This window comes from Pristiophorus japonicus, unplaced genomic scaffold, assembly GCF_044704955.1.
Source record: "Pristiophorus japonicus isolate sPriJap1 unplaced genomic scaffold, sPriJap1.hap1 HAP1_SCAFFOLD_58, whole genome shotgun sequence".
Classification (NCBI taxonomy): Eukaryota; Metazoa; Chordata; class Chondrichthyes; family Pristiophoridae; genus Pristiophorus; species Pristiophorus japonicus.
The window spans coordinates 3,028,591-3,100,679 of NW_027254488.1; the positions used below are offsets into that span (position 1 = coordinate 3,028,591).

The following is a 72,089-nucleotide window of genomic DNA, read 5'->3' on the forward strand; positions in this document are numbered from 1 at the left end:
TGCAACATTACCCTCAATTCTAAACTAAACCTTAAAATGTAAAATGGTGCAGTCAGCTACCTTAGACTAAAAATTAGAGCTATTTACAGCCGCCACCCGTCTCCGGGTGGCCTGGTTAGTCCCTGTCAGGCCCATGCCTTGTGCGGCCTGATAGCTGCCTGGATGCTAGGGTTTCCCCGCAGCCGGTGAGCTGGAGATCCTTGTCTCTGGGACAGCTCGATGCTACTGCTCCTGTGAGACCAGTTGGAGGCGGCTGGCTGGGGGTCCCCACTCTGAGCGGCATCTGTACTTCTGACCTTTGGCCTTTCCTGTCGGGCTGCCGTTCTCCTCGGGTAGAATCGCTGAGGCTCAGATACCGGTGACCACGGTATCTTTGGCCGTGGTGTATGGAGGGTCCTTCTCAGGGCTTGGGTTACTGGGGGTGCATCCGAATCCCAAACGATGGGTGAGATAGCCCCTCCAGTACTGCAATTCACCGTCCCTATAGGCACGGTTTCTGAGCCTGCCACATTCCCTGTGGGCCCTCCACCGTCGGGGGCGGCCAACGGAGGGTCCCTGTCCTGAGGACAGTTCACACATCCCGGCTGCCCTCTGTGCTTGGCTGACCCTGGGTTGTAGAGCTTGCACTGATTGATGTGGAACCATTTAGTACAGCGGGGCAACTTTATGGCATAGACCATCGGGCTTGCCTTGTCGACAATGCTGTATGGCCCCATATATAATGCTTCACAAACCCCGACCCGAGCATGGTTCCTCACCATGACCTGGTCCCCTATCTCCCATTCGTGGTGTTTGCTGGGTTCCAGCAGCAATCGGTTACTCTGATGCTGTCTGCCCATATTACTAGCAGCCTGCCAGTGAATCTGTTTGAGGTGTTCAAACAGGATCCTGACAAACTAGTCCCAGTCACCTCTCTGAACTGACCTTCTGTGAGCACCGGGGCTCGGACATGGGTGAGGGTCCGCATGATCCAGCCAGTCATGAACTCGTATGGGGAATACCCCGTGCTCTTTGACTGGCTGGCTCGGATCCCCATTAGGACCAACGGTAAGACCTCCACCCACTTTTGGGGTGAGTCTCCTGTCTCCTTCCGCAGCCTTTCTTTAATAGTGTAGTTTAAAAGCTCCACATTACCCGATGACTGTGGATTGTGGGCAATGTGCCATTTCCCCTCAATGCCGAGCACCTTAAGAGTTGCCTGCAATACCTGCCCGGTGAAATGGCTCCCCTGGTCCGACTCCACATACTGTGGGAGTCCCCACCGGGAGAACACTTCCCTCACTAGAATCTTAGCTGTCCCTAGTCCGGTGGCTGTTCGGCAGTTGAAGGCTTCAACCCATTTTGAGAACACGTCCACCAGGACTAGGCAGTATTTGTAGCCTCCCTGGGCAGTGGGTATGGGCCCGATGGAGTCAATTTGGATTGACTGCCATGGTCCCTCCACCATCCTGAAGTTTCCTAGGGACACCTTCCTTTTCTGGGGGTCAGGGTTTTTTGCAGCATACACCAGGCAGTTCGCACAGAACCCACGGACATCCTCCCTGAGTCCCGGCCACCATCCTGCCTGTTCCACTCGTTGCCAGGTGGTCTCAGGCCCGGGGTGTCCCGCTCCTGGACCCTCATGGGCCAGTTTTAGGAATTCCCTCTGGTGCTGCTGTGGCACGACCCATTGTCCCTCTTTAACCAGCATGCCTTCCTTAACGGTAATGGCTGCTGTGCCGTACGGACCTTCTACTCTCTCTCCTCTAGCTAGCGCGTTCAGGACAGCTTTCAGGACCGGGTCCTGTATCTGAACGCTTTTTAAGTCCGGTACCAAAGCTACCCCTGTACTCTCTGCTGCCCTGTTCTTATTCTTGACCGCTGCTATGCGGCCGGTGTCACAGGGGTCCCAGAACTTTCCCGTGCGGGCACCTTCTTTGGCCAGTTTGTCAGCCTTTTGGTTTCCCTCTGCACGGGGTTCGGTTTTTGAATGGGCCTTCACCTTATGTATGTAGACCTTTCCTTCTTCCCCCACCGCTGTCATGATTTTCTCCAGCAGGGGCTTGATTGCCAGGGGTCTCCCGTCAGCGGACGTGTATCTGCGACGGGACCATATAGCCAGGTACTCTGTACACGAATTGCAGGTGAACATACTGTCCGAGCAAATCGTGTACCGGGTAGGGAATTCCTCGGGGTGGGACACCACGTACATTACGGCAGACAGTTCAGCATGCTGGGCGCTCATGATGCTGCGGAGCTTGATTACCCGGGCATAACCTGCCCTTGGGTCATAGGCTCCGCACTCAGTGAGTCCTTTGCCAGCAGATACCGTGCTGGACCCTTCCATGTAGATGTCCCGGCCTGTCGGGTGTAACCCAGCCCGAAGGCCAATGTTCACCTCCCATACCTCTTCTACGGAGCACCTGTGTGCTTTCCCTGGGTAGATTAGGTTGGCTGCGAGCCTTGGCTCACGGGGGCCTTCTACTCTGAGGTCCATCTGGGAGAGGAGCAGGGTCCAGCGAGCAATGCGGGCACTGCTCACCGTCCCGTCCTTAATCATCCCATCTAGGAGCATCTGAGTAGGTGTGTGGTGGGTTCGGAGTGTTAGAGGAGACCCTCCCGTGAAGATCAAGGATCTTTTCACTGCCCAATGTGTGGCTAGGAGGTGTCTCTCACAGTTGGAGTACCCCTTCTCTACATCTGTGTGGATCCTGGAGGAGTAAACCACCGGTCTCAGCTGGCCGTGCCGCTCTTGAAGCAGCACTGAGCTCAAACTGTCCCCGCTGGCTGCCACCTCCAGGAAACACTCCTTTCCTACATCTATCGCTCCTAAGGCTGGCGCAGTCTGCAAGTCCTCCTTGAGCTGATTAAATGCTGCCTCGCAACCCTCATCCCAGTCCCACTCTACCCCCTTGTGTAGGAGCCTGAGCAGAGGGGCTGCGGTGGCTGCATAATCCTCAATGAAGTCTCTGCAGTGCCCAGTGAGCCCTAGAAAGGATCTTACCCCTGTCACTGTGTTGTGGGCTGGTAACTCCTGTACTGCCTCCCTTCTAGCCTTGTCTATGGCCCTTTCCCCAGCGCGCACAGTCAGCCCCAGGAATTTGACTTCCTTCTGGCCGATCTGTGCCTTATTCGGGTTTACTTTAAACCCTTCTTCTTTTACCAGCTCCAGCAGCTCAGCCAGCAGTGGGCCATGCTCCTCCCCCTGATCGGTGAACAGGAGCAGGTCATCCACATACTGCACCAACTACTGGGGTCTGCTAAAGCCCTTTAAACAGTTCGCCATGCATTGGTGAAAAATGCTGGAGCTGTTGTGGAAGCCTTGGGGAAGACAGTTCCACGTGTATTGTTGGCCCTTAAAGGTAAAGGCGAACTTGTACTGGTCCTCCCGTTTTAAAAGAATGGACCAGAACCCATTTGAAATGTCCAACACCGTGAAAGTGGTCGCGGATGCTGGAATACTCCCTCTGAGGTCCGCTACGGCTGCTACAGTGTGTGCACAGGCAGGGATGTTCTTATTTAGTACTCGATAGTCCACGGTGGCCCTCCATGAGTTGTCCCGTTTCTTAACTGGCCACAGTGGAGAGTTCACATAGGTAGCTATCGGTCTTAACACCCCTTGCTCTACCAGTGATCCCAGCGACATTGTCAGGACTACCTCTGCCTCCCTGGGGAACTTATATTGCTTTTGTGGTTGGGTCATGGGGTCCCCTTCTATACTAACTTCCACCCCCATTACCCTGCTACAGTCATGTTTGTGGGTGGCGAATGCTGCAAGGTGTGCCCGTATATATGCCTGGTACTCCACTGGGGTGTTACTGACCAGTAATTCCAAGTCAAAACCCTCCTTTGGCTTCACAGTACACAACATTCCCTTGGCCCCTTTTTCTGGGATCACCGCCACCTCACCTTCCCTGTCTGTCCCTATGGCTCCCCATAGACAGTGGTTCCTCAGATCCAAAAGGATCTAGTGGCTAATGATAAAATCAGCCCCCAGGATCCCTTTTCCCTCCTGCTCCCATTTCATCAGGACACACTTCCATTTGGTTTTGAGTGTCCCTAACTGAATGGTGAGCGGGATGGGAAACAAACCAGTTTGCACATTGCCTGTGAAACCCACTAGACTGTACGGGACCCCGCTCGATAGAGGTGAGGTAGTCGGGTTATCTGCATGTACAAGGGTGCAGGAAGCACCAGTATCTAGCAGGTAGGTCCCGTTCACTTTCTCCACCTCCATTGTAACGCACGGTCTCTTCCAGGCATCGTACTCGAGGGAACACAGGTACACAGGCTGCGCTGGCTCTAGTCATGCACATGGGTGGGTTGGAGCAGAGGGTTTTACCGTACCGGCTACTGTACTGGTTGCGGTAGCTACTGCTCCCAGTCCGTTTATAAGTGTCTGTCAGGCGGCTACGAGTGTCTCATATGAGTCGGGTGTTCCTGCCCCGGCCTTACGGGCTGGGGTTGGAGCGGCCTTTCCCTTAGTCTCTTTCCAAGGGTTCCTACAGTCCTTCCTCCACTGCCCACTTTTCCCACACCCAAAACATTCACCCCCTTTGTGGGGAGGATTCCCACCTTCCTGATGTCACTCTCTCTTGCCTTGGCTGGTTTAATCTCATGGACCTTCCCGTTCCGGTAAGCCAGGGTCAACTGTCTGACCACTGCCTCCTCGGTGGTTCTGGGGTCTCTTGGATCGAACCAGACCTGGGCTTTGGCCTTCACTCCAGGTAAGCTGTTTGCCACCAGGCTGCGGAGCCAGTGAGCCAGCTCGTTAGGGGCCAGGTGGGCCCGGTCAAGAACACCACTACAGGCCCTTTCGTAGACCGGCCACAACCTGTCGGCGAAAGCCTGTGGAGTCTCCCCATAGAGCTGTACTGTCTTCTCCACTAGGGAGAAAGGACTCCCGTCATTCATACTCATGGCTTCTAGAACCTCCTCCTTAACCGCAGCGTACGTGTTTCGCCCCATTCTGCTGTCCGCAGAGAGGGAATGGCACAGCTTGGTGTCTAGCGAGAAGAGCAACAGCTTAGCCTGCTCCGAATTATCGCACCCGTTAATATCCCCTGTGTGTTCCACTTCCAGGTAGTGTACCGAGGGATCTCCCTATTGGGTGAGCTGATTTAGGTGGCCTATCATAGCCCTCAGTTTTTGGTTGTCATAGGGGCTATGAAATTGCTTACTAGGGGTCCTGCTGCCCCATTTGCACCAGGTGGGCCAAACGTCTGCTGCCGGACCGAGTGCATTGGCCCTGGTTCCAGCCCTCCTTGTATTGGCTTGCCTGCTTCCCCCTGCTACCAAACCGATTTAAAACTCGAGGCCGCCGGTGTTGGTAGTTCGCAATCCTTGCCTGCCCCGCACTCTGGTTGACACCCCCGCTGCTCTGGGCTGTTCCCGGGAGCTACAGGCGGTGACTGCGGGGTTTCTCCTTGCTCTACCAGGTGTTCCTGGGCTAAACCCGGGTTTGTCAGGCACACCATGCTTTTAGCCCGGGATAGAGCAAGGTTCAAGCCTTGGATCAGCTGCTGGCAGGGGCCATGGTCACCAGCCTCAATTTCCCTGGTACTGGCTACCTTATAGGCTCCCTGAATGTCTTTCATCCTCTCCCCATAATCTTTAACTTGCTTGGCGAGGCAGGAATTCTATTCCCGCAATGCAAGTTCGCTATTCATGGCTTCAATAATCTGACACTGTAAAAGGTCCAGTTGGGTTTTGTGCCTTTCTTTAGTGAGCTCTCTACTTTCCTTTCACTGTCCCACCTCTGTCCACAGCCTTTCCCCGACTGTGTCCCTTGCACTGGACCTCTCTTCTGCCTGCCTCAATACTCCCTTTAATTTCTCATTCTCCTCATCTAGAAGCCGGATCTGTCGCTGAAGGCAAATTAGCCAAATCGCCTTCTCTATTGACTTTTTATGGTCCTTGCTCTCGGTCCATTGAGCTGCAGCATCTTCTGGACGCTCAGCATACAATAGATCGAGTCCCCACTCCTTCGCCACATTTACCCTCTTAAACACATACGAGGAAATCCCCTCTTCCTTTTTGCTTCTTTTCATGAAACCAGTCCCTTGCCCCAGAGTCCCTTGGTGGTCGCCATTATGTAAGGGGTGGTTTTCGGAGAGTCAGCTTTCCCTTCTGCCCTTAAATGAATCGCTCCCACACCCTTGGTTCTAGACACTTGAATTATAAAGGGACTGTGACAGACTTGGGCAAACAATCGGTTTCAAGGTAGGAAGCAGGTATGGCTTTATTGTGTTTAAAAGGAAATAAAAGGCACATCTTTAATAACACACAGAATAGCAATAGCAATAGACACGAAGGGGTACAACACGTTGAATAAATTGTCAACATACAGCATATGGAGAAAAGAATACAGCTTAAACTCTAAACGGGGTTAAGAGGAAAATGCAGATACATTTACACAAGTTATCCTCGCCTCCCCCGCTCTCAATTCCCTGACTAACTAAGTTATAGCTCTGGGGGTTCAGGAGCTATGCTCACCCATCCCTTTTGACAATTGCCGGTGAATCGCAGTTTCGGGGTTCACTGCACTTGGCCTTCTAGGCGAGCCGTATCCCGGACGGAGGAGAGGACTTCGGACTGCGTAGTCTTCAGTTGGGGTGATGCAGTAAGTTGCGTTTTGGATGTATGGAGTAAGTACCCACTTTATTTGGTTAGGAATAGTTTTAGTTAGTCCCTTTTGTTAATTTCTCACCCGTTGGTCGTTCAGAAGTAGATTGTAGAGTGGAAATAAATGTCGATTCTTCGGTTTTTGCTGAGTTGGTTTCGGTTGGTCGTTTCGCTGGTTGTGGTGGCCCGGGTTGTCAATTTGGTTGGTGACAACCTTCCGTTTCGTGTGCCTCGTGCTGTTTGCATGCTCAGTCGGTCCTTGATGATTTCTTGCACTTTTCTCCACGACTCCATTTCTTCACTCCCCACCTCCGGCTGCTTGTGTTCTTTTCCTTGTAAAACTGGGAATAGATATATCCAAATAAAAGGTTTCCTTATCTCCCACCAAATCTGGCCCAGCTCTTTGTTTCAAGGGAGCTGCTCATTAGTTTTGAGCTCTCTTCTTTGTCAGAATTTGTCGAGCTTGTTCAGCAGTAATTTGATGAAGTTGTATAGTTGAGATAATGGTTGGTAATTTGATTATCTCTTAGGGGGTGAATTGATGTTGCATAGTTCCCCCAGACAGTCTGGGATCCTTAATACACGAATTTGCTTCACAGAGGTTAGCCCCATGTCATGTATTCGGTAACTCTTTTTTTCGCAGCCAAAATGTTGTAGAATCTTAAAATTGATATGCTGCTTCCCAGAGATGTTTACGGGATCTCAGGCTTCTGTAATTTAGATCCAAATTAAATTCCCTTTCTTATGAGTTAAAACACTGTGGGGGCTCCATGAATGCATCCCCTTTTATCCCCTGCAGGCCTCGTCTTCCTCTTTAAAATCATTTGTGTCCTGAAGTTTGTCCTTCCATTTTAAAAGTCCAGAAAGGGATTCTTCTCCTCTGCATGGGAACAGGTACAAGGAATCTTTGCGAAATATTGGTAAATTCGACATCTCCAAAGCAAGTAAAGCAAGTATTAAATATGGAAACCAGAACTGATCGCAGCATTCCAGGTCTTGCCTCACCAATCTCCTTTATAACTGCAACAAGACTTCTCTGCTTTTATACTCGATCCCCTTTGCAATAAATGGACTGCATCCCAGAGTACTTAAGGAGGTGGCCTTGGAAATAGTGGATGCATTGACAGTCATTTTCCAACATTCCATTGATTCTGGATCAGTTCCTATGGAGTGGAGGGTAGCCAATGTAACCCCACTTTTTAAAAAAGGAGGGAGAGAGAAAAGAGGGAATTATAGCCGGTCAGCCTGACATCGGTAGTGGGTAAAATGATGGAATCAATTATTAAGGATGTCATAGCAGTGCATTTGGAAAGAGGTAATATGATAGGTCCAAGTCAGCATGGATTTGTGAAAGGGAAATCATGCTTGACAAATCTTCTGGAATTTTTTGAGGATGTTTCCAGTAGAGTGGTTAGGGAGAACCAGTTGATGTTGTATATTTGGACTTTCAGAAGGCTTTCGACAAGGTCCCACACAAGAGATTAATGTGCAAAGTTAAAGCACATGGGATTGGGGGTAGTGTGCTGACATGGATTGAGAACTGGTTGTCAGACAGGAAGGAAAGAGTAGGAGTAAATGGGGACTTTTCAGAATGGCAGGCAGTGACTAGTGGGGTACCGCAAGGTTCTGTGCTGGGGCCCCAGCTGTTTACACTGTACATTAATGATTTAGACGAGGGGATTAAATGTAGCACCTCCAAATTTGCGGATGACACTAAGTTGGTTGGCAGTGTGAGCTGCGAGGAGGATGCTATGAGGCTGCAGAGCGACTTGGATAGGTTAGGTGAGTGGGCAAATGCATGGCAGATGAAGTATAATGTGGATAAATATGAGGTTATCCACTTTGGTGGTAAAAACAGAGAGACAGACTATTATCTGAATGGTGACAGATTAGGAAAAGGGGAGGTGCAAAGAGACCTGGGTGTCATGGTACATCAGTCATTGAAGATTGGCATGCAGGTACAGCAGGCGGTTAGGAAAGCAAATGGCATGTTGGCCATCATAGCGAGGGGATTTGAGTACAGGGGCAGGGAGGTGTTGCTACAATTGTACAGGGCCTTGGTGAGGCCACACCTGGAGTATTGTGTACAGTTTCGGTCTCCTAACCTGAGGAAGGACATCCTTGCTATTGAGGGAGTGCAGCGAAGGTTCACCAGACTGATTCCCGGGATGGCGGGACTGACCTATCAAGAAAGACTGGATCAACTGGGATTGTATTCACTGGAGTTCAGAAGAATGAGAGGGGACCTCATAGAAACGTTTAAAATTCTGACGGGGTTAGACAGGTTAGATGCAGGAAGAATGTTCCCAATGTTAAGGAAGTCCAGAACCAGGGGACACAGTCTAAGTATAAGGGGGAAGCCATTTAGGACCAAGATGAGGAGGAATTTCTTCACCCAGAGAGTGGTGATCCTGTGGAATTCTCTACCACAGAAAGTTGTTGTGGCCAATTCACTAAATATATTCAAGAAGGAGTTAGATGAAGTCCTTACTACTAGGGGAATCAAGGGGTATGGCGAGAAAGCAGGAATGGGGTACTGAAGTTGCATGTTGAGCCATGAACTCATTGAATGGCGGTGCAGGCTAGAAGGGCCGAATGGCCTACTCCTGCACCTATTTTCTATGTTTCTATGTTTCTATGTTTCCATGTTTCTATGTTTCTATGTTTCTATTCCATTGGCCTTCTGATCAATTGCTGTCCCTGCATATTAACCTTTTGTGTTTCATGCACAAGTACCCGCAGGTCCCGCTGTTACTGCAGCACTGTGCAGTTTTTCTCCATTTAAATAATAACTTGTCTTTGATTTTTTCTGCCAAAGTGCATAACCTTGCACTTTCCAACATTATACTCCATCTGCCAAATTTTTGCCCACTCACTTAGCCTGGCTATGTTGTTTTGCAGATTTGTTGTGTCCTCCTCACACATTGCTTTTCCTCCAATCTTTGGCTATGTTACACTCGGTCCCTTCTTCCAAGTCGTTAATATAGATTATAAAGAGTTGGGTTCCCAGCACTGATCCCTGCGGCACCCAACTAGTTACTGTTTACCGACCAGAGAATGAACCATTTATCCCGACTTTCTGTTTTCTGTTAGTTAGCCAATCCTCTATCCATTCTAATATATTACCCCCAACCCCTTGTGCAGTAATCCTTTATGTGGCACCTTGTCAAAATGCCTTCTGGAAGTCCAAATACACCACATCCCCTGGTTCCCCTTTATCCACCCTGTTCATTACATCCTCAAATAATTCCAGCAAATTTGTCAAACATGACTTCCCTTTCATAAATCCATGCAGATTCTGCCTGACTGAATTATTTTTTTCCAAAGGTCGGAGGAGCAGTGACCGGAGGAGGTGTGAGCAGCGGACTATAAAGGCCCAGCGGGAGTCCGGGGATCGACGGCAGTCGGAGGAGCAGCGGCTGGAGGAGCAGCGAGCAGCGAGCTACAGCTGGTGCAGGGTCAAAAGTAAGAAGCAAGTCACAAGTAATCAAAGGGTGACGTCACAGCCAAGAGGGTAAGTGATTGGCTGGTTGAGTGGTGAGTAGTTTTCTGTTTCTTTGTCTTTCTTCTTGTTCTTAGCAGCAAGAAACCTTTGGCATGTTGCCAAATTAAGTAATCTAATGGTTAAGTCATGGCAGGAGAGCTCGGACACGTGTCATGCTCCTCCTGTGCTATGTGGGAAGTCAGGGGCGCTTCCAGTGTTCCTGATGACTCCATGTGCAGGAAGTGTATCCAACTGCAGCTCCTGACAGGCCACATTGCGGCACTGGAGCTGCGCATGGAGTCACTCTGGAGCATCCGCGATCTGCGGATGTCGTGAATAGCACATTTAGTGAGTTGGTCACACCGCGGGTAAAGGTTACTCAGGCAGATAGGGAATGGGTGACCATCAGGAAGAGCAGTGGAAGGAAGGTAATGCAGGAGTACCCTGGCGTCATCCCCCTGCAAAACAGATACACCATCTTGGGTACTGTTGGAGGAGATGACTCATCAGGAGAAGGCAGCAGCAGCCAAGTCCATGGCACCAGGGGTGGCTCTGCTGCACAGGAAGGCAGGAAAAAGAGTGGGAGAACTATAGTGATAGGGGATTCTATTGTAAGGGGAAAAGATAGATGTTTCTGCGGCTGCAATCGAGACTCCAGAATGGTATGTTGCCTCCCTGGTGCAAAAGTCAAGGATGTCTCGGAGCGGCTGCAGTGTATTCTGGAGGGGAAGGGTGAACAGCCAGCTGTCGTGGTACATATAGGTACCAACGATATAGGAAAAAAACGGGATGAGGTCCTTCAAGCTGAGTTTAGGGAGCGAGGAGTTAAATTAAAAAGTAGGTTCTCAAAGGTAGTAATCTCAGGATTGCTAACAGTGCCACGTGCTAGTCGGAGTAGGAATTGCAGGATAGCTCAGATGACTATGTGGCTTGATGAGTAGTGCAGTGGGGAGGGGTTCAAATTCCTGGGACATGGGAACCGGTTCTGGGGGAGGTGGGACCAGTACAAACCGGACAGTCTGCACCTGGTCAGAACCGGAACCAATGTCTAGCGGAGTGTTTGCTAGTGCTGTTAAGGAGGGGTTAAACTAATATGGCAGGGGGATGGGAACCTATGCATGGAGATAGAAGGAAGTAAAATGGGTGCAGAAGCAAAAGATAGAAAGAAGAAAAATAAAAGTGAAGGACAGAGAAACACAAGGCAGAAATCAAAAAGGGCCACATTACAGCAAAATTCTAAAGGGAGAAAGTGTATTAAAAAGACAAGACTGAAGGCTCTGTGACTCAATGCGAGGAGTATTCGTAATAAAGTGGACAAATTAACTGCATCAACAGCAATTAACAAATATGATATAATTGGAATTACAGAGACATGGCTCCAAGGTGACCAAGGCTGGGAACTCAACATCCTGAGGTATTCAACATTCAAGAAGGACAGACAGAAAGGAAAAGGAGGTCGGGTAACGTTGCTGGTTAAAGAGGAAATTAACGCAATAGTAAGGAAGGACATTAGCTTGGATGGTGTGGAATCTGTATGGATAGAGCTGCGGAATACCATCGGGCAGAAAACGCTTGTGGGAGTTGTGCACAGACAACCAAACAGTAGTAGTGAGTTTGGGGACAGCATCAAACAAGAAATTACGGATGCGTAAAGGTACAGCAGTTATCATGGGCAACTTTAATTTACATAGAGATTGGGCTAACCAAACTGGTAGAAATACAGTGGAGGAGGATTTCCTGGAGTGTATTAGGGATGGTTTTCTTGAAAAATATGTCGAGGAACCAACTAGAGGGCTGGCTATCCTAGACTCGGTGATGTGGAATGAGAAAGGACTAATTAACAATCTTGTTGTGCGAGGCCTCTTGGGGAAGAGTGACCACAATATGGTACAATTCTTTATTAAGATGGAGAGTGGCACAGTTAATTCAGAGACGAGAATCCTGAACTTGAGGAAAGGTAACTTCAATGGTATGAGGTGTGAATTGGCTAGAATAGACTGGCAAATGAGACTTAAAGGGTTGACGGTGGATAGGCAATGGCAAACATTTAAAGATCATATGGATGAACTTCAACAATTGTACATCCCTGTCTGGAGAAAAAAATGAAACGGGGAATGTGGCTCAACCGTGGCTAATAAGGGAAATTAGGGATAGTGTTAATTCCAAGGAGAGGCATATAAATTGGCCAGAAAAAGCAGCAAACCTGAGGACTGGGAGAAATTTAGAATTCAATTGAGGAGGACAAAGGGTTTAATTAGGAGCGGAAAAATAGAGTATAAGAGGAAGCTTGCAGGGAACATAAAAACTGACTGCAAAAGCTTCTGTAGATATGTGAAGAGAAAAGGATTAGTGAAGACAAACGTAGGTCACTTGCAGTCAGAATCAGGTGACTTTATAATGGAGAACAAAGAAATGGCAGACCAATTGAACAAATACTTTGGTTCTGTTTTCACGAAGGAAGATACATATAACCTTCCGGAAATACTAGGAAACCGAGGGTCTAGCGAGAAGTCGGAACTGAAGGAAATCTTTATTAATCAGGAAATTTTGTTAGACAAATTGATGGGATTGAAGGCCAATAAATCCACAGGGCCTGATATTCTTCATTCCAGAGTATTTAAGGAAGTAGCCCTAGAAATAGTGGATGCATTGGTGATCATTTTTCAACAGTCTATCGACACTGGATCAGTTCCTATGGACTGGAGGGGAACTAATGTAACAACACGTTTTAAAAAGGAGGGAGAGAGAAAATGTATTATTATAGACCAGTTAGCCTGACATCAGTAGTGGGGAAAACGCTGGAATCAATTATTAAAGATGAAATAGCAGCGCATTTGGAAAGCAGTAACAAGATCGGTCCAAGTCAGCATGGATTTATGAAAGGGAAATCATGCTTTACAAATCTTCGAGAATTTTTTTAGAACGCAACTAGTAGAGTGGACAAGGGAAAACCAGTGGATGTAATGTGTTTGAACATTCAAAAAGCTTTTGACAAGGTCCCACACAAGAGATTAGTTTGCAAAATGAAAGCATATGGTATTGGGGGTAATTTATTGCCGTGGGTAGAGAACTGGTTGGCAGACATCTAGCAGGGAGCAGGGATAAATGGGTCCTTCTCAGTATCGCAGGCAGTGACTAGTGGGATGCCACTGGACTCAGTGCTGGGACCCCAGCTATTTACAATATACATCAACGATTTAGATGGAATCAACGGAATTGATTGTAATATCTCCAAGTTTGCAGGTGACTCTAAGCTGGGTGTCGGTGTGAGCTGTGAGGAGGATGCTCATAGGCTGTAGGGTGACTTGTACAGGTTAGGTGAGTGGGCAAATACATGGCAGATGCAGTATAGTGTAGATAAATGTGAGGTTATCCACTTTGGTGGCAAAAACGTGAAGGCAGAATATTATCTGAATGGTGACAGATTAGGAAAAGGGGAGGTGCAACGTGACCGGCGTGTCATGGTACATCAATCATTGAAAGTTGGCATGCAAGTACAGCAGGCGGTGAAGAAGACACATGGCATGTTGGCCTTCATAGCTGGGGAATTTGAGTATTGGAGCAGCGAGGTCTTACTGCAGATTTACAGGGCCTTGGTGAGGCGTCACCTGGAATATTGTGTTCAGTTTTGGTCTCCTAATCTGAGGAAGGATGTTCTTGCTATTGAGGGAGTGCGGCGAAGGTTCACCAGACTTATTCACGGGATGGCAGGACTGACATATGAGGAGAGACTGGATCGACTGGGCCTGCATTCACTGGAGTTTAGAAGAATGAGATGGGATCTCATAGAAACATATAAAATTCTGACGGGACTGGACAGGTTAGAGGCAGGAAGAATGTTCCCGATGTTGGGGAAGTCCAGAACCAGGGGTCAGAGTCTAAGGGATAAGGGGGAAGCCATTTAGGACCGAGATGTGGAGAAACTTCTTCACTCAGAGAGTTGTTAACCTGTGGAATTCTTTGCCAAAGAGAGTTGTTGATGCCAGTTCGTTAGATATATTCAAGAGGGAGTTAGATGTGGCCCTTAAGGCTAGAGGGATCAAGAGATATGGATAGAAAGCAGGAAAGGGGTACTGGGCTGAATGATCAGCCATGAACTTATTGAATGGTGGTGCAAGCTCGAAGGGCCGAATGGCCTTCTCCTGCACCTATTTTCTATGTTTCTATGTTTCTATGTCCTGCTACTGCTTTTTTAATAATGGACGCCAACATTTTCCCAACCACAGACGTTAGGCTAACTGGTCTATAGTTTCCTGCTTTTTGTATTCCTCCTTTTTTAAATAGGGGCATTACATTTGCAGTTTTCCATTCTGCTGGGTCCTCCCCAGAATCCAGGCAGTGCATGTCCACAGATCCCTGAATGTAGCAGGCCAAGTAGATAAGGTGGTTAAGAAGGAATATGGAATGCTTGCCTTTATAATCCGAGAATAGAATACAAGAGATGGGGTCGCTGGGGCAGGTTTGGCCACTGCTGGAGTACTGCATGCAGTTCTGGTCGCCATATTACAGGAAGGACATAATTGCACTGAAGAGGATACAGAGGAGATTTACGAGTCTGTTGCTGGGAGTGGAGAATCTTAGCCATGAGGACATATTGGATAGGCTGGATTTGTTTTCCATGGAACAGAGACTGAGGGGAGACTTCATTGAGGTGTGTAAAATTATGAGGGGCCTAGATATAGTGGATAGAAAGGGCCTATTTCCCTTAGCAGAGGGGTCATCAACAAGGAGGCATAAATTTAAAGTAATTGATAGAAAGTTTAGAGGGAAAATTTCTTCACGCAGAGTGTTGTGGGGGTCTGGAACTCACTGCCTGAAAGGGTGGTAGAGGCAGAAACCCTCACCACATTTTAAACGTGCTTGGATGTGCACCTGAAGTGCCGTAACCTGCAGGGTTATGGACCTAGAGCTGGAAAGTGGGATTAGGCTGGATAGCCTCTTGTTGGCCGACGCGGACACGATGGGCCGAAATGGCCTCCTTCCGTGCTGTAAACTTCTATGATTCTATGATCTCCTTCACAAAGAGTTGAGGTGCGTGTGAGGTGACTTGGGCACATCTTTCCTCACGTGACAACATTTCAAAGGAAACTCAACGACTGTAAAGCACTTTGGGGCATCATGAGTTCCTGACAGACGCTGCAGAAATGCAAGTCATTCTTTGCAAATGTTCGATGCAAATTCAAAATTCGCGGCAAAATGAGGGCTCGTCCAGGATTTGAACCCGGGACCTCTCGCATATTTCAAATAACAACCCCAAAGCGAGAATCATACCTCTAGACCAACAAGCCAACTATGTATTTCATGTGGAGATAAGGTGTAACCATTATTAAGCATTTTTAGTTTGTTGCTATTCCTGATTGGAGGAGCACATGAGACGGAATCAGTGACTTTGTCTTTTTGACATGTCTTCTGAAGCGCCACACGGTCCCACTCCTGCAGTCAATGAGCTGTCGGGACGTTAATGTATCCATCATCATCATCATCATAGGCGGTCCCTCGAAACGAGGATGACTTGCTTCCACGCCAAAAAAGGATGAGTTCATGGTCGTATGGTGTTACTCCTCCCTGTGCGATACCCAAGTTTGGCCAGGGAGCGTACAGCCTGACCTGACGGCCTCTGCGTTTCACTCAACAAGTGAGACACCATAAGTAAAGAATAATCGCGAGTTGACAGACAACCAAAAAGTGGGAAGCTATTCTGATCCCGGCAGGAACTTCTATATTTCTGAAAATGTCCCACCAAGGTGGAATTGTGATCTCTAGAATCTTTCTCCCTATCTCAATTGTTTTCTGTTGTCGAGAATCGAAATGTTTTTGTGAGTTTACTACAGCTGCTAGCAGAGCAGTAAGTTGTTCGGGTAGTGGGGGAATTTCATCGACAAATGTACAACATCATCCTGCAGGTTTGTGATGTTTTCTCTCACAGTGAGGTGAACAGTGGAGGGTTCAGGAATGGGGACAATCCGTTCCTGGGACACTTGAATTTCTGCCTCGGGTTTAAAGCAAAAACTGCTGTCACTGACCGGACACCAGAAGTGACCATGTTGGTAGTGGGGCGCACTTGTGGTGACACAATATGTCCCACCCCCGATGTATGCTCCCTGTGGAGGGACATGGTTTTGTGCCATTACCTCCATGGTACAGTTGATAGACTGTGCACCAGCAGCTTTAAACCCACACTGTGGTTTAGAATAGGTGTTCAAGTGCTGGGGACACAGTATTATGTGTGCACCCGGAGAGGTCAGTACCCGTCACAGCGTGTTCCCACTTTATGACATAGGGTGGGACTGCTGTGAAATGAACATGCGCACCTCCTTGAATGACTCCAATGTTCTCCACCCTGTATACAGTGTGGGAAGGGCTGTCCCACCCATGACCGACATCCTTAATACTATCCCCATGATGGTGTGATTAGAACATCGCGATCGACTGGGACAGGGTAAGTTTCAGAAGCTCGGCCGAGTTGGCACGGGCTTAGTGAGTTACTGTACGGGTGGAGGGCTGCGAGGTGCTTGTTACTGATCCAGTAGGGGACTAAACCTTGTTTTAAATCCTCCAGGTTGTTGCGGCCCTCGCCCAACAACCATACCCCGTACAGCACACACACCTCGTTCTGTGCAACCTGGTCAGAAGCATTCCTATCCTCCCATATGAGTGCATTCCCTGTCTGTGCATGTTTTTCCAGCTCAGCCACGATTTCCTCTCAATGGATCATCATAGCCTGGTCCTTCTGTAGCTCTGAGCCTTCTCCTGTGTTTTCTTCTTTCATGATGTTTCTCAGTTGGTTCTTTAGACCATTTATCTGCATGTGTAGTTCTATATCGTCCAGGCTATTTATCACAGAGGATCCTGCATGATATGCCGTTAAAATGTCGTTCAAGGTGCCCCTTCTAGGTCTTCCCGTGCCCATGGTGTCCCTAGCGTATAGGATGTATATATCTGTTTTGTCTACATTCTCAAATTCTAGCTCATAAAAGTTCTTGAACATTTCTCTGAGTAGGGCCTGGTATAGCTGCTCTGTTTCCTTCGGGCACCAGTCTGGTATTTGCACCTCGGTAAAGTTTAAAATAGCTGAAGCTACTGCATAATGTAGCCCCTGGTATAACACCTTTTCGGTTGGTACCAATACTAATCTGTTCCCGAGTCACTTGGTGGTGGTCGGACACCTTTCTATTATTGTTCTCACTGGCGGGGTCGTGGGCAGGGGTTTCATAACGCGTGCTATAAGTTCGGTGGTGTTAATTGGGAGCGGGGTGTGTGGGACCACACACCCGTGTAGGCTGGAATCCCACCCCATCCCTTCCCCCTCATCTTGCCATTGCCTGGCAAAGGCGATTGATATGTCTGCAGGACAGATCTCCTCTGACCACCACATGCAGACGTAAATTCCCTGTTCAGACTCCTACCACTTGTTCTAACACACCTTCACTCCTCCCCGTGTCCCCGTGATGGTACGGTACATGTCATTCCCGAGTCTTTCCCAGTCAGAGTGCTGATCCCCCACATCCTTGCTCAGCTTCCTGAGCCAGCACCATCTACCCAGGGGAATCTTTCCTTTACAAGTCAAACAGACACGTTTTCCCTCCGTGACACTGACCCACGCAGCAACGACCCGTATCCTGGGGCATGGAACGGAGGCCTCCCCAGAGGTAAACCCTTCCTGGCTGGAGTAGTGGGTGGAATGAGACCCCATCCACCCTGGCCACCTTCCCTCGTGGGCGTACACGGCGAGCTCTTCCACACCCGGGGTGTCACCCCCTGCAGTCACGATCGGTGCTCTCTCTCCTGAGACCATAAATGGGGGATTCTTCCACATCTCCTCAGCTGTCACTGCTCATCCTTGTCAGGGTGAGCAGGAACAGGACCCTGTTCATGTTGTTATCGATCTTGTAGTGCCTCTTTTACTGCCGACAAGGTGGGGTCTTTTCCTTTCCCCAATACATATGTCACTATTTAGTCACCGGCTGTCGGCTGAAACTCTTAACTTCTATATTCATATAAACATCCTTATCCTATTCTACTCGTTTCACACCTTCCATACGTGTGGTTTCTTTTCGGTTGTGGTGCCCTGAAATCATTACACGCATAATCTACACTACGCTAGATTCTTACTAAACATCCCTTAACACATATCGTATTATTTATCTACATCTGCCACCCATCTCCGGGTGGCCAGGTTAATTCCTGTCCTTCTCTTTTCTTCCCTGGCCTCTGTGTTTCCAGCGGGGCCGGTAGTAGGTCGGACTGTACCGCAGGCCCTGGAGTGTCCTGACCGGAGGTGGGTCTGAGTCCCACACTATTGGGGGAATGTCCCCTCCGGTGATACAGCACACCGCTCCTTTGGGGGTGGCTGCCTGGTTCATTTTGTCCCCTGGGGGTTCTGCCTGGTTGAGGGCCGTGGGCTGGGGACCCCCAATTAGTGGCTGGTCCACCACTATCTCTTCTGGGGGTCCCTCGTCGCCCGAGGCTACCGGCTGGGTGTCCCTGCTCGCAGGCTGGTCCCTGATCTTAGGTACCCTTTCACGGTAGGTCCCTCTCCCGGGGCTGAACCACTTAAATTGGGGCGCTGGTGACCACGGTGCCTTAGGCCGTGGTGTGCGGAGAGTCCTTCTCAGGGTTTTGACCCCTGGGGTGCGTCCAAGTCCCAAATGATTGGGGGGATAGCTCCTCCAGTAACTCAGTCCATCGCCCCTCTGGGTACAGTCTGTGGGTCTGCCACGTCCCCTGTGGGATTTCCACAGTCGGGGGCTGCTGGCTGAGGGTCCCTGCCTTTAACACGGTTCCCTGTTCCTGGCTGTCCCTTACGTTTAGCTGCTGTCCCGGGGTTGAAAAGTTTGCACTGGTTTATGTGGAACCACTTTGTACGGCAAGGCATTTTCACGGCACAGACCATGGGGCTTGCCTTGTCGACAATGTGGTACGGCCCCATGTACAGTGCCTCATAAAACCCTCCTCGAGCGTAGTTGCTGACCATAACCTGGTCCCCTATCTCCCATTCGTGGTGTTTGCGGGGCTCCAGCAGCAGTCAGTTGCTCCAATGCTGTTTTCCCATATTGTCAGCAGCCTGCCAGTGAATCTGTTTAATGTGTTCAAACAGGTTCCTGACAAAGCTGTCCCGGCTCGCTTCCCAAAGCTGACCTTCCGTGAGTACCGGGGCTAATACATGGGTGGGGGTTCGCCTGGCTCTGCCGGCCATGAGCTCATACGGGGAGTACCCCGTGATCTTTGACTGGCTGGCCCGGATCCCTATGAGGACCAGTGGTCGGACCTCTTCCCACCTCTTGGGTGAGTCCCCTGTCTCTTTTCGCAGTCTTTCTTTGATGTTGCGGTTTAAATGCTCCACAGGCCCGGATGACTGCGGGTTGTGGGCGACATGCCATTTCCCTTTGATGCTGAGCACCTTAATGGTCTCCTGCATCACCTGCCTGGTGAAGTGGCTCCCCTGGTCAGAATCCACGTACTGGGGTAGTCCATATGTCCCATAGACACTTTCCTTTTCTGGGCGTCGGGGTTGTTGGCAGCGCACACCAGACAGCTGGCACAGAACTCGCGGACGTCTTCCCTGAGTCCTGGCCACCACCCTGCCTGTACCACCCATTGCCAAGTGGTCTCAGGTCCAGGGTGTCCTGCTCCTGGACCCTCGTGGGCCAGCTGGAGGAATTCTCTCCGCTGTTGTTGGGGAACTACCCATTGCTCCCCACTGAAACGCATTTCTTCTGTACAGGCTGTCTACGCTTTCCCCTTTTTCTAGCGTGTTCAGGACAGTTTTGGGGACGGGGTTTTGGATCTGAACCGTTTTTAGGTCCGGGGACAATGCTACCCCTGCCCTCCCTGTCATCCCAATCCTGCCCCTGACTGCTGCGATGGGGCCTGGGTTGTACGGATCCTCGAGCTTGCCCGTGGGCGCACCTTGCTTGGCCAACATGTCAGCCTGCTGGTTTCCCTCGCTCCAGGGTTCAGTGGTGGAATGTGCCTTCACTTTATGTATATAGATCTTCCCTTCCTTCCCCTCGGCTGTCATGATCTTTTCCAGTCGGGGTTTAATTGCCAGGGGTCTCCCGTCTGCAGATGTGTATCCGCGACGGGACCAGATAGCCAAGTACTCCAGACACGAAATGCATGTGAACATACTGTCCGAGAAAATCGTGTGTCGGGTGGGGAATTCTTCGGGGTGTGTGACTTCATACACCACCGCAGACAGTTCAGCGTGCTGGGCACTCATCGTACTGGGGAGTTTAATCACCAGGGCAATGCCTGCCTCTGGGTCATAAACTCCACAGCCTGTGAGTCGTTCAACTGCAAATCCGTTCTTGAACCGTCCACAAAGATCTCTCGGCTTGTGGGATGTAACCCAGCCCGAAAACCTATGCTAATTTCCCATACCCCTTCTATTGAACACCGGTGGGTGATCCCTGGATAGATCATGTTGGCTGCGAGTCCTGGCTCGCAGAGATTCTTACCCCTTAAGTCCATCTGGGAGAGGAGTAGGGTCCAGCGAGCAATGCGGGCACTGCTCTCTGTCCCGTCCTTGATTCTCCCGTCCAGGAGCATTTGGATGGGCGTATGGTGGGTAAGGAGTGTGATAGGGGATCCCCTGTGAAGATCAGTGATCTTTTCACAGCCCAGTGAGTGGCTAGGAGGTGCCTCTCAAAGTTGGAGTATCCCTTCTCCACATCCGTGAGTATCCTGGAGGAGTAGATCACTGGTCTCAGCCGGCCGTGCCGCTCTTGGAGCAGTACTGCACTCAGGCTGTCCCCACTGGCTGCTACCTCCAGGAAAACTCTTTACCCCCAACAATAGCCCCGAGAGCTGGCACGGTCTGCAGGTCTTTATTGAGTTGGATAAATGCTGCCTCGCAACCTTCGTCCCATTCCCACTCCACTCCCTTGTGTAGGAGTCGGAGCAGAGGGGCTGCTGTGGCTGCGTAATCCTCAATTAAGTCTCTGCTGTTCCCGGTTAGCTCGAGGAAAGATCTTACTTCTGTTACTGTGTCGGGAGCTGGTAACTTCTGCACTGCTTCCCTTCTAGCTTTGTCAATGGCCCTTTCCCCAGCGCGCACAGCCAGTCCCAGGAATTTTACTTCCTTCAGACCGATCTGTGCCTTTGTGGGATTCACTTTAAACCCTTCTTCTTTCAGCAGCTCCAGCAGTTCAGCCAGCAGTGGACCATGCTCCTCCCCCTCATCGGTGAACAGGAGCAAGTCGTCCACATACAATACCAGCTACTGGGGTCTGCTGAAGCTCTTTAAACAGTTGGCCATACATTGATGGAAAATACTGGGGCTGTTGTGGAAGCCCTGAGGGAGACAGTTCCAAGTGTATTGCTGTCCTTTAAAGGTAAAAGCAAACTTGTACTGACCTTCTCTTCTTAAAGGTATGGACCAGAACCCGTTGGAAATGTCCAGCTCTGTGAAGGTGGTCGCGGAGGCTGGGATACTTCCAATAAGGTCATCCAACGGCAGCAACCGTGGGTGCACAGTCGGGGATGTTACGGTTGAGTACTCGATAGTCCACCGTGGCTCTCCACGAGTTGTCCCGTTTCTTAACCGGCCACAACGGAGAGTTCACATGGGTAGCTATTGGTCTCAATACCCCTGTTTCACTAAAGAACCCAAGGCTGTTTCCATGTCTGCCTCCGCCTCCCTAGGGAAGTTATACTGTTTCTACGGTCGGGTCATAGGGTCACCATCTATGCTAACCTCGACCCCGTTTATCCTCCCACAGTCCTGTTTGTGAGTGGCAAAAGCTGCGAGGTTTGCCCTCACATACTCTTGGTACTCCATTGGAGTGTTACTGACCAGTGATTCAAGGTTGTAACACTCCTTGGCTTCATGGTACACACCGTCCCTTTTCCCCATTTTTCTGGGATAACCATCACATCACTCTCCTGTCCCATACATACTGACCCCGAAAGACAATGGTTTCTTAAATCCACGAGGATCCCATGGCCTCGAATGAAGTCAGCCCCCAGGATCCCTCTCCCTTCCTGTTCCCACTTCATCAGGACACAAGTCCATTTGGTGTGGAGTGTTCCGAAACGAATAGAGAACGGAACGGAGAAAGAGCCAATCTTCTCGGTGCCTGTGAAATCCACTAACCTCTAGGGGACCCCGCTAGACAGAGGTGAGGCGGCGGGGTTATTTACATAGACAAGGGTGCTTGATGCACCGGTATCCAGCAGGTCAGTCCCTTTCTCCTTTTCCACCTCCATCTGAACGGTCGGTCTCCCCCACGCATCGTACTCGAGGGAACACAGGTGGACAGGCTGTGACTGTTCTAGTCACTGTTTTGGCTGGGATGGGGCAGATGGAATTTCGGTACCGGTGGCAGTGGCTACCCTCCCAGAGCCATCCAGCATTGTTCGCAGCGCAGTCAGAAATGTATCAAACGGGTGGGGAGGGGCTGGCTTCTCAGTCTCGGTCTTTTGGGCAGGGGCTGGAGAACTCTTCCCTGCGCTACACTTCCATGGGTCTGGAGAAGGGACTCCCGTCATTACAGCCCATGGCTTCTCGAATATCTTCCTGGACAGCGGCACATATCCTCTGCCCCCTTTTGCTCTCGGCAGAGAGGGACCTGTACAGCTTGCTGTCCAGTGAAAGGAGGTGCATCTTTGCTATCTCGGCATCATCACACGCGTTAATATCCCCTGCCTGTTCCACTTCCATAAAGTGAACCGAGGTGTCCCCCTTTGGGGTGAGCTTTCCCAGGTGACTTATCATAGCCCTAAGCTGTTGGGTCGTGTGGGGAACCACAAACTGACTTTCAAGGGGCCCCACACCCCCAGCACCGGTGGGCGGGCCAAACGTTTGTTGCCGGACCGGGCACATTGGCCCTGGTTCTGGCCCTTCCTGTTCTGGCTCGCCTGCCCCTCATCCCTGCTGCCAAGCCAAGCTCAAACTCGGTGCCACAGGTGGTGGTGGTCCGCTATCTCTGTCCGCCCCACAACTCGTTCACCCCTCCTGCTGCCGAACCGGAATAGTCACCGGCACCACAGGTGGTGGTTGAACAGTTTCCTCCTTCTCTTCCAGGTTTACCCGGGCCGTACCTTGGTTTATTAGGAATACCTTGCCTTTTGCCTTGGACAGAGCAAGGGTTAAACTTTTGATTTGTTGCTGGCAGGGACCGTGGACTACTTTATAAGCTGCGATCATTTCGTCGAAAATGTGTGCACCCCGTGTACTTCAGCATCTGCCTCCTCTCTCGAAGGCTCTAAATTGCTTTGATCCACCATGGAACGATCTTCCTCCGCCACGTGGTGGTTAGCAGGTTTTGCAGAGCTTGCAGCTCGTTTGCAAGCTCATTGGAGGTGCTCCATTGTTCCACAGCACTTGAAAACATACCCTTTGAAGCGTCATGAATAGGCTGAATGGAAGCCTCCACAACGCCAACAAGCTGTGAATTGCCTTGCATTTATTCTTTGTTGGGGACTCTGAGTCATCTGGATCACCTGAGGCCTGCTGGCAGTTACAAACTCGTGGGTTCTGCCCTGTACATTTCTGCTCGCAAACACAGTTCCAGTTAATTTATGAACATTGCTAGCACTTGTGTGCTGAGAGATTTGTTGGGTGTTATCACTGATGGACATAAACGCCTGTACTGTCGCAATGGCCTTATTGAGGGTCGGTGTCTCTCCAGTCAAAATATTTCGTAGGATGGTCTCTTGCCTAGTACAAAAAAGTCTCTGAGCATTTGCTTCGGGCAGCCATCAAACTCACATTGTCCTGCAAGTTGCATTAGCTCGGCGACGTAGCTCGCCACTTCCTGACCGTCAGATCGCTGGCACTTGGAGAACCGATACCGCACCATCAGCAAGCTCTCCCTCGGGTTAAGATGCTCCCGAACCACTGTTCACAGCTCCTCATATGGCTTATCTGTGGGTTCCACCAGAGCCAGAAGATTCTTCATGAGGCTGTAGGTCGGTGCCCCACAGACTGTGAGGAGGACCGCTCTCCTTTTTGCAGCGCTTCCTTCTCCATCCAGCTCGTTGGCTACAAAGTACTGCTCTAGCCGTTCGACATAGGCTTCCCAGTCCTCACCCTCCGAGAACTTCTCCAGGATGCCCACAGTTTGCTGCATCTTTGCGTTGGATTCGTATTCTCGTCGCCAGTTATTGTGTTCCTAACACAGATGAGGCTGCACACAGGGAGGTTAAAGTAACAGTGACCTCAGTCTTTAATAAGACACTCCAGAGTGAGGAACAGGCCTTGGGGGCCGGCTTATATACAGTTCTCCAAAGGGATGCTGAGATCCCTTGGGACTTCAAGGGATGAGCTCCCTGGTGGTGGAACATGGGAGTGCATGCTTTACAGATACACAACAACCACCAGCTTCTCAAGGGCAATTAAGGTTGGGCAATAAATTCTGGCCTTGCCAGTGACACCCAGATCCTGTGAACTCATCTAAAAAAAAACTATTTTAGGAGTCTGGTTCAAAATATTCATTGCTGACGACACCAGGAATCTGGGGCAACTTTTGTCAAATTGGGCTCAAAACTGGAGCGGTAATTCCGACTGTGCACAGATAATAGAATCAGTATTGAAGGTAAAATCACATGGTGCTCATTTTCAGAATCAACGCAGTAAGATTTGAAATAAAGTGAAGGAATTTTATGGTGAAAGGATTTGGAAATTAAATGTGACTTGTACTTCGCTCTTTAATTAAACTTTGTGGCGTCTGTCTGCCATTCATGTCTCTGTTGAATAAGGAAGGAGGGTTTGACATTGACCAGACTGCACTGCTCCTGATATTTGTGAGCTCATCGGTTATAATGCGATGTTTGTACCCATTGGTCAGTGCCAACTTTAGCTCAGCTGTTACTTCGTGATACCAACTTTGTGAAAAGTTTGAATTGGTCTTAATGCAGTCACTGCCTGGTGTTTTTGTTGTCATTGCAATCCCCTTCTTTCACACTGGAACAAATCGTAACCGTGTTTTTAAATTAGCAGTGTGAGATTTTTCGAGAGCATCTTTAAATGCTTCACAAAACCATTCCGATCCCTTCAGCTTCCATGGTTCGATTCCCAGTTAGGGAAATCATTTTGCTACCACCGTTTTTAATTAAAGTGAAGTAATTTAACTAAATTACATAGATGATCCAAAGCACTTCAGAGTGGTGTCAAAACAAATGAGTTAGTAATTAGAAATAAGGAATGTCAGAAGTTGGACTTGAGTTTCTGGGATGGAGTAGAAATAACCCTCTGTGCACTGGAACTGGGAAGGGTGAATAATGAATGAATTGTTTCCGGGTTTGAAATGCGGCTTAGATCTGCTGGTATTAACCGATAGCATTGTTGAGCAGAATGAAAGAAATGCTAACATGATCACTGAGGGTCAGTCGAACCTTCAACAACTTCATTTTACTAATTTGTGAAACTTTAATCATTGAGGAAGTTTTATTCCCTATCTGATTTTACACACTCTGTATTTTAGGAGACTTGTTTTAAATGTTCTTCATGGAATCAGAGAAGTTTACAGCACAGAAGGAGGCCATTGTCACATGAGCAATGAACATTTAAACCCAGTTTTTGTTTCAAAAATAAAGTTTACGCCCAGGCTTGAATCGGAGACTTTTCGCGTGTGAGGCGAACGTGATAACCGCTACACTACGGAAACTGCTGCCAAATGCAGTGCCCAGAGAGAAGTGTTCAGCGACAAGCTGAAATGCTGAATCCCTTTTTCTGAAAACATTCCTTTCACAAACATTTCTCTGACCGAAACGGCACAAAACAAAAATGTTCCTTTCAAATGTGCCAATTATTTTCGTTAAACTTTTATTTTGCTTTCATGGGATAACATAATTAATGATTCGATAATTTTCTTTTGCACAATGAAATAAATACTAACTGAGGGAAAGTCACTACGTCAATAATTTGTTCTGTGCTCTGCATGTTTGTAATGTCGCCAAGTTTGCTGATGATACAAAGATAGGTGGGAAAACAAGTTGTGAGGAGGACGCAAACAATCTGCAAAGCGATATAGATAGGCTCAGTGGGTGGGCAGAAATTTGTCAGATGGAGTATAATGTGGGAAATATGAGGTTATCCACTGTGGTAGCAATGATAAAAAAGCAAATAATGATTTAAATGGGGAGAGATTACGAAATGCTGCGGTGCAGAGGGACCTGGGGGTCCTTGTACATGAAACACAACAGGTTAGTATGCAGAAACATCCTCTCTGCATCCACCTTGTCAAGCCCCCTCATAATCTAACACGTTTCCATAAGATCACCTCTCAATCTTCTGAATTCCAATGTGTAGAGGCACAACCTACTCAACCTTTTATCACAAGTTAGCCCCCTCATCTCCGGAATCAACCTAGTGAACCTTCTCTGAACTGCCTCCAAAGCATCTATATCTTTTCTTAAATATGGAAACCAAAACTGCACGCAGTGTTCCAGGTCTGGCCTCACCAATACCCTGTATAACTGCAGCAAGACTTCTTTGTTTTATACTCCATCCCTTTTGCAATAAAGGCCTTACGAAGTGCTATCTGTTAATAAACCTCCAGTCAAATCTTCTCAGATTCTTAAAATCATTGCCAAAGGAAAAGAATGAGTTTTACCCTCTATCTCAAGGGATATCTTGGTGACTGCAATCAATAGTTGCCACAACAAAGTAGCACAAATAGAACTTTGATGGGAAGAATGTATTCGCACTACCGTTGTGGTGTCTTTGGACTGTAGAGTCTGCACAGAGATAAAGTGTAACCATCATTGAAGCATTTTTAGTGTGTGTTGTTATTTTTGATCGGAGGAGCACATGAGACGTAATCAATGACTTTGCCTTTTCGACATGTTTTCTGAAGTGCCGCGCGGTCCCACTCCTGCAGTCAATGAGCTGTTGGGACGTTAATGTATCCATCATCATCATCATCATAGGCGGTCCCTCGAAACGAGGATGACTTGCTTCAACGCTGAAAAAGGATGAGTTCACAGGTGTTTCAATGAAGGACCCGAACTACATCCCGAAGGGTGAAAGATGCCTGTGCGTGGATTGTTTTAACGTGTGGTGGCCATTGCACCCCAGCCATCACACGGGCTTGACAGAGCTTGGTCTTGGTCCAGTGGCAAGGGTTAAGCAGGTCGACTGGAGACCAGTTCTGCTGAACGGACTCAGTGCACACACCTATCGCAGTGTGGGCTGGCCCGTGCTAACCCTGGGCCACTGGCCCCGAACTCATGCCTCCCCTGGGCCCTGATCACATCCCTCCACAGTCTCTCACCGCTCCTTCGCCGCGATCTCGATGCTCCTGCTGTACCTGCCCACGCTCCAATCACCGACCTGGACCTTGATGACGTCACTCTTCGCTGCCGCCGCCCTCCTGCACCAGCTCGCGCTGCTCCCTGGAGTAGTCTCCCGGGATCTCCAAGCTGCTCCCAGGGCCGCTCGCTGTTCCTTTTATGGCCCCGACCTGCCGCTGATGTTCTCCCGTTAGTGTATCCAGGCTGTGGGTGGCCGCCCCGAGCGCAGCAGAGGGGTTTCTGCATTAGTTCTGGGTGGGGACAGTATCTGTCCCCTTCTCTCTTCCTCTTTTCTATATCCCTGGGCTTTTATTTCTCTATTTATTCCCCCTGTCTCAGTTTCTAGTGTTTAAAAGGGAACAAAAGATGAAATGGGTGTCACTGTGGAACAATTTCTCTCACTCAAAGTTAGACACACTACCGTTGCACCATGAGGTCTAGGTAGCTAGCCGTTGATATTCAGGTTCAAATTAGAATATATATAAATCTATCTACATGTATCATAACTGTTCCCTGGTGGTCGAGTGGTTAAGATCCGGCGCACTAACCTGGTTTCAATTGTCGATCAATTTATTGCGTAAAAATAATTGAGTTCTGTGAAACGATTAATAATTGCTGTAATCACCATGAATACCAATACTTTCTGTGATAGACCGAGCTTACAGACGATCTGGCTTCTCCTGCCCTTTGCCGGGCACGTGTTCCAGGTTTAATTTTGTAAACTGTGCGAGTTCGTAGATCGCGGTGAGATGGGAGGAGCCTCTGTGACCCCACTGTGAGGATGTAGAAGTGAACACGGTGGCTGGGTGATTTGAGACATTTCTGTAAAGGGCAGTGGAGGAGAAGGATTGAGAACTTTCAGTGTGGGACAGAAGTTGTTTAAGGCGAGCTAACACATTCCTGATCAGCACAGAGGGAGCTCACTGGTCAGCTCCCCTCTGTTGTGCCAGCTGTGCCAGAGGTTTCTGTCGTGCAGTGGTTATCACGTGTGCTTATCTCGTTTGTTCGATCCCGGGAAGGAGCATTATATTTAAACTTGCTATCGAGGAACAATCAGAGGCGAGTTTCGTCTCCTGGCAAATGCTGCCTGACCTGCTGAGATTTCCAGCATTTGCTGTTTTTATTTGCTATTTATTCTCCTGGCAAAAGTGATCCCTTATTCCTGAAGTGCTCTTTATTTCACTTCAATAAATAGATAACTTTCAGTGAGAGAAAACGGATTCACCGGGTACATTTCGCTTGTGACGCCAACGTGATATCCGCTACACTGCAGCCCATCAAAAGGCGAGGAATCACTGAATATAAAGGATGAGCTCACAAATATCAGGGGCAGTGCAGTCCCGTCAACGTCAAACACTCCTTTCTTATTCAGCAGAGACATGAACGGGAGTCAGACGCCATAAAGTTTAATTACAGACACAAATGCAGTAACACTTCCAAATCTTTTCACTGTAAAATTCTTAAAATTTATTTGAAATCCTACTGCATTGAATCTGAAAATGAGCACCATGGGCTTTTATCTTCACTACTGATTCTATTTTCTGTGCATGGTCGGAATAACCGGTGCTGTTAAATTTGACAAAAGTTGCCCCAGATTCCTGATGTCATCGGCAATGAAGATTTTGAACCAGATCCTAAAATACAGTGTGTAAAATGGGTTAATATGCAGAAGAACATAAGAACATAAGAAATAGGAGCAGGAGTCGGCCATACGCCCCTCGAGCCTGCTCCGCCATTTAATGCAACGGCATAAAACATGTGAGGTTAGCCCCGTTCAAACCCGCATCCAATGGTCAAGCAGAGTGGGTAGTTCATGCACAAGTACCCCCAGGTCCCGCTGTACTGCAGCACTGTGCAATTTTTCTCCTTTTAACTAATAACTTGTTCTTTGATTTTTTTCTGCCAAAATGCATAACCTTGCACTTTCCAACATTATACACCATCTGCCAAATTTTTCCCCACTCACTTAACCTGGCTATGTCTTTTTGCAGATTTTTTGTGTCCTCCTCACACATTGCTTTTCCTCCCATCTTTGTATCATCAGCAAACTTGGCTACATTACACTCAGTCCCTTCATCCAAGTCGTTAATATAGATTGTAAAGATTGGGGTCCCAGCACTGATCCCTGCAGCACCCCACTAGTTACTGATTTCCAACCAGAGAATGGACCATTGATTCCGACTCTCTGTTTTCTGTTCGTTAGCCAATCCTCTCTCCATGCTAATATATTACCCCCAACCCCGGGAACTTTTATCTTGTGCAGTAATCTTTTATGTGACATCTTGTCAAAATGTCTTCTGGAAGTCCAAATACACCACATCCACTGGTTCCCCTTTATCCACCCTGTTCATTACATCCTCAAAGAATTCCAGCAAATTTGTCAAACATGACTTCCCTTTCATCAATCTATGCAGACTCTGCCTGACTGAATTATTTTTTTCCAAAAGTCGGAGGAGCAGTGACCGGAGGAGGTGTGAGCAGCGGCCTATAAAGGCCCAGCGGGAGTCCAGGGAACGGCGGCAGTCGGAGGAGCAGCGGCTAGAGGAGCAGCGAGCAGCGAGCTACAGCTGGTGCAGGGTCAAAAGTAAGAAAGAATCAAAAGTAATCAAAGGGTGACGTCACAGCCAAGAGGGTAAGTGATTGGCTGGTTGAGTGGTGAGTAGTTTTCTGATTCTTTGATTTCTTCTTGTTCTTAGCAGCAAAGAAACTTTGGAATTCTTGCCAAATTAAGTAAATCTAATGGTTAAGTCATAGCAGGAGAGCTCGGACACATGTCATGCTCCTCCTGTGCTGTGTGGGAAGTCAGGGACGCTTCCAGTGTCCCTGATGACTACATGTGCAGCAAGTGTATCCATCTGCAGCTCCTGACAGGCCACATTGCGGCACTGGTGCTGCGCACGGATTCACTCTGGAGCATCCGCAATGCTGAGGATGTCGTGAATAGCACAGTTAGTGAGTTGATCACACCGCAGGTAAAGGCTACTCAGGCAGAGAGGGAATGGCTAAACATCAGGAAGAGCAGTGGAAGGAAGACAGTGCAGGAGTCCCCTGCGGTCATCCCCTGCAAAACAGATACACCACCTTGGGTACTGTTGGAGGAGATGACTCATCAGGGGAAGGCAGCAGCATCCAAGTCCATGGCACCATGGGTGGCTCTGCTGCACAAGAGGGCAGTAAAAAGAGTGGGAGAACTATAGTGATAGGGGATTCTATTGTAAGGGGAATAGATAGATGTTTCTGCGGCTGCAATCGAGACTCCAGAATGGTATGTTGCCTCCCTGGTGCAAAGGTCAAGAATGTCTCGGAGTGGCTGCAGCGCATTCTGGAGGGGGTGGGTGAATAGCCAGCTGTCATGGTGTATATAGGCACCAATGATATAGGGAAAAACGGGATCAGGTCCTACAAGCTGAGTTTAGGGAGCTAGGAATTAAATTAAAAGGTAGTAATCTCAGAATTGCTACCAGTGCCACGAGCTAGTCAGAATAGGAAATGCAGGATAGCTCAGGTGAATATATGGTTTGATGTGTAGTGCAGGAGGGTGGGATTCAAATTCCTGGGACATTGGAACCGGTTCTGGGGGAGATAGGACCAGTACAAATCGGGCGGTCTGCACCTGGTCAGGACCGGAACCAATGTCTAGGGGAATGTTTGCTAGTGCTGTTGGGGAGAGGTTAAACTAATATGGCAGGGGGATGGGAACCTATGCAGGGAGATAGAAAGAACTAAAATGGGGACAGAAGCAAAAGATAGAAAGAAGAAAAGTACAAGTGGAAGGCAGAGAAACACAAGGCAAAAATCAAAATGGGCCACATTACAGCAAAATTCTAAAGGGATAAAATGTATTAAAAAGACAAGCCTGAAGTCTCTGTGCCTCAATGCGAGGATTATTCTTAATAAGGTGGATGAATTCACTCAGAGGCAGCAATTCACGAATATGTTATAATTGGGATTCCAGAGACATGGCTCGAGGGTGACCAAGGCTGGGAACTCAACATCCTGAGGTATTCAACATTCAAGAAGGATAGACAGAAAGGAAAAGGAGGTCGGGGAACGATGCTGGTTAAAGAGGAAATTAACGCAATATTAAGGAAGGAAATTAGCTTGGATGGTGTGGAATCTGTATGGATAGAGCTGCGGAATACCAAAGGGCAGAAAACACGAGTGGGAGTTGTGCACAGACCATCAAACAGTAGTAGTGAGTTTGGGGACAGTATCAAACAAGAAATTATGGATGCGTGCAATAAAGATACAGCAGTTATCATGGGCGACTTTAATCTACATATAGATTGGGGTAACCAAACTGGTAGAAATACGGTGGAGGAGGATTTCCTGGAGTGTATTCGGGATGGTTTTCTAGACCAATATGTCGAGAAACCAACTTGAGGGCTGGCTATCCTCGACTCGGCGATGTGTAATGAAAAAGGACTAATTAGCAATCTTGTTGTGCGAGGCCCCTTGGAGAAGAGTGACCATAATATGGTAGATTTCTTTATTAAGATGGAGATTGAAACATTTAATTCAGAGACCAGGGACCTGAATTTAAGGAAAGGTAACTTCGATTGCATGAGATGTGAATTGGCTAGAATAGACTGGCAAATGAGACTTAAAAGGTTGATGCTGGATAGGCAATGGCAAACATTTAAAGATCACATGGATGAACTTCAACAATTGTACATCCCTGTCTAGAGAAAAAATAAAACGGGGAAGGTGGCTCAACCGTGGCTAATAAGGGAAATTAGCGATCGTGTTAAATGCAAGGAAGAGGCCTATAAATTTGCCAGAAAAAGCAGCAAACCTGAGGACTGGAAGAAATTTAGAATTCAGTAGAGGAGGACAAAGGGTTTAATAAGGAGTGGGAAAATAGAGTATGAGAGGAAGCTTGCTGGGAACATAAAAACTGACTGCGAAAGCTTCTATAGATATGTGAAGAGAAAAAGATTAGTGAAGACAAACGTCGGTCACTTGCAGTCAGAATCAGGCGAATTTATAATGGAGAACAAAGAAATGGCGGACCAGTTAAACAGATACTTTGGTTCTGATTTCACGAAGGAAGACACAAATAACCTTCCTAATGTACTCAGGGACCGAGGGTCCAGCGAGAAGGAGGAACTGAAGGAAATCTTTATTTGTCAGGAAATTGTGTTCAGGAAATTGTTGGGATTGAAGGCTGAAAAATCCCAGGGCTAGATAGTCTGCATCCCAGAGTAGTTAAGGAAGTAACCCTCGAAATAGTGGATGCATTGGTGATCATTTTCTAACAGTCGATCGACTCTGGATCAGTTCCTATGGACTGGAGGGTAGCTAATATAACACCACTTTTTTAAAAAGAAGGAAGAGAGAAAACGGGTAATTATCAACCGGTTAGCCTGACATCAGTAGTGGGGAAAATGCTGGAATCAATTATTATGGATGAAATAGCATAGCATTTGGAAAGCAGTGACAAAATCGGTCCAAGTGAGCATGGATTTAGGAAAGGGAAATCATGCTTGGCAAATCATCTAGAATTTTTTGAGGATGGAACAAGGAGAGTGGACAAGGGAAAACCAGTGGATGTAATGAATTTGGACTTTCAAAAGGCCTTTGACAAGGTCCCACACAAGAGATTAGTGTGCAAAATTAAAGCACATGGTATTGGGGGTAATGTATTGACATGGATAGAGAACTGGTTGGCAGACAGGTAGCAGAGAGTCGGATTAAATGGGTCCTTCTCAGAATGTCAGGAAGTGACTAGTGGGGTGCTGCAGGGGTCAGTGCTGGGACCTCAGCTATTTACAATATACATCAATGATTTCGATGAAGAAATTGAGTGCTTTATCTCCAAGTTTGCAGGTGACTCTAAGCTGCGTGACGGTGTGAGCTGTGAGGAGGATTCTAAGAGGCTGAAGAGTGACTTGGAAAGGTTAGGTGAGTGGGGAAATACATGGCAGATGCACTATAATGTGGATAAATGTGATGTTATCCACTTTGGTGGCAAAAAAGTGACGGCAGATTATTATCTGAATGGCGGCAGGTTAGGAAAAGGGAAGGTGCAACGAGACCTGGGTGTCATGGTACATCAGTCATTAAAAGTTGGCATGCAGGTACAGCAGGCGGTGAAGAAGGCAAATGGCATGTTGGCCTTCATAGCTGGGGGATTTGAGTATTGGAGCAGGAAGGTCTTACTGCAGTTGTACAGGGCCTTGGTGAGGCCTCACCTGGAATATTGTGTTCAGTTTTGGTCCCCTAATCTGAGGAAGGATGTTCTTGCTACTGAGAGAGTGCAGCGAAGGTTCACTGGACTGATTCCCTGGATGGCAGGACTGACATATGAGGAGAGACTGGATTGACTGGGCCTGTATTCACCGGAGTTTAGAAGAATGAGAGGGGATCTCAAAGAAACATATAAAATTCTGACGGGACTGGACAGGTTAGAGGCAGGAAGAATGTGCCCGATGTTGGGGAAGTCCAGAACCAGGGGTCAGAGTCTCAGGGATAAGGGGTAAGCCATTTAGGACCGAGATGAGGAGAAACTTCTTCACTCAGAAAGTTGTTAACCTGTGGAATTCTCTGCCGCAGAGAATTGTTGATGCCAGTTCATTTGATATATTCCAGAGGGAATTAGCTGTGACCTTTACGGCAAAAGGGCTCAAGGGGTATGAAGAGAAAGAAGGAAAGGGGTACTGAGGTGAATGATCAGCCATGATCTGATTGGAATGTAGAAACATAGAAAATAGGTGCAGGAGTAGGCCATTCGGCCCTTCGAGTCTGCACCACCATTCAATGAGTTTATGGTTGAACATGCAACTTCAGTACCCCATTCCTGCTTTCTCGCCATACCCCTTGAACCCCGCGAGTAGTAAGGACTACGTCTAACTCCTTTCTGAGTATATTTAGTGAATTGGCCTCAACAACTTCCTGTGGTAAAGAATTCCACAGGTTCACCACTCTCTGGGTGAAGAAGTTTCTCCTCATCACGATCCTAAATGGCTTACCCCTTATCCTAAGACTGTGAGCCCTGGTTCTGGACTGCCCCAACATTGGGAACATTCTTCCTGCATCTAACCTGTCTAAACCCGCCAGAATTTTAAACATTTCCATGAGATCCCCTCTCATTTGTCTGAACTCCAGTGAATCCAGTCTTTCTTGATATGTCAGTCCCGCCATCCTGGGAATCAGTCTGCTGAACCTTCGCTGCACTCCCTCAATCGCAAGAACGTCCTTCCTCAAGTTAGGAGACCAAAACTGAACACAATACTCCAGGTGTGGCCTCACCAAGGCCCTGTACAACTGTAGTAACACCTCCCTGCACCTATACTCAAATCACCTCGCTATGATGGCCAACATGCCATTTGCTTTCTTAACCGCCTGCTGTACCTGCATGCAAACCTTCATTGACTAATGTGCCATGGCACCCAGGTCTCGTTGCACCTCCCCTTTTCCTAATCTGTCACCATTCAGATAATAGTCTGTCTCTCTGTTTTTCAACCGAAGTGGATAACATCACCTTTATCCACATTATACTTCCTCTGCCATGCATTTGCCCACTCACCTAACCTATCCAAGTCACTCTGCAGCCTCATAACATACTCTTCGCAGCTCACACTGCCAACTAACTTAGTGTCATCTGCAAATTTGGAGACACTACATTTAGTCCCCTCGTCTAAATCATTAATGTACAATGTAAACATCTAGGGCCCTTGTGGTACCCCACTAGTCACTGCCTGCCATTCTGAAAAGTACCCATTTACTCCTCCTCTTTGCTCCCTGTCTGCCAACTAATTTTCAATCCACGTCAGCACACTACCCCCAATCCCATGTGCATTAACTTTGCACACTAATCTCGTGTGTGGGACCTTGTCGAAAGCCTTCTGAAAGTCCAAATACACCACATCAACTGGTTCTCCCTTGTCCACTGTACTGGAAACATCCTCAACAAATTCCAGAAGATTTGTCAAGCATGATTTCCCTTTCAAAAATCCATGCTGACTTGGACCTATCATGTCACCTCTTTCCAAATGCGCTACTATGACATCCTTAATAATTGGTTCCATCAATTTCACCACTACTGATGTCAGGCTGACCGGTCTATAATTCCCTGCTTTCTCTCTCCCTCCTTTTTTAAAAAGTGGGGTTACATTGGCTATCCTCCACTCCATAGGAACTGATCCAGAATCTATGGAGTGTTGGAAAATGACTGTCAATGCATCCGCTATATCCAAGGCTACCTCCTTAAGTACTCTGGGATGCAGACCATCAGGCCTGGGAATATATCGGCGTTCAATCCCATCAGTTTCCCCAACACAATTTCCCGACAAATAAGGATTTCCCTCAGTTCCTCCTTCTTACTAGAACCTCTGAGCCCTTTTATATCCGGAAGATTGTTTGTGTCCTCCTTAGTGAATACCGAATCAAAGTACTTATTCAATTGGTCTGCCATTTCTTTGTTCCTAGTTATGACTTCCCCTGATTCTGACTGCAGGGGACCTACGTTTGTCTTTAGTAACCTTTTTTTATTTACATATCTATATAAGCTTTTGCAGTCCATTTTAATGTTCCCTGCAAGCTTCCTCTCGTACTCTATTTTCCCTGCCCTAATCAAACCCTTTGTCCTCGTTTGCTAATTTCCAAATGTCTCCCAGTGCCCGGGTTCGCTGCTATTTCTGGCCAATTTGTATGCCACTTCCTTGGCTTTAATACTATCCCTGATTTCCGTTGATAGCCACGGTTGAGCAACCTTCCCTTTTTTATTTTTACACCAGACAGGGATGTACAATTGTTGCAGTTCATCCATGCGGTCTGTAAATGTCTGCCATTGCCCATCCACTGTCAACCCCTTAAGTATCATTTGCCAATCTATCCTAGCCAATTCATGCCTCACACCTTCAAAGTTACCCTTCTTTAAGTTCTGGACCATGGTCTCTGAATTAACTGTTTCATTCTCCGTGGTGGTGCGGCTTGAAGGGCCGAATGGCCTTCGCCTGCACCTATTTATTTCTGCACGCAGAGGGTTGTGGGGGTCTGCAACTCACTGCCTGAAAGGGTGGTAGAGGCAGAAACACTCACCACATTTAACAAGTGCTTGGATATGACAATGAAGTGCTGTATCCTGCAGGTTCTGGACCTAGAACTGGAAAGTGGGATTAGGCTGGATAGCCTCTTGTTGGCCGATGCGGACACGATGGGCCGAATTGGCCTCCTTCCGTGCTGTAAACTTCTATGATTCTATGAACTCCTTCACAAAGAGTTGAGGTGCGTGTGGGGTGATTCGGGCACATCTTTACTCAAGTGACAACATTTCAAAGGTAACTCAACGGCTGTAAAGCGCTTTGGGGCGTTATGAGTTCCTGACAGACGCTGCAGAAATGCAAGTGCTTCTTTGCAAAAGTTCGATGCAAATTCAAAATTCACGGCAAAAAAAGGGCTCGCCCGGGACCTCTCGCAAATTTCAAGTAACAACCCCAAAGTGAGAATCATACAACTAGACCAACGAGCCAACTGCTTAGCAGGAACTCCACGGCAAGTACTGTGCACAAAATTGTATCGACGGCCAGGAAGGCTGCTCATGGCAGGGCCTACTCGACTGCATCTGTAAGACTGGGAAGCGCTCAAAGTTCGCCATCGAAGGCCTACTCGAGTGCGTATGCGAGAACGGGGGCTGCTGAAATCCCGCCATCGGGTGCAAATCCGAGCTCAATGTATTGGCGTTGCGGGGCCAATCACCGACTCCATCAGTGCTGCTTCAGGCAGTATGTATGCAGAGGGTGTGCGAAGACGGGACATCTTCAGCGGACGTGCCACAGCAGAGCAAGTGAGCTGTGACACACCACGTGGATGATGATCAATTCAGCGTGGATCTGGCGATGCGACCAGAGGCATTTGAGAGCTCTTGAGGAGGAAGTGTATTGCGTACGTACGTTCCTAACCAAGAGCCAACCGATAATGATGGAGGTAAAATTAAACGGCGTGCTGGTATCCATGGATTTAGACACGGCTGCGAGTCAATCGATAATGAGCCAGGGGACTTTTGAAAAGCTGTGGAAGACCAAGGCAGAGAGACCTAAGCTGAGTCCGATAAATGCGAAGTTGCATACCTACACCAAAGAGCTCATACCAGTGATTGGTAGTGCAGCAATAAGAGTGTCGTATGAGGGAGCAGTTCATGATCTACCATTATGGATTATTCCGGGCAACGGCCCATCGTTATTCAGCAGGAGTTGGCTCGAGAAAATAAAATGGAAATTATATAATAAACTCCGTACTGGAAGCCAGTGACTAGATGTAACCTGGTCAGTCTTCAATGGATTCCAGAAGTGAAGATACAAAGGTGAAGTTCAAGTTATAAAGCCGGCCCAGCACGAATGTACCTATGACCCTAGGACCTCCGATGGTAGTGTCTCCTATTGGTGGGCAGACCTTATGTACATACGTTACATCATTTCCCCCCAGTTCTTCGCACAAGTCCATATTACAAGTTCAGACGGTCCAGAGCCCTTCGCTCCCTGGTTGACCGTCTCAGTACAATCCCAGTGCTTTCCAAGTCTCTCACGACTTGGGGCTGGGCGTTGACCACAGTGGGTTCTTCTGATGCCTGGACGTGAGTTGGTTGGTTGTCTAAGCTTGGGGTGTCTTCTTCTAACTGTTCGGTTCATCAGTGTGTCTTAGCTTGATTTGATCAATGTGTTTTCTACACATCTGCCCCTTCTAGAGCTTAACCATATACACCGGTTACCCTCCTTATCCGTAACATTGCCCGGGAGCCACTTGGGCCCTTGACCATGGTTAAGTACATACACTGGGTCATTTACAGCTATGTTGCGTGACACTGTGGTGCGGTTGTGATACCACTGCAGGTGTTGACATCGGGTTTCGACATGATCTTTAAGGTCAGGATGGACCAGAGAGAGCCTGGTTTTGTGGCCTCTCTTCATCAATAGTTCCACAGGTGGGACCCCGGTGAGCGTGTGTGGCCTTGTCCTGCAAGTGAGCAGTATGCGTGACAGGCATGTCTGCAAGGAACCGTGAGTTATGCGTTTCAGGCTCTGCTTGAAGGTTTGAACTGCGATCATGGACTCAGGTCAACTTCCCTGCCCGCTCCCCTAAACACAGGATAAATGATTGAAGTATCGACTGTCCCTCAGTTAGCATTTCTTTCATTGTGCAAAAGAAGGTGATGGGTTAATTAATGATGCTTTCCCGTGAAAGCAACACAAAAGTTTAAGAAAAAAACATACAGTGACTGGGAGGTGAGCGCTGCTTCTGACACCAGGTGGGAATGGGCGGAGATTTTAAAGCTCCTTGTATTGTGACACCTTCCTACCGACGAACATCTGAGTCTTATTACGTAGACCTCGTGGCGCAATGGTAGCGTGACTGATTTCAGTTCCGAAGGTAGCGTGTTTAAATGACATCAGGGTTACTGTACTTTTAGATATTGTTCTTCCACAATTAATATATTCTTTGCTGTTTGGCAATAACCAGACCCTTGCTCCAAGGTTTGTCTCACTGTTTCCCCGGTGTCAGACAGAGATACGCCTGCTGCCCTCATTTATTTCATGTGACAGGATACAAAAGTTCAAAATCAACCTGCAGATGGCCACATACAGCATTAAATATTTAGGATGGCCGAGCGGTCTCAGGTGCTGTGTTCAGGTTGCAGTCTTCTCTCGAGGTCTGTGTTTAAATCTGACATTTCTTATTTTTAATCATTAAGTGAAACTCATTGTTTGACACCACGATCAACTCCTTCAAAGTGGGATTCAGCAGTTCACCTGCTCGCTTAACATTTCCGTCTGACCGGGTGCTGAAAGTGGAGATGTTTCCGCAGTGTAGCGGTTAACACGTTCGCCTCACACGCGAAAGCTCACCGGGTGGGAATATTTTCTGGAGCTATCTCCTCATGCATGCTCAGGGGCGAGTTTGTTCTCCTGTGAAAGGTCATAAGGTTATAAACATGTAAGGATTAGGGGCCGGAGTAGGCCATTCGGCCCCTCGAGCCTGGTCCACCATTCAAGAAGATCCTGTCAGTTCCTTGACAGCAAGTTTAAACATCTGGGGCGGAGCCAACAGGCGCCTGGCTGCAATCAACGACAAAAACGTCTATTTGGCAGAAGCCCCGTGAGATCAATCGGTCGAGCATGAGAATTTTAATCTCGAATTTGGGGTTCGAGCCCCACGTTAACTGTTAAAGCATGTCCCATTTTGCACAGTGTGTTTTTGGTGTCTGGTTCAAAATGTTCATTGCTGGTACATCAACAGGAGACTGGAAAAACAGTGAGAAAGACTTTAGAGCAAAGGTCTGGTTATTGTGAAACACCAAAGGAAATATAAATTCAAGAAACATAGAAAACATAGAAAATAGGTGCAGAGGTAGGCCATTCGGCCCTTTGAGCCTGCACCGCCATTCAATGAGTTCATGGCTGAACATGCAACTTCAATACCCCATTCCTGCTTTCTCGCCATAGCCCTTGATCCCCCTCGTGTGAAGGACTACATCTAACTCCTTTTTGAGAAGAATAACCTCGAAAAGAAATGTGACCCCGACACCCAGGAAGAAGTGTTAAGGCAGAAGATTAAATGCTGCATTCCTCTGTTCAAAAAATTCCTTTCACAAACATTTCTCTGACCGTAACTGCACAAAACAAAAATGTTCCTTTCAAAGTCATTATAGTTCCGAATTTCCGCGCCCCCCGAATCTCCTGAATCAGATGCCTCTAGTTTTGCCGACTCAATCCATGTCCCTTTGAAATGTTCTGCTTCCACCCACTCTATGAAATGTGCTACGAACTTATAGAATCATGGAATGGTTACAGCACGGAAGGCCATTCGGCCCGTCGAGCCCGTGCCGAATCTCAGCGAGTCCCACCCCCCCGCCCTTTCCCTGTAGCCCTGCAATTGTTTTTCCTTCAGACACTGATCCAGCTCCCGTTTGAAAGATAAGATTGAGTCTGCCTCCACCACCCTTTCAAGCCGTGCATTCCAGATCCTAACCACTCGCTGCTAAATGGCCACCTCCTGTTCCTATGTGTAAAGTCTGGGAAACACTAGATCAATTCCTGCCACACTCACAGCCTTCCTAAATATAGCACCATCACTCTATTCTCATAAAACCAGGTCCTGAAGTATAGGCCAGCTGTGCAGGTTAAAGCTCTGGTTATGTTCCGAACATTGCTGTAGTGTTTCCGTAATGTAGTGGTTATTAGATTCACCTCACACGCGAAATGTCCCTGGTTCAAAACTGCGCGGAAACATTTTGAAAACATGTTCAATTAAATATTTGAAGAAATGGATTTATTCATAATAGTGGTTCAATATTAACAAAAAGCAATGTCCCACAACCTTGTTAAATTTTCTGATATCTCTGTTCAGTTCTGTATACACTCAAACTGAATGCTCATAAAAGTATTGGAGTGGGAACTCACTAGATAACAGCACAGCTGGCAATGTTTGTGGAATATATTCGCGCAGCCAAAACACACAATGACAACCTGGAATCGTGCAGCACCGAATCCTCGGGGAAAAACAGTTAAATGCTTCGTCCCTGGGTGGGCTCGAACCACCAACCTTTCGGTTAACAGCCGAACACTCTAACCCATTGCGCCACAGAGACTGACGCAATTACATGCTGCAAGACATCCCAAACCAGGGTGTCAGTCAGTTAAAGCTTCAGATTGCTCTGACCGGGATGGAACTTGTCCACTCTCAGTTGTACTTTTCCCAAGTAAAGGGTGGGACATTCATTGTGGATGCGTGGAAGCAGTCTGGTCCCGCACACTGCAGACACTTCCATGTCACCACCAACCAGCTCTCCCACAACCAGTATGATCTACCTTCCAGCCTTCCAGTGCCTTGTCTGTGACGAAGTATTCTGATTGTCCCGAAGCCGGTATTCGGTTTTAATTCTTTTTCAGCTCCTGAATGTGGATATTGCCGTGATTAAACGCGACTTCAACTGTAATATCCCCTGAGCCTCCCATTACTAACTGAAGATCCCTTTAATCACGACAACTAAGAGAATGCTCACCCCTCGAACTGATGTGTGGGAAACACTTCTTCCAACAACTCAGCCAACTTTCTGCTTCACGTCGGGGTCTTCGAATAAGCGAACGAAATTTTGAAAATCACGTCGGGGTCACCAAAATGTTGTAAACAGCTGTCTTGCTCTTTTCGCTTCGATGCTTTTAACGTCGAATTTCCCGCACACACTCCGTTGTAGTAAAGGCAGGATCGGGTCTTTTAGTTAAACATTCATACTAAACAAACCAAGTATGAAAGTTACTGAGAACACTTCACAAAGGCAGCTTGCTTCGATTTCCTTGGCTGCTTGAGACACACACCTTCCAAATGTCCAGTGTCTCTGGTGTCTGTGTCTCTGCAGTCCATAAATGTCTCATCTTTATACTGAAAAAGCCTTTGAACTCTTATTCTTTGCATTTAGACAATCCAGACGAATTGCTTTCTGAATCGTTTAACAGACAGACTTAATATTGCTTGTTTAACCTACAGATCTCATTATACAGTAACAAGTTTAAACTCAAATACAGAACATACAGACATCGTCAAATCGTTTAGTCCTGAATTTCCATTATTCCCACCGTAACAAGGTACTCAAATATATAACATCCAGACAATGACCAGTCACTCATCTCACTGGCTGAAGGCACCACATTGTCGAACAGTCTCTTTTCCATCCAAACTTCAATCTTCCTGTTTTTTAATCCAAACTTCAGACTGCATGCTGAAGCAAAGAGTTCAGCAATGCGGGACTGTGCTCCCACAGAGAACACGATTTGACAACGAGACTTGTCGATCAAGCATCAATGATAAAGGCAATAAAATTGCCCACCAGCACCAGGTATCTTTTACTTGTTTGTCCCAAATTTTCAGCAGCTGGGACAACCAAGAATTGAAGTTCCACAGAGATTTGAACTCAGATTGCTGGAATCAAAGTCCAGAGTGCTCACCATTACACCATGGAACCAAACACACCAAAATCTTTGAAAAAATTCTCAAAAACAACAAAATCATTGCCACCATTACACTTTGGCTCCGCCTTTTCTCATGTCTCGCATCAGTTTCCCTTCTTTACGCTCTGCTAATTATCGGCGCAGAGCAATTCACATAGATGCCGTCGAGGCTATGGTTTCTCAAGTAGTTGTTTCTGTTTCACACTGTTCATCACAGCTTGTACTTCAGTCTTGCCAGGTAAAAAATGCATTGGCATTGCAATGCATTAATGTAAAATGCTTGGCATGAAAAGAAAACGTTTTGTCGAGTGCGAAGGTTCACTAGACTGATTCCCAGTATGGCAGGACCGACATATGAGGAGAGACTGGATCGACTGTGCCTTTATTCACTGGCGTTTAGAAAGATGAGATGGGATCTCATAGAAACATATAAAATTCTGATGGGACTGGACAGGTTCGATGCAGGAAGAATGTTCCCAATGTTGGGGAAGTCCAGAACCATGGAACACAGTTTAAGACATTTAGGACCAAGATGAGGAGAACATTCTTCACTCAGAGAGTTGTTAACCTGTGCAATTCACTACTGCAGAGAGTTTTTGATGACAGTTCGTTGGATATATTCAAGCGGGAGTTAGATGTGGCCCTTCCGGCTGAAGGGATCAAGGGGTATGGAGACAAAGCAGGAAATGGGTACTGAGGTGAATGATCAGCCATGATCTTATTGAGTGATGGTGCAGGCTCGAAGGGTCGAATGGCCTACCCCTGCAAGTATTTTCTGTGTTTCTTTGATTCTATGCAGTGCCTGCATTTCAAACAGCATTGCTTTTATTGATCCTGCGGAATGCATATTGCACAGATAATCTCAGCACACATTGTGCAGACAAAGGCAGCATTTGACGACAAACCGATTTGTCCTCCGCTGATTTGTAGCAGATAACTGATTGTTGAACACACGATTTGACAACTAGACTTGCAGATCAAGCATCAATGACAAAGGCAACAAAACTGCCCACCAGCACCAGGTGTCTTTCACTTGTTAGTCCCAGATTTTCAGCAGCTGGGACAAAATGCATTCAGGTTCAACTGAGATTTGAACTCAGATCATTAAATTTAGAGTCCAGAGTGTTCACCATTACACCATGACAACAACCATGACAAAATCTTTGAAACATTTCTCAAAAACAACAAAACCATCTGCAACATTACAATTTGGCTCGGCCTTTTCTCTTCCATCGCATCAGTTTTCCCTCTTTACGTTCTGCTAATTATCGATGCAGAGCAATTCACACAGATACCGTCGAGGCTATGGGTTGTCAAGTAGCTGTTTCTGTTTCATACTGTTCATCACAGCTTGTACTTCAGTCTTGCCAGGTAAAAAAGTGCATTGGCATTGCAATGCATTAATGTAAAATGCTTGGCATGAAAAGAAAATGCTATTTTTTTCGATAACAAAACATGCAGTGCCTGCATTTCAAAAGCGTTGCTTTTATTCATCCTGCTGAATGCATATTGCACAGATAATCTCAGCACACATTGTGCAGGTAAAGGCAGCATTAGATAAAAAACTTGTTTCTCCTCCGCTGATTTGTAACAAGTAACTGATGGTTGAGCACATGATTTCACAACTAGACCAAGCAACACTGACAAAGGCAACAAAACTGCCCACCAGCACCAGGTGTCTTTCACTTGTTTGTCCCAAATTTTCAGCAGCTGGGACAGCAAGAATTGAGGTTCCACCACAATTTGAACTCAGATCACTGGTTTACTGAGTCCAGAATGCTCACAATTACACCATGGAACCAATGATGCCAAAGTTTTTGAAACATAGAAACATCGAAACATAGAAACATAGAAAATAGGTGCAGGAGTAGGATGGCAAAAATTCGTGGGACAACCTCCCCTCTGTTTGGACTCATTGGAAAGGAAATTTAATTTGGAACTATCAACCAGAATGTTTGGGATCTAACTGGAAGAAACTACGAGTTTTAATCGAATTTGGGGTTTTACAAGGCAGATTGGGTACGTGTGGAAAGGGCTGAGAACTAAAGGATCGTTCAAAGAAACCAGTTTGGGTATTGAAGCTGTCTGGGATATTGAAGCTGAACAAATTGTCTGGGGAATTGTGTAAACTCGAAAACCCACCTCCCCGGGAGACATTAACTTAGCAACAATCAACCCAGAGATAGCCAGCCATCACTCAGAGCAGGAAACCCATCCAGCGTATACATAATGACAATGGCCCATCCATCCCGCATGGAAAATCCAGGCCGAGGCTGACATTGCAAATACCAAAAATCTAATTTTCCCGATCAAGAAACAAATTCAAAAGATCGACACATCTGAGACAGGTTACCATTAATGGGCCCACCAAAATATAACAAAGAGATATCAAGCCCAACCAAAATTAAAATCAAAGAATCGGGGCTCATTTGGCACGCAGATTAGAATGGCTCCCAAATTATAACTGGGGCCCTGTTTTTTAACGAAAGAAGGAGAAGGGGAACGAGGGAAAAAGAAGAGAGACCACTGCAGCAGTTTGTAATAACCCTTCCAGAGAGCTTGCTACACAGCCTCCTATGCAGGTCTTCTGAGCTCCGACATCTTCAGCCTCGACGACACTCCTGGACCACACTGCCCTGCTACCGAAGGAGAAGGAAGAACATCATCACAGCAGAGAAAGCAGTTCCCAGTAACTTCCGACATCATAATCGCGGCAGCAACTGACCACAGCCAACGTGGTAACATCGATAACATCGCGACCGACAAATTCTAAGATAAACAGTCCTCAAGAAGAAACCGAAGCTTCGAAAGTTTCCCCTCTACAATCTGTTCCTCGGTAACAACAGGTGAAACATTACCCAAAAGAACTTTAAAACCAATTGCTGACAGAAGAAAGTGGGTACTCACCCATAAATCCAATATGCGCCCTGCCGCATCAGCGGACACCACCCAACTGAAGACTACGCAGCAAGAAGTCTTTCACAACATTCAGGGTATGGCAAGCAGAACTTACAGCGTCCAGTGAACCCCAATATTGCGAACCACCGCCAACTGACAATAAGAGGATTGGTGAGCATAATCCCTGTTTGCCCGAGAGTTTGACCTAGTCAGAGTTAGGCATTGGGATGTGGGAGGTGTATTATTATTCTGTAACCCCATGAATGTTTGGTAAAGTGTTTTTTTATTCTAGTAATTACAAGCTTGACATTGTACATTCTTAACCTTGTTAAAATTGAGGTTCTTTGCACCAAAACTAGTTGTCTCTTGTTCTTTGTCACATCGCCAAATAAATCTAAAGTCTAGAACCCAGGAAGTGCGAGCGATTCAATCCGCTCAGAACGTCAGAGGTGAACTTGATCCCACACACCACCCCCAAGAGAATGGCGACCACGGCAGGACTTTGCTGTAAAGGATGTGATGCAGAGATTGCTGTTTTGGAGGAAAGAACCAATATGACAGAAAGGATTTTCTCCGATGTGTATAAGAAAGTGAATGTCACTCATCAATGCTTGAAACTATCTTTAAGGAAGAAATAGCGGGACATCTAGATAGGAAGAGTGCAATCAAGCAGACGCAGCATGGATTCATGAAGGGGAAATCATGTTTAACTAATTTACTGGAATTCTTTGAGGATATAATGAGCATGGTGGTTAGAGGTGTACCGATGGATGTGGTGTATTTAGATTTCCAAAAGGCAGTCGATAAGGTGCCACACAAAGGTTACTGCAGAAGATAAAGGTACGTGGAGTCAGAGGAAATGTATTAGCATGGATAGAGAATTGGCTGGCTAACAGAAAGGAGAGAGTCGGGATAAATGGGTCCTTTTTGGGTTGGAAATCGGTGGCTAGTGATGTGCCACAGGGATCGGTGCTGGGACCACAACTGTGCACAATATACATAGATGACCTGGAGGAGGGGACAGAGTGTAGTGGAACAAAATTTGCAGATGACACAAAGATTACTGGGAAGAAAGCGGGTTGTGTAGAGGACACAGAGAGGCTGCAAAGAGATTTAGAAAGGTTAAGCGAATGGGCTTAGGTTTGGCAGATGGAATACAATGTCGGAAAATGTGAGGTCATCCACCTTGGGGAAAAAAACAGTAAAAGGGAATATTATTTGAATGGGGAGAAATTACAACATGCTGCGGTGCAGGGGGACCTGGGGGCCTTTGTGCATGAATCCCAAAACGTTAGTTTGCAGGTGCAGCAGGTAATCAGGAAGGCGAACGGAATGTTGGCCTTCATTGCGGGAGGGATGAAGTACAAAAGCAGGGAGGTCCTGCTGCAACTGTATAGGGTATTGGTGAGGCCGCACCTGGAGTACTGCATGCAGTTTTGGTCACCTTACTACAGGAAGGATATACTAGCTTTGGAGGGGGTACAGAGACGATTCACTAGGCTGATTCCAGAGATGAGGGGGTTACCTTATGATGATAGATTGAGTAGACTGGGTCTTTTCTCGTTGGAGTTCAGAAGGATGAGAAATGATCTTATAGAAACATTTAAAATCATGAAAGGTATAGACAAGATAGAGGCAGAGAGATTGTTTCCACTGGTCGGGGAGACTAGAACTAGGGGGCACAGCCTCAAAAGATGGGGGAGCCAATTAAAAGCGAGTTGAGAAGGAATTTCTTCTCCCAGAGGCTTGTGAATCTATGGAATTCTCTGCGCAAGGTAGCAGTTGAGGCTAGCTCATTGAATGTATTCAAATCACAGATAGATAGATTTTTAACCAATAAGGGAATTAAGGGTTATGGGGAGCGGGCGGATAAGTGGAGCTGAGTCCATGGCAGATCAGCCATGATCTTGTTGAATGGCGGAGCAGGCTCGAGGGGCTAGATGGCCTACTCCTGTTCCTAATTCTTATGTTCTTATTTAATGGGTGCTTGGTCTGTTGCGCGCTGAGCATCCAGGATACGCTGCGGCCCTGGACACCCAGCAAGGACCATAAGGAATCAGTAGAAAAGAAAATTTGGTTGGCCTGCCTACAGCGACAGGTCCAACTCCTAGATAAGAACATCGAGTCACTGCAGGCAGAACGATGTGAATGTGCAGAAACATCACATGACAGGGCTATAGCAGAAGAAAGATGTTGGGGGGAACTCCGTAAACTAAAACATGGAAAGACACAACGAATGGAAAGGTTCAAAAACAGCCAGAACTATTTTCAGTGTCAGGTTACCGAGGCTAAGAATAATGAAAAGATACTGTGGGAGGAAAACACTCGCCTCACCCTTCAAGTAAAAGAGTTGGAGGAGAAGGTAAGAGACGTACAACAGGGGTGCCTCCGGCTGAGTTATTCATGAAAAGGACACTTAAAACCAGACTCTCGCTGGTTCACCCCAACCTGCATGATCAGGTAGAGAGCAGGTGGCAGCAACAAAATGTAAACGATGGTCGCGCGACTGTGTCACGGGAAATTGATCTGAATGACCCTGTGTATTTTCTAAACTATGGACATGGTCCCAAGTGGATCGCAGGCACGGTGATAGCGAAAGAAGGGAATAGGGTGTTTGTCATCAAACTCGACAATGGACAAATTTGCAGAAAGCACCTGGACCAAACGAGGCTGCGGTTCACAGACTGCCCTGAACAACCCACAGCAGACACCAGTTTTTTCGAGCCCACAACAGACACCCAAAGGATCAACGACACCACGCCGGACCAGGAAATCGAACCCATCACGCCCAACAGCCCAGCAAGGCCAGGCTCACCCAGCAGCCCTGCAGGGCCAACAACACGCCAGACCAACGAGGGCACAGCCAACATTCCCGACCGCGTCACCTTGTAAATAGTTTTCATTTGACTTTGCGGGGGGGAGTGATATTGTGTATCTGTAAAGCATGCACTCCCATGTTCCACCACCAGGGAGCTCATCCCCTGAAGTCCCAAGGGATCCCAACATCCCTTGGGAGCACTATTTCTAAGCCGGCCCCTGAGGCCTGTTCCTCACACTGGAATGTCTTATTAAAGACTGAGCTCACTGTTACTTTAATCTCACTGTGTGCAGCCTCATCTGTGTGAGGAACACAATCGTGGTGAGGAATCATCTTGAACCGCTGCAGTCCGTGTGGTGAAGATGCTCCCACAGAGCTGGTAGGGAGGGAGTTCTAGGCTTTTATCCCAGTGACGATGAAGGAACGACCGATATACTTCCAAGTCAGGATGGTGTGTGTCTAAATCTAACAATGGCTGGTGTCACAGGCACCAAACATTTGAAAGCAATGTCCTAAAATGCGGTGTGTAAAATGCGAAGGGATAATAATTCATGACATGCAAAGCCTGTTTAAAATGGGACCGTATAAAATTAACGTGAATATTTTGCTGCCTGACAGGGTTTTGGAAGCAGATTTAATATTAACTTTCCAAAGGGAAATATAGTTGAAAAAGAAGCATTTGCAGGGTGCTAGGAATGGGACTAATTGGAAATTTCTTTCACAGAGCCAGCACAGTTAACAACATAAGAAATCGGAGCAGTAGTAGGCCATATGTCCCCTCAAGACTGCTCCATCATTCAATAAGATCATGACTGATCGTTGATCTCAACTCCACTTTCCAGCTCGATCTCCCGATCCCTTGATTCCCCGAGACTCCAAAAATTGACCTAACGCAGCCTTGAATATATTCAGAGACTCAGCATCCACAGGCCTGATGGGCAGAGAATTCCACAGATTCATAACCCTCTGAGTGAAGAAATTCCTCCTCATCTCTGTCTTAAATGGCCGACCCCTTAACCTGAGACTGTGCCCCCTGGTTCTCGACACTCATGCCCAGGGAAAACAACCTCTCAGCATCTACCCTGTCAATCCCCTTCAGAATATTGTGTGCTTCAATGAGATCACCTCTCATTCTTCTAAACTACCGGAGAGTATCGTCCCATTCTACAAAATCTCTCAACTTAAGACAGTCCTCTCATCCCAGGAATCAATCTGGTGAATCTCTGTTGTACCACCGCCCAGGCAAATATTTCCTTCCTTAAATAAGGAGACCAAAATTGTGCGCAGTACTCCAGGTGTGGTCTCACCAGGGCCCTGTACAATTGTAGCAAAACTTCCTTACTCTTGTACTGTGGGCTATATATTAGCTACTATGGGCCGAGTGCCCTGTTTTTTTGCTGATTCGATGGTTGTATAAAAAGTTATTAAAATTTGACAGTTGCTCGGCAAACATATTTGTATTTCCTTCAGTGTACTCCTTACTCTTCAAGGGCTAGATTTTCCCCAAGCAGTTTTGTCGGCGCACTGATCTCAAGCGCACTGACTTTGCGTGCTGGAAACGGCTCGGGGAAACACTCGCCCCATCCTGGCCGCTGTGTACAGTCCGCGGAGTCCTGGCGTGGTGTCGATGGTGAAGTGGGGGGCGGAGCCAAATGCCTGCGCCGAAAACACTGCCGACACCTTCGCGCATGCGCAGTAGGGAGAGAAAACTTGGCACTCTGCCATTTTTAAACAGTGTCAAACCCGATGAAAAGCACATCAGCTTCTCAGCTTCTCCGGTCGCTCGGCGGGCTCTCCCCCGTCCCTCCCCGATAAAATGCACAGCTCCAGCAGCTGAACTTCTCCGGTCCACAAGCTCACACTTCTCCGGTGTGTCTTCCCTCCCCTATCCCAGGGATACAGGGACCGAGTGTAATGGAGCCAAGTTTGCTGATGATAAAAAGATGGGTGGGAAAGTAAATTGTGATACAGCAAAGAAAATCTCAATTCCGGAAGAACAATATGGAAAAGTACAGTGACCCCGACGTGATATAAACACGCAGCCTTCTGATCTGGAGTCAGACACACGACCGTTGCACCACGAGGTCTACAGTACAGAGTGCCCATGTTTATATACATGAAGGTTCCTGAAACACAGTTTCATTTACCCTGCATTGGTGCAATGAAAGGGCTTTAAAATCCCCGGCCACTCCCACCGTGGGTCAGACAGCATCAGAAGCAGTGCCCACCTGTCACTCACCCTCTCACGCCCACTTTCATCACCTGCTGCCCGCGGACTGCAGCAAATCCAGTTCATCATCATCATAGGCAGTCCCTCGAAGCGAGGATGACATGCTTCCACGCCAAAAAAGGATGAGATCACAGGTGTTTCAATGATGGACCTAATATTCCAGGTCCCGAACTGCATGTTGAAGGGTGGAAGATACCTGTGCGTGGATTTTTTTAACGTGTGGTGGCCGTTGCACCCCAGCCATCACACGGGCTTGACAGAGCGAGGTCTTGGTCCAGTGGCAAGTGTGATCAAAGACGACTGGAGACCAGCTCTGCTGCACGGATCTGGTGTACACACATATCGCAGTGTGGGCTGGTCCGTGCTGTCCCTGGGCCCCTGGCCCTGAACTCACACCGCCCCTGGGCCCCGATCACATCCCTCCACAGTCTCTCGCTGCTCCTGCTGTACCTGCCCACGCTCCAATCACCGACCTTGACTTTGATGACATCACTCTTCGCTGCCGTCGCCCTCCTGCACCAGCTCGCGCTGTACCTTGCCGTGGGACACCACCACGCTGCTCCAGGCCGCCGCTCACACTCCTTTTAAGGCCCCGACGTGCCGCTGGTGTTCTCACGCAGGTCGGAGCCTCCACGCTGCTCCCAGCAAATACAGTTACACGCCGTGTCACCGCACAATTCTCAGCTGTGATTGTAAGCTGACTATATTTAAAGCTATCGCAGAGAGTGCAAACAGTGTTCCCTGGTCGTCTAGTGGTTAGGATTCGGTGCTTTTGCTGCCGTGACTTGGGTTCGATTCCCGGTCAGGGAAAGCATTTTTGCAGTGCAAGTTGACAAATATAATTCAAGCCTGTGAGATACTGAATAATTGTTTCAATCATCATTATTCCACCCACATGTGTTGCACACTGAAGGAAATACAAATATGTTTGCTGAGCGATGGCCGAATTTTCATAACTTTTTATACAACCGTAGAATCAGCAGAAAAACAGGTTATTCGGCCCATAGTACCTAATATGTAGCCCACAGGATAAGAGTAAGGAAATCTTGCTACAATTGTGCAGGGCACTGGTGGGACCACACCTGGAGTACTGCACACAGTTTTGGTCTCCTTATCTGAGGAAGGATATACTTGCCTTGGAGGTGGTGCAACAGAGGTTCACCAAATTGATTCCTGGGATGAGAGGACTGTCCGATGGTGAGAGATTGTGTAGAATATGCTGATACTCTCTGGAGTTTCGAAGAATGATCGGTGATCTTGTGGATATATGAACGGAATATATGGAATTAAGGACAGTAAAGTAAACTGGAGATATGAAAATGTATAAAGCCATGGTAGAATAGCTGGGAGAATGTCAGATTGCAAATAGTGCAACATCAGCACAGTTAACAGTCTTTCTCAAGGTTTCAAGTTACTAATCCTGCCAATAACATAAATTGTAACATGAAATGAATATATGGATAAATCTACAAAATTGCAAGGTCTCAGCTGGTAGTCACACCATAAATTGAAACATTCAGAGGCAATGCTTGAGCTTTCGTAAAAACATCTCATATAGATTGACTAATGAATGGCTGAGTTAGAATGTCAATCTAATTGTATTTTGTTATCTATTTTCAAAACTGTATAACTTTTGTCGCTTTACGATGTAACTTCACTTATCCGTAGGGAGTGTGTACGCTCGATCGAGAAAGTATATCTTCTGTCTGATAAGTCTTGCCAGCCAGTAAAATAAAGACTGCTTTGTTCAAAGCACAAGAGGTATTCGACTCAGTAATTTTACTGAACCAGATTGAGAGAAAAGAATCTACATTTACATTTGGTGTCAGAAGTGGGATCTCAACGGACGACTGCCGAAAACTTGCGAATTAAGAGCCAGACTAGCCTTGGACGAGACGAGGGGAAAGTGGCCACTGGAGTGAGTATGATTTCAATACTGCTCCAGTTTCCCCCGGTTTCAAAAGTCTGAGGAAAGTTTAGCCACTCGCTGGTTCTCAGGTAGTGTCTGAACGAGATCCAGGACAATCTGGTGAATACCTTTCAAACTTAGAATAGGGATAGAGATAGGGAAATTGCGTGATGACGCAAACCAAGCGGCGACTTGGAAAGATAGGTTATAGTTAGAGCTAGATAGGGATAGATGATCAATCATGGATCCAAAAATTAATAGGAAAGAAAAGAGACTCTTGTGAACGTCTGTTTAAATGAGAAATGCTTCTGTGATTTTTACTGTAAAAAAAAAAGCCGGGGAGTTGTGGTTTGTTTTATCTCAAACAGAATGAAAGTTTTCCTGTATGTGGGAAGTTTAAGAGTGTGAACCTCATTGAATTACATATATTCGGATGATAAGTTACGGAGCCAGGAAATGCACAAAGGATAGGTTTGTTGGTTGTTAAAAAAAAGGATTTAACATGCTCACTTACTTGTCGAAAGAACACATTCAGAGAAGGGACAGCAAAACAAATGAGATGGATTCAAAAGGATTCAAAACAAATATTATATTAAATAACACGACCTTGAGGCTGGAACAATTGAGATAACGAAAAGCAGTCCACAGCCTACGTGCCAGACTTCTCTCTAGTTATGGAAAAGACAAAAAAAAGTAACGTACTAAATAGGTGCTGAAAACAAAATGTTCTGCGATTTTAAATTATGAGAAAAATTCCACTGCAGTCTAAAAGAAAAAAATCACCCCTGTCCAGTTGGCAGAAAAACTCCATTAAATTAGGGCTTTCATTGACTGATTGGATTTAAACTGCGCAGTGACGCGAAAGGATAGGGAAATTTGGAGACGAAAAGAAATTAAATTTAGAAAATTAGGCTCACAGGGAATTAAATAAGGCTTATGGGGAATTAAATAGAGGATAGGTGTTCAAATCAGGTGTGACGTCGACCTTGTATATCACTTGGCCCGTCTCGGCACTGATTGAATTTAAATCACGCAGCAACTCGAAAGGTAAGGCTGACACAGACGCGCAGCGGCGCTAACGCATGGTGATGCGAGAGGTGCGGCGGCGTGAGCGTCCGGCCGAGTAAAGGAGGGCTAACGCAGACACGCAGCGGCGCTAACGCGTGGTGACGCGAGACGTGCGACGGCGCAAGCGTGCACCCGAGTGAACGTGGGCCGATGCGAACGCGCAGCCACGCGAACCACGAAATAATATCAAGTCAGTGCTGATTTTTGTAGGTCCGTTTATAGTAAGTTTGTTAAGTCTGTTTACTTCAAGTTGGAATCGCGCGGTGACACGAGCTGCGGGGCGACGTGGCTTTGTGTTAGTTTAGTAAGTTTGTTAAGTCTGTTTCAAGTTTGAATCGCGCGGCGACGCGAGCCGTGGGGTGACGCGGCTTTGTGTTAGTTTAGTAAGTTTGTTAAGTCTGTTCAAGTTTGAATCACGCGGCGACGCGAGCCGCGGGGCGACGCAGCTTTGTGTTAGTTTAGTAAGTTTGTTAAGTCTGTTTCAAGTTTGAATCACGCGGCGACGTGAGCCGCGGGGCGACGCGGCTTTGTGTTAGTTTAGTAAGTTTGTTAAGTCTGTTTACTTCAAGTGTTTAAAATCGCGCGGCGACGCGAGCCGCGGGGCGACGCGGCTTTGTGTTAGTTTAGTAAGTTTGTTAAGTCTGTTTATTTCAAGTATTTTGAATCGCGTGACGATGCAAGCCATGGGGCGACGTGGCTTTGTGTTAGTTTAATAATGTCTGAAAGTTTTAAGTTTGTTTAAATCGCACGACTACATGAACGTGTAACGACACGGTAATATGAGGGACAGCGTGAAAATGGGTAATCAGTTGGATAAAACAACGGATGCGGATAGTCCGCTACAAAAGTAAAAACATCTCATATAGATTGACTAATGAGTGGCTGAGTTAGAATGTCAATCTAATTGTATTTTGGTATCTATTTTCAAAACTGTACAACTGTTGTCGCTTTACGATGTAACTTCACTTATCCGTCTGGAGTGTGTACGCTCGATCGAGAAAGTATATCTTCTGTCTGATAAGTCTTGCCAGTCGGTAAAATAAAGACTGCTTTGTTCAAAGCACAAGAGGTATTCGACTCAGTAATTTTATTGAACCAGATTGAGAGAAAAGAATCGACATTTACATTCTCATTGAAACGGATAATATTCTGAAGGGGATTGACAAGGTAGATGTTGAGCAGCCCGGCTAGCTCAGTTGGTAGAGCATGCGATTCATGATCTCAAAGTCGTGGGTTCGATTTGAGCAAATTATTTTCCTTAAACTTTATGTTGCATTCACGGGAAAACATCTTCAGTGAACCCATGATCTTCTTTGCACAATAAAAGGAATGCGAACTGAGAGAGAGTTGATAATTTAATCATTTGTTCTGTGATCTGCATAAGAACACAAGAACCAGGAGCAGGAGTCTGCCATTTGGCCCTTCGAGCTTGCCTTCTTTTGCACCGAAACAAATTATAACCGTGTTTTTAAATTAGCAGTGCGAGATATTTAGAGGGCACCTTTCAATGCTTCACAAAATGTTCCTTTCGCTACAGCCACCTGGGATCGATTCCTGGTTTGGGAAGTAAATTTGATATCACCGTTTGTAATTGAAGTGGAGTAATTTTATTACATTAGATAGATGCCCCAAAGCACTTCAGAGTGGTGTCAAAACAAATGATTTTGTAATTAAACACAATGAATGTTAGGAGTGGGATTCAAACCCATGCCTCCAGAGAAGACTGTGACCTGAACACAGCACCTTAGACTGTTCGGCCATCCTAACTGATGGATGTTCTTTTTACAAGTTATTACTCTGGATAGTTTCAGAATGGGCACTTGTTCAGTGTTGCTGGAAGTCCCAGTGACCAGGATATTCTCTTCCCTGGGGTTTTCCTCAGCCTGTGCTCGGTGTACAGAGAGCTTTGGCCCAGGCCTGAGGTAGTTGCATCATGCATCAATGTACCCTGGAATGCTTTTGTTCAATTTTATTGCAGACATGTTTTTGTTTCAACAACAATGTTTCTGTCCGTGATCGAGCTGCGGACTTTTCACATGTGAGGTGAATGTGATCACCACTGCACTTCGCAAGCTGCTGCTGAGCTCAGTGCCCAGACAGAAGTGTTCAGCAACAAGCTGAAATACTCAATCCCTCTCTCTGCAAAAAGTTCCCTTCACAAACATTTCTCTGACCAGAACTGCACCAAACAACAATGTTCTCCTGTCAAAGTCATTAAACTCCCGAATTTTCACGTCTGCAATTTTCTGGACAAGGACAAGGACTGAAAGCGCTTTGTGATCAGAAAATTGCCGGAATCCCCGTGGTTAATGACAGGGCATTTGATGGTTGATTTCCGTACACACCTTGGGATTTAGGAGAATTGATTTTGTGGTTTGAAGTTCGAGGTAAACCCACGGGGCGGAGCCAACAGTCACCTGGCAGCAATCAGCGACAGGAACATGCAACTTAAGCAGGCCCGGCTATCAACGGCATTACCATCGCCGAATCCCCCACCATCAACATCCTGGGGGTCACCATTGACCAGAAACTTAACTGGACCAGCCACATAAATACTGTGGCAACAAGAGCAGGTCAGAGGCTGGGAATTCTGCGGCGAGTGTCTCACCTCCTGACTCCCCAAAGCCTTTCCACCATCTACAAGGCACAAGTCAGGAGTCTGATGGAATACTCTCCACTTGCCTGGATGAGTGCGGTTCCAACACTCGAGAAGCTCGACACCATCCAGGACAAAGCAGCCCACTTAATGGGCACCCCATCCACCACCTTCAACATTCACTCCCTCCACCACCGGCGCACCGTGGCTGCAGTGTGTACAATCTACAAGATGCACTGCAGCAACTCACCAAGGCTTCTTCGGCAGTTACTCACAAATCCGTGACCTCTGCCGCCTAGAAGGACAAGGGCAGCAGGCACATGGGAACACCAGCACCTCCATTCTCGGGGGAGACGGTGAACAGCCAGAGGTCATGGTCCATATCAGGACCAATGACATGGGTAGCAAGAGAGATGAGGTCCTGCAGACAGAGTTTAGGGAACTAGGAGAGAGATTAAAAAGCAGGACCTCAAAGGTAGTAATCTCTGGATTACATCCGGTGCCATGAGCTAGTGAGTACAGAAATAGGAGGATAGAGCAGATGAATACGTGGCTGGAGAGATGGTGCAGGCAGGAGGGCTTTAGTTTCCTGAGGCATCGGGACCACTTCTGGGCGAGGTGGGACCTGTACAAGCCGGACAGTTTGCACCTAAACAGAGCCGGGACCAATATCCTCACGGGGTGGTTTGCTCGTGCTGTTGGGGAGGGTTTAAACTAGCTTGGCAGCGGGATTGGAACCTGAGAATAGATTGAATAGGCAGGGAAATAATGCTGGAATTAGAAAGCAAAATTAAAGAAAGTGAGTTTGAAAGAGAGAGGAAACAAGCAGGTAAAAAGGGTAAATAAACAAATTGAAAGACACTGTTGTAGGAAGGCAAAGGCACCTGCTGAATATATAAATGTATGTATGTTTAAAATGTTAGCCAAATATAAAATGGCTGCCAGGGGGCTTAGCAAAGCATGATGGGGGCTCAGTAAGCCAAGTTAGCTAAAACTGCTGACTGAGCGCTGACCCTGCAGAGTCTGGTACCAGGAATGTGTTGAATCAACAACTTGAGGCAAAATAGTATACAGAACACTGCGGTACCTAGTACGGAATGTCCTCAAGTCAGTGACCCCCAGAAGGGGTGCCTAGCAACCACGGAGATAAGGAGCTAGGCACCGGCGGAACCCATGATTAACGAAGATAAGGGGGGTCTGGAAAACATCACACGAATATGAATCAGCCCCCAACTGTCATGAACTGATTATGCAGCCCCCTGATGTACCAGGGTTAATTCTATTGGCCCATTTAAACCTATATGTAATCTATAATCATTATGATTGGATTGTGTCCAGCCGAAGTGGGCTGAGTAACTGTAATGAACTATTGTAAAACATATAAATAACGATGAATTTCTTTGTTCGGCGGAGTTGAGTGCCTGGAGTTGGACCAGAGGCTCTCTTCCCGCTGGCGTAATAAAGGCCGTTTTGGCATTGGAACCGATCCCAAGTGTCGAGTGATTCTTCCACAAAAACATTTGTGCTAACAGTGGTGTCACGAACAGGATTTCCCGGAGTCGCTGGACGTCCTTGGAAAAACCCGGGTGAGTATAAAAATGTTTATATTATTAAGGGTGCGGAAGGTGGAGGCCGGTTGATCGACACGACGAGACGGTCTAATATCTCAAACGCCTAGCCTGAGCCTGAATTAAGAGGACTTTTGTCCCACGTGACGGCCAGGAACTAAGTAGGCGGAGGGAACGCACTTAGACCGTGGGATTGTGATACCGAGCGACATCTCCCGGACCCAGTAGTGTGATTTGAAAATATACCCCGGAGAGCAGGCGGTGCACAGCGACCAAAGGAAACCAAACCTGTGAACAGGGTCGGAACGACAGACAAAACGGTGGTAGGTAGTCGTTAAGGAGGTGTGGGGCACTGCGGGAATTGCTTAAACGCGTTTTAAGAATTGTATAAGTTTGTGTAATAGCAGAACTTGTGACCTGACAGGAGTCAGGAGACGGTCTGCTACAAGTTATGCTAGGAAGAAAGTGGATCACTGAGAGTCGATTCCTAACGGTTCCAGGAATGGCCAATAAAGCAAGTAACCTCGAGTGGGGACTAGAAGGATCCCTTACCCGCCATCTGGCGTAAAAACAAAAGAAACTAATTGAGAAGATGATTAAGTCAGGATGGAACCCCCAGGACCCGCCAGCAAATCAACGGGAATGGTGGGAGAAGGAAAGGAAAGATAAAGATGAGAAAGCCGTGGTCTTGATTCTTCAAGCCCACATAAAATTCACAGAGGAAGTTAATCAATATGTAAGAAATAAAAAAACCTGATCGTGATTATCTGAAAAGAAGTATGGATCCAATAATAGAGCCAGCCAAACAATAAACTGTGTTGAATGAAAATAGCCGTTTGTGAATGTGTAGGAATGACATAAAGAATGGAGAAGGGAAGCTGTAATGCCTTTTAAAAAAGCCTCTGTCTCTGGAAGCTGCAGGCTGGGGAAGTACGCTCCCCTTTTTCCTTTGTGTCAAACCTTGATGCGAAAGCTTTTCGCTCAGGAAAGAGATTTTTAAATTGCAGATTGGCAGTACAATATTGAATTGGGATTTTGAGATATTTCAGGTGATTCTCGTTGATAAACATTTTGATTGTATCGGAAAATCTTGGGTTTGGAAGCCTTTTTAATAAAAGTATACATACTGCATCAGGAACTGAAGCTTAAAAAAGATGTAATTAATGAGATATAGTACCACAAAATTGAAGTTACAGAGCAAAAGATTAGAGTTTTTGATCAGCTTCTAAAACGGAAGTTAGGCAAAAAAATCCAGTAATACCACATTTGACATTTTGAAATTCAATAATAAATACAAATTCTACAAAAGGGGAGCAGAAATTAGGATGGGAACAGTGAAGAGTTAATTTTGTTTTGAAGATTTCAAGTACCACTGGTTAAGAAAAGGTGCAACAAAATGTGATACGTTTAAAACAAAAAGTTAAATCTGATCTCTTTTAAAAAATAAAACGAAAAGTTTTGGAAAAAATGACGTAATGTACGAATAAATAAGTGCTGAAAAAAAGTGTTTGCGATGGAAAAATACATAACTTACTAAATACTAGTTGATATTGGCTGTGAAAAAGATATTGGTTTAATTGGGAAAAGGAAAAAAAAATTGGAGGAGGTAAAAGACACTCTCCATTGATAATGATTTTAAATTACGAGAAAGTTTCACTGCAGTTTGAAAAGATTTCCAGAATAGACGTTGTTAATCAAGAAAAGTCCCAAACAGTCTAAACAAGCAGGAGGGTTTTGAAAATAATGAGGAGAAAAGATCTAAGCTATGCGAACTCAGCAGAGAGAGATATTAAACACAAGATTTGCCCAATGAACGGGACCGTTTAAAAAAAACGAAATGTTAGCATGTATACAGCTTGTGTGAAAATTGGATTTCAGTCAACAAAATAGCTATTAAAAATGTGTGCTCTCATTAAAAAAAAAATCTGAGGCAAGTACTTGAATTAGATGTTCAGGAAAAAATTGGAGTTAATCTAAAATGCTGTCTTTCCTGATGACAAGATTTTTATTATGACCACTTTACCAATGATTTCTGCTGTTTTAACGGATTCCTAATTTCTAAGCAAGTTTAGAAGACACAAAGATTTGGATGATTACGCGAAGTCACGTAATGACATCAGGCCTTCTTACAAACCTTTAAAGGAGTTAACCCTTTCCATTGACAGCTGTTTTACACTGGACCTTACTCATTTGAATTTCTTCCGAAAATAAAGAAGACTCACCTGACAGACTGTGGAAATGGTGGGATAGTCAGAATAAAAATAAAACAGAACTAGCTGGTCAAGAGTTAAAAGCTAAGATAAATAAGCTGGAAGAGATTTAAAAAACAGGAGCAGACGGATCGTGCAGTGTGCAGCCAAAGCACCATCACCTGTGGCAATCGAGCCAATGTATCCCACGGTGGGTAGGTGTAGTCCACAAACCCAACCTAACAGTAAAGCACACTGCGATGTTTGGAGGAATAGTGGTGGCATTGGTGTTGATTAGAGTTTGGATAATATTTAGATGGGTCATCGTGCAGGCTCGAGCACAGCAGGCTCAAATACAAAACCGACGGCAGCCCAGACAGGGACATGAAGTGATCGAGATGGTACGACTATAAAGAATATGGATAACCAAACCCTTACCTCCGATTCCATAGAGTGACAGCGACACATGTAGACCAGAACCTAACACCTGGTGACGACCAGGCTATCTGTTTAAAATTTGCAGATACAACCATCACCGAGATGGGACCGCAGTGCTGACTTCGACTCTGGGGACCCATGATACTGGGAACCTTGAGGCCCACACAAGCACTGGATAATACAGACGGACTACGAGAGGTACAGCACACGCAAGAAAGACACAACTGCATCAACTGTGGGGTTTTGTTTACTTTTACTGACGGAATATGCATTCCAGCAGCCAAGGACTTGAGCAAGGACAGAACTTATTTTAACGCGTGGCTGCAAATGAATCCGGATAAGAATAGAGTATGTGTGCGATGCTCGACGGGTACAAGAAGCAGTTGCATTAGACGAAGGGAGGCCGGGGGGGCCCGATGAATGTACCTTTGGAATAATTTGCGCGCCTCCTGCCCAACCACAACCGTTAGTCACCCACAAAGAGGGGGTGGGGCTGTGGGGATACTATGAGGAGGGAGAGGCTGCCGCAATATCATTGTATGTATGCTTCTCACCCCCTCCGACACCACGCCCCATAAGAACCACCACACTCCCCATGGAATTGCCATGTCCAACAATTACAAGGGGACCGGAAAATGGGATTGTGCTGTCCAACGAGGGTGAACTATTGTATGATAATGTCAAGCATGAAATTGTGCCTGTCCTGATCAATATCTCAGGTATACAGATGCCGGAATATTGTACAGAACAGGCAAGAAATATGTATAATGTATTAAGTAAAGTTGAAATGCAGCAGGCTGCCGATACAATGGGTGCCAGTAGATTCCGAGGACAGGAGCCAGTTCATAGGACTAAGAGGGAAATAGTTAATGATGTTGCGACCAGTTTTAATGCCGGAACCTCCATAGTAAACTCACTGGACATACAAAGGCTAAATGAAAGGGTGGAGCAGCTTAAAGTGGTGAGAGGGGAGCGACCTATCAAAAGCCCAGCGGGAAATCGAGAGCCAGCGGCAGTTGGTGAGAGGGGAGGGACCTATAAAAGGCCCAGCGGGAGATCGAGAGCCAGCGGCAGTTGGTGAGAGGGGAGCGACCTATAAAAGGCCCAACGGGAGATCGAGAGCCAGCGTACCGGTGCAGCTACAGCGGGAGAGAAAGCAAAATAGAAGTAGAAAGGAATCAAAAAGTGACGTCACAGCCAATGGGATAAGTGATTGGCTGGTGATTGGTGAGTAGCTTTTCTTTTCTTTTTTATATCAGTAAGTGAACTGCAACATTGTTATTACCAATTTAAGTGTATCGAAGGTTAAGGCATGGCAGGAGAGCTCGGTCACGTGATATGCTCCTCCTGCACCATGTGGGAACTCGGGGACACTTCCGGTGTCCCTAGGCGCTACGTGTGTGGGAAGTGTATCCGCCTCGAGCTCTTGACGGTCCGCGTTGCGGAATTGGAGCTAAGGGTGGATTCACTCTGGAGCATCCACGATGCTGAGAATGACGTGAGTATCACGTGTAGTGAGTTGGTCTTACCGCAGGAGAAGGGTCCACAGCCAGATAGGGAATGGAAGACCAGCAGGAAGAGCAGTGCAAGAAAGATAGTGCAGGGGTCCCCTGTGGTCATCCCCCTGCAAAACAGATACACTGCTTTGAGTACTGTTGCGGAGGATGACTCATCAGGGGAGGGCAGCAGCAGCCAAGTTCATGGCACCGTAGGTGGCTCTGCTGCAAAGGAGGGCATGAAAAAGAGTGGGAGCGCGATAGTGATAGGGGATTCGATGGTGAGGGGAATAGATAGGCGTTTCTGCGGACGCAACCGAGACTCCAGGATGGTATGTTGCCTCCCTGGTGCAAGGGTCAAGGATGTCTCGGAGCGGGTGCAGGACATTCTGAAATGGGAGGGAGAACAGCCAGTTGTCGTGGTGCACATTGGTACCAACGACATAGGTAAAAAAAGGTATCAGGTCCTACGAAAAGAATTTAAGGAGCTAGGAGCTAAATTAAAAAGTAGGACCTCAAAAGTAGTAATCTCGGGATTGCTACCAGTGCCACGTGCTAGTCAGAGTAGGAATCGCAGGATAGCGCAGATGAATACATGGCTTGAGCAGTGGTGCAGCAGGGAGGGATTCAAATTCTTGGGGCATTGGAACCGGTTCTGGGGGAGGTGGGACCAGTACAAACCAGACGGTCTGCACCTGGGCAGGTCCGGAACCAATGACCTAGGGGGAGTGTTTGCTAGTGCTGTTGGGGAGGAGTTAAATTAATATTGCAGGGGGATGGGAACCTATGCAGGGAGACAGAGGGAGAGAAAAATGAGGCAAAAGCAAAAGACAGAAAGGAGATGAGGAAAAGTGGAGGGCAGAGAAACCCAAGGCAAAGAACAAAAAGGGTCACTGTACAGCAAAATTCTAGAAGGACAAAGGGTATTAAAAAAGCAAGCCTGAAGGCTTTGTGTCTTAATGCAAGGAGTATCCGCAATAAGGTGGATGAATTAACTGTGCAAATAGATGTTAACAAATATGATGTGATTGGGATTACGGAGACGTGGCTCCATGATGATCAGGGCTGGGAACTCAACATCCAGGGGTATTCAACATTCAGGAAGGATAGAATAAAAGGAAACGGAGGTGGGGCAGCATTGCTGGTTAAAGAGGAGATTAATGCAACAGTTAGGAAAGACATTAGCTTGGATGATGTGGAATCTATATGGGTAGAGCTGCAGAACACTAAAGGGCAAAAATCGTTAGTGGGAGTTGTGTACAGACCTCCAAACAGTAGTAGTGATGTTGGGGAGGGCATCAAATTGGCCAGAAATAGCAGCGAACCTGGGGACTGGGAGAAATTTAGAACTCAGCAGAGGAGGACAAAGGGTTTGATTAGGGCAGGGAAAATGGAGTACGAGAAGAAGCTTGCAGGGAACATTAAGGCGGATTGCAAAAGTTTCTATAGGCATAAAAGAGAAAAAGGTTAGTAAAGACAAACGTAGGTCCCCTGCACTCAGAATCAGGGGAAGTCATCACGGGGAACAAAGAAATGGCAGACAAATTGAACAAGTACTTTGGTTCAGTATTCACTAAGGAGGACACAAACAACCTTCCGGATATAAAAGTGGTCAGAGGGTCTATTAAGGAGGAGGAACTGAGGGAAATCTTTATTAGTCGGGAAATTGTGTTGGGGAAATTGATGGGATTGAAGGCCGACAAATCCCCAGGGCCTGATGGACTGCATCCCAGAGTACTTTAGGAGGTGTCCTTGGAAATAGCGGATGCATTGACAGTCATTTTCCAACATTCCATTGACTCTGGATCAGTTCCTATCGAGTGGAGGGTAGCCAATGTAACCCCACTTTTTAAAAAAGGAGGGAGAGAGAAAGCAGGGAATTATAGACCGGTCAGCCTGACCTCAGTAGTGGGTAAAATAATGGAATCAATTATTAAGGATGTCATAGCAGCGCATTTGGAAAATGGTGACATGATAGGTCCAAGTCAGCATGGACTTGTGAAAGGGAGATCATGCTTGACAAATCTTCTGAAATTTTTTGAGGATGTTTCCAATAAAGTGGACAAAGGAGTACCAGTTGATGTGGTATATTTGGACTTTCAGAAGGCTTTCGACAAGGTCCCACACAGGAGATTAATGTGCAAAGTTAAAGCACATGGGATTGGGGGTAGTGTGCTGACGTGGATTGAGAACTGGTTGTCAGACAGGAAGCAAAGAGTAGGAGTAAATGGGTACTTTTCGGAATGGCAGGCAGTGACTTGTGAGGTACCGCAGGGTTCTGTGCTGGGGCCCCAGCTGTTTACATTGTACATTAATGATTTCGACGAGGGGATTAAATGTAGTATCTCCAAATTTGCGGATGACACTAAGTTGGGTGGCAGTGTGAGCTGCGAGGAGGATGCTATGAGGCTACAGAGTGACTTGGATAGGTTAGGTGAGTGGGAAAATGCGTGGCAGATGAAGTATAATGTGGATAAATGTGAGGTTATCCACTTTGGTGGTAAAAACAGAGAGACAGACTATTATCTGAATGGTGACAGATTAGGAAAAGGGAAGGTGCAACGAGACCTGGGTGTCATGGTACATCAGTCATTGAAGGTTGGCATGCAGGTACAGCAGGCGGTTAAGAAAGCAAATGGCATGTTGGCCTTCATAGCGAGGGGATTTGAGTACAGGGGCAGGGAGGTGTTGCTACAGTTGTACAGGGCCTTGGTGAGGCCACACCTGGAGTATTGTGTACAGTTTTGGTCTCCTAACTTGAGGAAGGACATTCTTGCTATTGAGGGAGTGCAGCGAAGATTCACCAGACTGATTCTCGGGATGGTGGGACTGACCTATCAAGAAAGACTGGATCAACTGGGCTTGTATTCACTGGAGTTCAGAAGAGTGAGAGGGGACCAAATAGATACGTTTAAAATTCTGACGGGTTTGGACAGGTTGGATGCAGGAAGAATGTTCCCAATGTTGGGGAAATCCAGAACCAGGGGTCACAGTCTAAGGATAAGGGGTAAGCCATTTAGGACCGAGATAAGGAGATACTTCTTCACCCAGAGAGTGGTGAACCTGTGGAATTCTCTACAACAGGAAGTAGTTGAGGCCAATTCACTAAATATATTCAAAAGGGAGTTAGATGAAGTCCTTACTACTCGGGGGATCAAGGGGTATGGCGTGAAAGCAGGAAGTGGGTAATGAAGTGTCATGTTCAGCCATGAACTCATTGAATGGCGGTGCAGGCTAGAAGGGCTGAATGGCCTGCTCCTGCACCTATTTTCTATGTTTCTATGTTTCTATGAAGGGATTATTAGAACGGGCAGAGCGGAATCAGGAAGATCAAGCTGAACTCGGAAGAGAGGGTGCTGAAATCCAATTGGATGGCCTCTCGGACCTGGAAGCTCAGGCAAAAACAATCAATCACCTTATCGACAGAGAGAGAGAAGATACCGCAAAACTTAGACAGGGACAACTCTGTCACGCTTATGGCCTATGGATGGTGGGACAGATACGCCACAACCTCGATCATATCCAAAGGGAGGATTTGCCAGACTGGATAGACAGCCCACATCTGGCTCAGTTGGCCAAACTGAAGAGGACACTGGGTAATTGCACTCTGAAGGGACTAACCAGAGTATGCCCAGTGATTCCAAACTGCCGAATGGGCAAAGCTGCCGGAGTGGGAATAGCCCTGATGATACCTATAGTTACACAAGACTCAGGATCGTTTCCCCTTTATCAACTGTGGAATATCGGGATCATACGGGAAAACACCTCCCTCCATTACTATCTGACCGCAGCCCCTGCTGTCCGCAGAGACAACACACTCTATGGGATCTCCCTGACGGGATGCAAGCAGACGGGTGACATTACGGTGTGCCCTCACCCGGTGGGACAGGGAGAACTGGTCGAATGTGGATTTAATCCAACCGATGGATGTGTATTGGAAATAGTACCTGCCCCCACACATTTATCCAGAACAGGTTACGGGGGCAAAGGGAAATACTGTGTCTCTACCACGGCACATTCATATTGGTAGAATGGCTTACAATGCCAGATCTCGCAACCAAACTTTTGCTTCACAGCCCTACGACCTCACAATAGGACAAGCCCGCATTATCCAGGTGAGACACCGAGGCCCAAAATCATTAACGCCATCGATCAGCTCCACGATCACCTGCAGGGTTATGACGAGCCCGAGCAGGCCCCTATCCCACATTCAGTTGCAGTATTAAGGGGACTAAGACTCAGAGTAGACCAGTGTGTCAGACTCTACCACCAACTACAGACAAAGTTTGAAATACTGGAGAAGGATACTGACCAAGAGTTACAAAACCAGAGTTGGTGGAGGAGGGTCTGGGACTGGGGCATGAATGTAAACATCCACCCCTGGATTTGAATAATATCACACATACTGGTAGGGATACAGCTGGTCTTAGCACTAACATGGAGAGTCATGGCCTGTCGATCCTGCAGGCATTATGCACGACAAAGGAGAGTCAGAACAAGGGCTCAAGTAAATAAAGTGACTTGTCCAGCAGAGGGACGGGGTAATCTGAACTATATCAATTTGATCTAAGCAACTGGGACTTCTGACACCACGTGACTGGCCAGCACGTTGAGGCAGGAAGTACCGGGTGGTACATAAGTAGAGTTACAAATTATGTTGTCGGTTAAAGGAGACTAGGTTTAGTCCATTACCGAAAGGGGGGATTGTTTTAGGGCAAAGGCACAGGCACCTGCTGAATCTATGTATGCATATATGTGTAAAATGGTAGCCAGATATAAAATGGCTGCCAGGGATTCTGCAAAGCACTAGGGGAATTCAGCTAACAGTTAGCTTGACTACATTTTTGGGTAGCTGATGACACTGCAGTTTCGTGTACAGGAACACTGGAAAGAGCGAGCTCAGCAGAACATCCTTAATCAACAAACCACAGACAAGATGTCCCAGCAGAATACTGAACAAAGAAATTCCTGTGACTGTGTAAGGATAAGGAGGTTAGGTGCAGACAGAACCCAAGGACAGTAGAGATAAGGGGATCTGGAGAATATCACGAGGCCATGAATAATCCCCAGCTAAAACATGAGGTGATCACGCAGTCCCCTGGTGCCTGGGGGCCAATTCCATTGTCCCAGTGGAATCGATTTGTAATTTATAGTCGTTATGATTGGATTGTGTCCAGCCGACATGGGCTAAGTAATTGTAATGAACTGTTGTAAAATATATAAATATTGATGAATTTCTTTGTTCGGTGGAGTGGAGTGCCTGGAGTTGGACCAGAGGCTCTCTCCCCGCCGGTGTAATAAAGGCCATTTTGGCGTTGGAACCGACCCCGAGTGTCGAATGATTCTTCCAGGAAAATATTTGTGCTAACATAACCCGTGCTGTACCAGCCCTGGGAGAGAATGATGGGAAAGTGTAGAGGGAGCTTTACTCTGTAGCTAACCCGTGCTGTACCAGCCCTGGGAGAGATTGATGGGACCGTGTAGAGGGAGCTTTACTCTGTATCTAACCACGCGCTGTACCTGCCCTGGGAGAGATTGATGGGACAGTGTAGAGGGAGCTTTACTCTGTATCTAACCCCGTGCTGTACCTGCCCTGGGAGAGATTGATGGGACAGTGTAGAGGGAGCTTTACTCTATATCTAACCCCGAGCTATACCTGCCCTGGGAGAGATTGATGGGACAGTGCAGAGGGCGCTTTATTCTGTATCTAACCCCGGGCTATACCTGCCCTGGGAGAGATTGATGGGACAGTGTAGAAGGAGCTTTACTCTGTATCTAACCCCGTGCTGGATCTGTCCTGGGAGGATTTGATGGTACAGTGTAGAGGGAGCTTTACTCTGTATCTAACCTATGCTGTACTTGCCCTGGGAGGGTTTGATGGGACAGGTTAGAGGAAGCTTTATTGTATATCTTAGATGGGCTGTATCTGCTCTGTGAGTCTTTGATGGGACAATATAGGGGAAGCTTTACTCTGTATATAACACATACTGTACCTGCCCTGGGAGGGTTTGATGTGACAGTGTCGAGGAAGCTTTAGTCTGTACCTGCTCTCTGAGTCTTTGATGAGACAATGTAGAGGGGGCTTTGATCTGTATCTATTCCGTACTGTACCTGCCCTGACGGGTTTGATGGGAGAGAATAGTGGGAGCTTTGCTCTGTATCTATCCTGTGCTGTGCCGGCCCTGGGAGGGTTTGATGGGACAGTGTAGAGGGAGATTTAAACACGTGCCGCACTGTAATGTACATATGCCCGGGTTTACCTGCCACCAGGGGGACCGACCGTCGAAGATCATTGGGCCACAGACACACACATGCAACTCTTGTATATGAAGAAAGCCTCCATGTTTAATCCTTTGTTCGAGAGCTAGAAAAGTACGGTCAGGATGCACCTGATTGAGTTCACGGTCGTAAGCCTGCTGAGTTAGAAACTGTCTGATCACTTGGTCACACCCCCGGGTTACACACTGTCTGATCTCACTGGACCCACCCCCGGGTTACACACTGTCTGATCTCACTGGGCCCAACCCCGGGTTACACACTGTCTGATCTCATTGGGCCCACCCCCGGGTTACACACTGTCTGAACTCCCTGGGCCCACCCCCGGGTTACACACTGTCTGATCTCACTGGGCCCCCGTGTTACACGCTGTCTGGTCTCACTGGGTCCAAGTCACTCTGCAGCCTAATAGCATCCTCCTCGCAGCTCACACTGCCACCCAACTTAGTGTCATCCGCAAATTTGGAGATACTGCATTTAATCCCCTCGTCTAAATCATTAATGTACAATGTAAACAGCTGGGGCCCCAGAATAGAACCTTGCGGCACCCCACTAGTCACTGCCTGCCATTCTGAAAAGTACCCGTTTACTCCTACTCTTTGCTTCCTGTCTGACAACCAGTTCCAAATCCCATGTGCTTTAACTTTGCACGTTAATCTCTTGTGTGGGACCTTGTCGAAAGCCTTCTGAAAGTCCAAATATACCACATCAACTGGTTCTCCTTTGTCCACTTTACTGGAAACATCCTCAAAAAATTCCAGAAGATTTGTCAAGCATGATTTCCCTTTCACAAATCCATGCTGACTTGGACCTATCATGTCATCATTTTCCAGATGCACTGCTATGACATCCTTAATAATTCATTCCATCAATTTCACCACTACTGATGTCAACCTGCTGAGTTATTGCATATACAACATGCACCTGCCCTGGAAGAGTTTGATGGGACTGTGTAGCGGGAGATTTATGTTGTAACTAATTTGTGCTGAACATGCCCTGAGAGTTTGATGGGGCAATGTAGAGGGAGCTTTACTGTGTGTCTAACGCATACTGTACCTGCCCTGGGAGGCTTTGATGTGACTGCGTAGTTGTAGCTTTACTCTGTATTTAACATTATTGTTATTTTAAATCCACTTGTTTCACACCAAAACTAATGGTAACCGTGATGTGAATTTAACGCCACGTGATTCTTTGAAATCACCTTTAAATGATTGGGTAAAACCACTCCTTATGCCACCGAAAAACAGCTTTGATTCCAGGTCTCGGCGATATCTTTTGGAACACCATTTTTAAATTCAAAACCCTTATAACATTGACGACATGCAGCTAACGTGCAAAAGTAAGAATTCTTTTAAGCACCGTTAATTAGCCGATAACCTTCTTCAGAATGAAATAAACAATAATAGAATTACTGAGGAACAGTGGTATCTTCAATCATTCATTTTCTCTTTACATGTGATGAAGTTTTATCCCTATCTCATTTACACGCTGTATGAGAACGGTTTAAAATTGTCAGTGTTTATGACTCAGTTGTAAAACCATTGATTGTGTGTGTGCCGATTCTTGATAGGAGGAGCACTTGAGACCGAAGTTCCAGTTCGATATATGTATCAATAGAATCAATTCCCACCAGTTTCTTTAAACCCAATAACATAATTTATTTCTAATGGGCTGGATGGAGAAACATGATCCATGTAAAAAATTGTTATCGTATTACTTGAACTGAATGCTCATAAAATATTGGAGTGGGAAATAATTGGATAATAGCACAGCTGGCAACATTTGCGGAATAGATTCGTGCAGCCAAAACGCACAATGACAACCAGGGACTGTGCGGCACCGAATACGCGGTGAAAAACAGCTAAACACTTCGTACCTGGGTGGGCTCGAACCACCAACTTTTCGGTTAACAGCCGAACGCGCTAACCCATTGCGCCACAGAGACTGATGGAAGTATAAGGTGCAAGACATCCAAAACCAGGGTGTCAGTCAGTTAAAGCTTCAGATTGCTCCGACCGGGATGGAACTTGTCGACTCTCAGTTGTCCTTTTCCCAAATAAATTGAGGGACATTCATTGTGGATGTGTGGAAGCAGTCTGGTCCCACACACTGCAGACACTTCCATGTCACCACCAACCAGCTCTCCCACAACCGGTGTGATCTGCCTTCCAGCCTTCCGGTGCCTTGTCTGTGACAAAGTGTTCTGATTGTCTCGAAGCCGGTATTCGGTTTTAATTCCTTTTCAGCACCTGACTGCGGATATTCCTGTGATTAAACGGGAAAAAATGTTTACAGGGACAGTTGGATTCACCGTTTCTTTGCTTGGTGAAATTTTAAAGATTTAAAAAGCGATGCACATCAACCCCAAACCTCCCTTGAGAGGGAAGCCCAGTTGCTGTTTCAAGCTTGAATGCAGGTACAAGCAGAACTTATTCAAAGAAAGTCCAAGTCCCTGAGACGCCTGATTATTTGCACCAAACTCCTTTGCAAAGAGTTGAGGTTCATGTTTGGTGATCTGGGCACATCTTTCCCCAAACTACAACACTTCAAACATAACTCAATGGCTGTAAAGCACTTTGGGGCGTCATGAGGTCCTGAAAGGCGCTGCAGATATGCAAGTCCTTCTTTGCAAAAGTTCGATGCAATTTCAAAATTTGCAAGCAATATCAGGGCTCCTCTGGGACTCCTCGTAAATTTCAATGAAAAGCTCCGAAGGGAGAATCACAGCCCGAGACCAACGAGCCAACTGTTTGACAAACGTGAAGATAAGGTGTAACCATGATCAAAGCTATTTTTTGTCTGTCGCTATTCAGAACATAAGAACTTAAGAACTAGGAGCAGGAGTAGGCCATATGGCCCTTCGAGCCTGCTCCGCCATTTAATATGATCACGGCTGATCCGATCATGGACTCAAGTCCACATCCCTGCCAGTTCCCCATAAGCCTTATTCCCTTATCAGTGAAGAAGCTATCTCTGTCTTAAATTTATATAATGTCGTGGCATTCTCAGCTCTCTGAGGCAGTGAGTTCGACGGATTTACAACCCTCTGAGAGAAGAAATTCCTCCTCATCACAGATTTAAATGGGCGGTCCCTTATTCTGAGATTCTGACCCTAGTTCTAGTCTCCCCGATCAGTGGAAACATCCTCTCTGCATCCACCTTATCAAGCTCCCTCATTACCTTATACGTTTCGATAAGATCACCTCTCATTCTTCTGAATTCCAATGAGTAGAGGCCCAACCGACTCAACCTTTTCTCATAAGTCAACCCCTCATCTCCGGAATCAACCCAGTGAACCTTCTCTGAACTGCCTCCAAAGCAAGTATATCCTTTAGTAAATATTGTAAGTGTTTGTGATCCTCGCCTAATTGCCAGACAGACGGTTTGAATCGCCCACACCTTATGAAAGTTCTAGATCCGGGAATTATTATTCAGAGTGTAAATTAAATGAGTCACGGAAAGGGATGCTTCGGTGATAAATCGTAGTATATTTATTTGGTCTAATATACAATGGCTCAGTGAAATCACTGTCCCTGTGGAGAATAAAATCCCGGTTACAAACAACATGCATACAGTACAGAAATGAACCGAGTAACACGCAGTCATTCCCTGTTGGATTCTAACCCCACCCCTACCAATGAATTACCCTCCCCAGAATAGCCCTGAAAAGCTGGCCTGCGATATCTGGTTACTGGCTTGGGACACTCGCGACCATGTTCACCACCACACGCAGCTCGTTTCCTTGCTCAGCTCAGCTGTGGGAAGTCACTGCCTGGTCTTAAGTCTCGGTGGCTTCTTCTGCAGTACTGCGGCCCCTTCCTCTGGTACATCGATCTGTGTAGCGAGAGCGAGAGGGAGAGGGGGCTCTCTCTAGACACAAGCTGCAAGCTGCAAGCTCCAAGCTTCACACCAAGCTCCAAGCTAAAAATAAAGTGGAAAGGACCCTGTCTTTCTGGGAGTCTTGCTACCCCTATCTTTCCTGCCAATCTTTAAAACCCCTTTGTTTCTAAGCACGGGTACTTAGTCAGTTATGGGCCATCCCACCCATACAATGGGCTGATGGCCCTTAGTCTGGGCATCTCTCTGAGCCTTTGTGTTGGGAAAGACCCAGCTCCTCCTTGGCTGGCCAGGCTGGTGGGTTCATTGTTCTGTGTCTCCTTCTGAGATGGAGGTGAGAAGTGCTTTTACAAATTAGAGTGGCTTTGTCAGTGGCCCCCCTTCCTGGCCGACAGCTCTTTTGTCAATGGATGACTGACAACTCTTTTGTCCCAGTAACTTCCATGCGGTCTCTGGAGTTTTAACAAAACCAGCTTTTTCACATGTCTGTGCAGGGTGT

The 72,089-nt window shown here is 46.9% G+C and overlaps 2 non-coding genes across 2 annotated transcripts; both read right to left on the minus strand.

Annotated features, from left to right (window-relative positions):
- Nucleotides 1–40,836: 40,836 nt before the first annotated feature.
- On the minus strand, nucleotides 40,837–40,910 carry trnan-guu (transfer RNA asparagine (anticodon GUU)). Its single transcript has one exon. It is a non-coding gene; the product is annotated as a tRNA-Asn (tRNA).
- A 28,714-nt stretch (nucleotides 40,911–69,624) lies between these two features.
- Nucleotides 69,625–69,698, minus strand: trnan-guu (transfer RNA asparagine (anticodon GUU)). The gene has a single exon. It is a non-coding gene; the product is annotated as a tRNA-Asn (tRNA).
- Between the last annotated feature and the right edge of the window lie 2,391 nt (nucleotides 69,699–72,089).